General features: G+C 37.1%; 2 protein-coding genes across 2 annotated transcripts in view; one reads left to right on the top strand and one right to left on the bottom strand.

The window, feature by feature from the left end:
* Positions 1-3,516: 3,516 nt before the first annotated feature.
* On the bottom strand, positions 3,517-37,951 carry LOC133649566 (V-type proton ATPase subunit C 1-A). The gene is made up of 13 exons (XM_062046165.1): positions 37,771-37,951; positions 29,712-29,882; positions 26,983-27,050; positions 20,989-21,074; positions 20,826-20,920; positions 20,679-20,770; positions 20,442-20,540; positions 12,731-12,799; positions 10,948-11,040; positions 9,876-9,969; positions 9,705-9,802; positions 7,313-7,436; positions 3,517-3,931 (listed from the first exon to the last, which is right to left on the bottom strand). The coding sequence occupies exons 2-13, from the start codon at positions 29,841-29,843 to the stop codon at positions 3,833-3,835; spliced, it is 1,149 nt and encodes a 382-aa protein (XP_061902149.1). The 5' UTR covers positions 29,844-29,882; positions 37,771-37,951; the 3' UTR covers positions 3,517-3,832.
* A 9,544-nt stretch (positions 37,952-47,495) lies between these two features.
* LOC133650043 (antizyme inhibitor 1-like) overlaps positions 47,496-63,583 on the top strand; it is a 20,415-nt gene continuing 4,327 nt past the window's right edge. The window contains exons 1-9 of the mRNA XM_062046816.1: positions 47,496-47,683; positions 53,899-54,043; positions 54,103-54,265; positions 54,322-54,495; positions 54,554-54,726; positions 56,361-56,574; positions 56,633-56,695; positions 56,762-56,903; positions 56,966-57,066. Coding sequence (XP_061902800.1) covers positions 54,185-54,265; positions 54,322-54,495; positions 54,554-54,726; positions 56,361-56,574; positions 56,633-56,695; positions 56,762-56,903; positions 56,966-57,066 — 948 coding nt within the window. The 5' untranslated portion in view covers positions 47,496-47,683; positions 53,899-54,043; positions 54,103-54,184. The remainder of the gene's footprint in view (positions 47,684-53,898; positions 54,044-54,102; positions 54,266-54,321; positions 54,496-54,553; positions 54,727-56,360; positions 56,575-56,632; positions 56,696-56,761; positions 56,904-56,965; positions 57,067-63,583) is intronic.

The raw sequence follows: 63,583 nt of genomic DNA, 5'->3' as shown, positions 1-63,583 counted from the left end.
TGTACATATATTATACGTATATTTATATTGTATGTGTACATATATTATACTGTATGTGTACATATGTTATATTTATACTGTATGTGTAAATATAATATATGTATATTTATACTGTATGTGTTAATATATTATACTGTATGTGTACATATGTTATATTTATACTGTATGCATAAATATATGTATATTTATACTGTATGTGTAAATATAATATATGTATATTTATACTGTATGTGTTAATATATTATACTGTATGTGTACATATATTATATGTATTTTTATACTGTATTTGTAAATATATGTATATTTATACTCTGTGTAAATATAATATATGTATATTTATACTGTATGTGTTAATATATTATACTGTATGTGTACATATATTATATGTATGTTTATACTGTATGTGTAAATATAATATATGTATATTTATACTGTATGTGTCAATATATTATACTGTATGTGTACATATATAATACGTATATTTATACTGTATGTGTAAATATAATATATGTATATTTATACTGTATGTGTCAATATATTATACTGTATGTGTACATATATTATACGTATATTTATACTGTATGTGTAAATATAATATGTATATTTATACTGCATGTGTAAAAATAATATACTGTATGTGTACATATATTATATGTATATTTATACTGTATGTGTTAATATATGTTTATTTATACTGTATGTGTAAATATATGTTTATTTATACTGTATGTGTAAATATATGTATATTCATACTGTGTGTTGTTATAATATACTGTATGTATACATATATTATATTTATACCGTATGTGTACATATAATATATGTATATTTATACTGTATGTGTTAATATAATATATGTATATTTATACTGTATGTGTAAATATATTATACTGTATGTGTACATATATGTATATTTATACTGTATGTGTAAAAGTACAACTATGAAGTATTTAGGTCACTATTGATTACCTCCACCACGAAATAAGGATCAATGATTACATTTTGGGGCTGATGCGGATCCTCTCTACTACGTTACCTTACCAGCTGTGTGTGTACTTGCGACCACGCCTCCGCTCACAGGGACAAAGATAGTGGATCAGTGACAAGAGGGTTCGCTCCACTTAGTGAAGTGAAGTGAATTATATTTATATAGCGCTTTTTTCTAGTGACTCAAAGCGCTTTACATTGTGAAACCCAATATCTAAGTTACATTTAAACCAGTGTGGGTGGCACTGGGAGCAGGTGGGTAAAGTGTCTTGCCCAAGGACACAACGGCAGTGACTAGAATGGCGGAAGCGGGGATCGAACCTGCAACCCTCAAGTTGCTGGCACGGCCGCTCTACCAACCGAGCTATACCGCCACTTAGTTATGGGCACATTTTGATGCAACTTGCATGAAACAAGGAGCAACTGATGACATTGATGCTGCGTTACCTTACCCGCTTAAACGTCCATGTGGGACAAAGATAGTGGATGACTGACAAGAGGGTTCGCGCCACTATAGTTAGCTCACAAAGTTATAGGCACATTTTGACCAAACTTGCACAAATTAAGGAACAAGTAAATATTACATTTATACTATGTTACCTCACTAGCTTCACCTTCCGTCTGGGACAACGATGGTGGATGACTGACAAGAGGGTTCGCTCCACTATAGATAACTCTCAAAGCTATGGGCACACTTTGATGTAACTTGCATGAAACAAGGAACAAGTAATTACGTTTATTTACACTGCGATACTTTAGTGGATACTGGATGAATGACAAGAGAGTTCGCTCCACTATAGATAACTCTCAAAGCTATGGGCACACTTTGATGTAACTTGCATGAAACAAGGAAGAAGTAATTACGTTTATTTACACTGCGATACTTTAGTGGATACTGGATGAATGACAAGAGAGTTCGCTCCACTATAGATAACTCACAACGTTATGGGTACATCTTGATGCAACTTGCATGAAGTGAAGTGATTGCATTTCTACTAAATTACCTTAGCAGCTTCACCTTCCGTGTGGGACAAAGATAGTGGATGACTGACAAGAGGGTTCGCTCCACTATAAATAACTCACAAAGTTATGGGCACATTTTGATGCAACTTGCATGAAATAAGGAACAAGTGATTACATTTATACTACGTTACCTTACCAGCTTCACATTCCGTGTGAGACAAAGATAGTGGATGACTGACAAGAGGGTTCGCTCCACTATGGATAATCTTACAAAGTTATGGGTACATTTTCACCACACTTGCATGAAATAATGTACAAGTGATTACAATTATGCTACGTTACCTGACCAGCTTCACCTTCTGAGTGGGACAAAGATAGTGGATGACTGACAAGAGGGTTCGCGCCACTATAGTTAGCTCACAAAGTTATAGGCACATTTTGACCAAACTTGCACAAATTAAGGAACAAGTAAATATTACATTTATACTATGTTACCTCACCAGCTTCACCTTCCGTCTGGGACAACGATGGTGGATGACTGACAAGAGGGTTCGCTCCACTATAGATAACTCTCAAAGCTATGGGCACACTTTGATGTAACTTGCATGAAACAAGGAACACGTAATTACGTTTATTTACACTGCGATACTTTAGTGGATACTGGATGAATGACAAGAGAGTTCGCTCCACTATAGATAACTCACAACGTTATGGGTACATCTTGATGCAACTTGCATGAAGTGAAGTGATTACATTTCTACTAAATTACCTTAGCAGCTTCACCTTCCGTGTGGGACAAAGATAGTGGATGACTGACAAGAGGGTTCGCGCCACTATAGTTAGCTCACAAAGTTATAGGCACATTTTGACCAAACTTTCATAAATTAAGGAACAAGTAAATATTACATTTATACTATGTTACCTCACCAGCTTCACCTTCCGTCTGGGACAACGATGGTGGATGACTGACAAGAGGGTTCGCTCCACTATAGATAACTCTCAAAGCTATGGGCACACTTTGATGTAACTTGCATGAAACAAGGAACACGTGATTACGTTTATTTACACTGCGATACTTTAGTGGATACTGGATGAATGACAAGAGAGTTCGCTCCACTATAGATAACTCACAACGTTATGGGTACATCTTGATGCAACTTGCATGAAGTGATTACATTTCTACTAAATTACCTTAGCAGCTTCACCTTCCGTGTGGGACAACGATGGTGGATGACTGACAAGAGGGTTCGCTCCACTATAGATAACTCACAAAGTTATGGGCACATTTTCACCACACTTGCATGAAATAATGTACAAGTGATTACAATTATGCTACGTTACCTGACCAGCTTCACCTTCCGTGTGGGACAAAGATAGTGGATGACTGACAAGAGGGTTCGCTCCACTATAGATAACTCACAAAGTTATGGGCACATTTTGACCACACTTGCAGGAAATAAGGAACAAGTGATGCCATTTGGGGGCTTTACTACTGGGAGGTAGGACCTGGTGGAGGTCCTGTCTGAGTTGCCTGCTCAAAAGACAGAAAAAGACAAATGATTTAATGACATGAACATTTATTATCATTTTGAAATACTTTACAGTATGCACACAAATAACAATACGACGACAAGGAAGCACACAGTTATTTGACTGTAAAACCAGGCGACACATTGATGTACTACTTGCTAAAAAGACGTCACGCTCCCAAACACAAACATTGAGGTACTCCTGCAATAAGTGAACACTCTGGATTTGTCCCGCAAGGAGAGGGGAGGTCAGAGTTCAAGTTGACATGTTCTTGTTTCGGAGGACAAGAAGAAGAAGAAGAAGAAGAAGGGAATGACAAGAAGTTGGGGACAGAGTGAGACCTCCTGTCTTCTTAGACTTTGAAGTCCAGCAGGTTGCAGTCCACCTTGTAGTACACGTAGGGGTAGTACTCCTGCTGGCTCAGGTTCAGACCTGGAATGTCCATGGACGCCTGCGGGGGGGGGGAACTCTCCTTAGCTTCACACCACAAAACTACCTCTAGCCGTTGCCATGGAGACGCTGATGTGTTAGCTTCAAACCACATAAGTATGTTATGTTGTGATGCTCGCCGTCGCCATGGAGACGGTGATGCGTTAGCTTCAAACCACATAAGTATGTTATGTTGTGATGCTAGCCGTTGCCATGGAGACGCTGATGCGTTAGCTTCAAACCACATAAGTATGTTATGTTGTGATGCTAGCCGTTGCCATGGAGACGCTGATGCGTTAGCTTCAAACCACATAAGTATGTTATGTTGTGATGCTAGCCGTTGCCATGGAGACGCTGATGTGTTAGCTTCAAACCACATAAGTATGTTATGTTGTGATGCTAGCCGTTGCCATGGAGACGCTGATGTGTTAGCTTAACACCAGAAAAGTATGTTACGTTGTGATGCTCGCTGTCGCCATGGAGACGCTGTGTTAGCTTCACACCAGAAAAGTACCTCTAGCTGTCGCCATGGAGACGCTGATGCGTTAGCTTCAAACCAGAAAAGTATGTTATGTTGTGATGCTCGCCGTCGCCATGGAGACGCTGATGCGTTAGCTTCAGACCAGAAAAGTATGTTACGTTGTGATCCTAGCCGTTGCCATGGAGACGCTGATGTGCTAGCTTCACACCAGAAAAGTATGTTACGTTGTGATGCTCGCTGTCGCCATGGAGACGCTGATGTGTTAGCTTCAAACCAGAAAAGTATGTTATGTTGTGATGCTCGCCGTCGCCATGGAGACGCTGATGTGTTAGCTTCAAACCAGAAAAGTATGTTATGTTGTGATGCTCGCCGTCGCCATGGAGACGCTGATGCGTTAGCTTCAGACCAGAAAAGTATGTTACGTTGTGATCCTAGCCGTTGCCATGGAGACGCTGATGTGTTAGCTTCACACCAGAAAAGTATGTTACGTTGTGATGCTCGCTGTCGCCATGGAGACGCTGATGTGTTAGCTTCACACCAGAAAAGTACCTCTGGCTGTCACCATGGAGACGCTGATGTGTTAGCTTCACACCAGAAAAGTACCTCTGGCTGTCACCATGGAGACGCTGATGTGTTAGCTTCAAACCAGAAAAGTATGTTATGTTGTGATGCTAGCCGTTGCCATGGAGACGCTGATGTGTTAGCTTCACACCAGAAAAGTATGTTACGTTGTGATGCTCGCTGTCGCCATGGAGACGCTGATGTGTTAGCTTCACACCAGAAAAGTACCTCTGGCTGTCACCATGGAGACGCTGATGTGTTAGCTTCAAACCAGAAAAGTATGTTATGTTGTGATGCTAGCCGTTGCCATGGAGACGCTGATGTGTTAGCTTCACACCAGAAAAGTATGTTACGTTGTGATGCTCGCTGTCGCCATGGAGACGCTGATGTGTTCGCTTCACACCAGAAAAGTACCTCTAGCTGTCACCATGGAGACGCTGATGTGTTAGCTTCAAACCAGAAAAGTATGTTATGTTGTGATGCTAGCCGTTGCCATGGAGACGCTGATGTGTTAGCTTCACACCAGAAAAGTATGTTACGTTGTGATGCTCGCTGTCGCCATGGAGACGCTGATATGTAAGCTTCACAACAGAAAAGTACCTCTAGCTGTCGCCATGGAGACGCTGATGCGTTAGCATCACACCAGAAAAGTATGTTACGTTGTGATGCTCGCTGTCGCCATGGAGACGCTGATATGTAAGCTTCACACCAGAAAAGTACCTCTAGCTGTCACCATGGAGACGCTGATGCGTTAGCATCACACCAGAAAAGTATGTTACGTTGTGATGCTCGCTGTCGCCATGGAGACGCTGATATGTAAGCTTCACACCAGAAAAGTACCTCTAGCTGTCGCCATGGAGACGCTGATGCGTTAGCTTCAAACCAGAAAAGTATGTTATGTTGTGATGCTCGCCGTCGCCATGGAGACGCTGATGCGTTAGCTTTAAACCAGAAAAGTATGTTACGTTGTGATGCTAGCCGTTGCCATGGAGACGCTGATGAGTTAGCTTCAAACCAGAAAAGTATGTTACGTTGTGATGCTAGCCGTTGCCATGGAGACGCTGATGCGTTAGCTTCAGACCAGAAAAGTATGTTACGTTGTGATGCTAGCCGTTGCCATGGAGACGCTGATGTGTTAGCTTGAAACCACGTAAGTATGTTATGTTGTGATGCTCGCCGTTGCCATGGAGACGCTGATGTGTTAGCTTGAAATCACGTAAGTATATTACGTTAAACAGTCTCAGGTGACCTCTTCTTTGTGATTGGCCAACATGGCTGTCACTCAACTAAACACATCCTGTTATTTATACTAATACTACATTATATTGTATGTATGTGTACTTAGTGTGTACTCAATTATACTACATTATATTGTATGTATGTGTACTTAGTGTGTACTCAAGTATACTACATCATATTGTATGTATGTGTACTTAGTGTGTACTCAAGTATACTACATTATATTGTATGTATGTGTACTTAGTGTGTACTCAATTACACTACATTATATTGTATGTATGTGTACTTAGTGTGTACTCAATTATACTACATCATATTGTATGTATGTGTACTTAGTGTGTACTCAATTATACTACATTATATTGTATGTATGTGTACTTAGTGTGTACTCAATTATACTACATTATATTGTATGTATGTGTACTTAGTGTGTACTCAATTATACTACATTATATTGTATGTATGTGTACTTAGTGTGTACTCAATTATACTACATTATATTGTATGTATGTGTACTTAGTGTGTACTCAATTATACTACATTATATTGTATGTATGTGTACTTAGTGTGTACTCAATTATACTACATTATATTGTATGTATGTACATAGATGTATGTATAGATGTAGCAGATGTAGATGTAGCAGATATAGATGTAGCAGATATAGATGTAGCAGATGTAGATGTAGCAGATGTAGATGTAGCAGATATAGATGTAGCAGAGATAGATGTAGCAGATATAGATGTAGCAGATATAGATGTAGCAGAGCTAGATGTAGCAGATATAGATGTAGCAGATATAGATGTAGCAGATGTAGATGTAGCAGATGTAGATGTAGCAGATATAGATGTAGCAGAGATAGATGTAGCAGATATAGATGTAGCAGATATAGATGTAGCAGAGCTAGATGTAGCAGATATAGATGTAGCAGATAATGATGTAGCAGAGCTAGATGTAGCAGATATAGATGTAGCAGATATAGATGTAGCAGATATAGATGTAGCAGATAATGATGTAGCAGAGCTAGATGTAGCAGATATAGATGTAGCAGATAATGATGTAGCAGATATAGATGTAGCAGATATAGATGTAGCAGAGCTAGATGTAGTAGATGTAACTCACATCAATGATGGCGGCGCTGCTGTCCAGGTGTTTGTAGAGTTCATAGAGAACTTCCCTCAGCTTCTTCATGTTCTTCTTGTTGGGTTGCAGCAACATGGCCTGGAAGTTGACCGGCAGACCATACCTGAAGGTGCAAAGGTGCACAGGTGTCAGTGCTGCACAAGCTGTGACAGCTGGGAAAGGTGTAAAAGATGGAAAGGTGCAAAAGATGGAAAGATGCAAAAGGTGTAAAGGTGCAAAAGATGGAAAGATGCAAAAGGTGTAAAGGTGCAAAAGGGGGAACAGGTGTAAAAGGTGAAAAGGTGCAAAAGGTGGAAAGGTGCAAAAGGGTGAACAGGTGTAATAGGTGAAAAGGTGCAAAAGGTAGAAAGGTGCAAAAGGGGGAACAGGTGTAAAAGGTGGAAATGTGCAAAAGGGGGAAGGTGCAAAAGGTGGAAATGGCCAAAAGGGGGAATAGGTATAAACGGTGTAAAGGTGCAAAATATGTAACAGGTGTAAACGGTGCCAAAGTTACAAAGGATGTAACAGGTGAAAAATGTGTAAAGGTACAAAAGTTGTAACAGGTGCAAAAGTACAGGTGTAAAAGGTGCAAAAGTTACAAAAGGTGTACAGGTTGTAATAGGTGCAAAAGTTACAAAGGGTGTCAGAGGTGTAATATGTGTAAAGGGTGTCACAGGTGTAAATGAGAGCAGGCAGAAGGTGTAACAGGTGTAAAAGGTGCAAAAGTTACAAACGGTGTAAAGGGTGTAATAGGTGTAAAAGATGTAAGGGGTGTAACAGGTGTAAAATGTATAAAGGGTGTAACAGGTGTAAAAGGTGCAAAAGTTACAAACGGTGTAAAGGGTGTAATAGGTGTAAAAGATGTAAGGGGTGTAACAGGTGTAAAATGTATAAAGGGTGTAACAGGTGTAAAAGGTGCAAAAGTTACAATAGGTGTAAAGGGTGTATCAGGTGTAAAATGTGTACAGGGTGTAACAGGTGTAAAAGGTGCAAAAGTTACAAAAGATGTAAAGGGTGTAATAGGTGTAAAAGATGTAAGGGGTGTAACAGGTGTAAAATGTATAAAGGGTGTAACAGGTGCAAAAGGTGCAAAAGTTACAATAGGTGTAAAGGGTGTATCAGGTGTAAAATGTGTACAGGGTGTAACAGGTGTAAAAGGTGCAAAAGTTACAAAAGATGTAAAGGGTGTAACAGGTGTAAAATGTGCAAAGGGTGTCACAGGTGTAAATGAGAGCAGACAGAAAGTGTAACAGGTGTAAAGGGTGTCAGAGGTGTAACAGTTGTAAAATGTGTTAAGGGTGTAACAGGTGTAATATGTGTAAAGGGTGTAACAGGTGTAAATGAGAGCAGGCAGAAAGTGTAACAGGTGTAAAGAGTGTCAGAGGTGTAACAGGTGTAAAATGTGTAACGGGTGTAACAGGTGTAATATGTGTAAAGGGTGTAACAGGTGTAAATGAGAGCAGGCAGAAAGTGTAACAGGGGTAAAGGGTGTCAGAGGTGTAACAGGTGTAAAATGTGTAAAGGGTGTAACAGGTGTAAAATGTGTTAAGGGTGTCACAGGTGTAAAATGTGTAAAGGGTGTCACAGGTGTAAAATGTGTAACGGGTGTAACAGGTGTAATATGTGTAAAGGGTGTAACAGGTGTAAATGAGAGCAGGCAGAAAGTGTAACAGGTGTAACAGGGGTAAAGGGTGTCAGAGGTGTAACAGGTGTAAAATGTGTAAAGGGTGTAACAGGTGTAAAATGTGTTAAGGGTGTCACAGGTGTAAAATGTGTAAAGGGTGTCACAGGTGTAAAATGTGTAACGGGTGTAACAGGTGTAATATGTGTAAAGGGTGTAACAGGTGTAAATGAGAGCAGGCAGAAAGTGTAACAGGTGTAACAGGGGCAAAGGGTGTCAGAGGTGTAACAGGTGTAAAATGTGTAAAGGGTGTAACAGGTGTAAAATGTGTTAAGGGTGTCACAGGTGTAAAATGTGTAAAGGGTGTCACAGGTGTAAAATGTGTAAAGGGTGTCACAGGTGTAAAATGTGTAAAGGGTGTAAAATGTGTAAAGGGTGTCACAGGTGTAAATGAGAGAAGGCAGAAGGTGTAACAGGTGTAAAGGGTGTAACAGGTGTAACAGTACAGACCTGAGGACAGACTCCACAAAGACCCTGAGAGCTTTGATGTGTATCCAGTGTAACAGGTGTAACAGGTGTAAAGGGTGTAACAGGTGTAACGGGTGTAAAGGGTGTAACAGGTGTAACGGGTGTAACAGTACAGACCTGAGGACAGACTCCACAAAGACCCTGAGAGCTTTGATGTGTATCCAGTGTAACAGGTGTAACAGGTGTAACAGGTGTAACGGGTGTAAAGGGTGTAACAGGTGTAACGGGTGTAACAGTACAGACCTGAGGACAGACTCCACAAAGACCCTGAGAGCTTTGATGTGTATCCAGGCGATGAAGGCCTCACTGAAGTTGACTTTCAGCCATCGCACCAGAGGACCCTGCAGGAGGCAGCAGAAGGTGAAGGTGAGCAGCACACCTGCACAGGTGAGACAAGACAAGGTGCTGCCATACAAACTGCTTCTTCTTGTCGGTGGACAAGCGAGTCATCTCCTCTTTGTCTGCCTTCATCTCCTCCTCGTTGTACTGGAAGTCACGCACCGTGAACCTGAGGCAGCACAACCACCCTCATATTATGGGATGTACAACCACCCTCATATTATGGCATGTACAACCACCCTCATATTATGGGATGTACAACCACCCTCATATTATGGGATGTACAACCACCCTCATATTATGGGATGTACAATCACCCTCATATTATGGGATGTACAACCACCCTCATATTATGGCATGTACAACCACCCTCATATTATGGGATGTACAACCACCCTCATATTATGGCATGTACAACCACCTTCATATTATGGGATGTACAACCACCCTCATATTATGGGATGTACAATCACCCTCATATTATGGGATGTACAACCACCCTCATATTATGGGATGTACAACCACCCTCATATTATGGCATGTACAACCACCCTCATATTATGGGATGTACAACCACCCTCATATTATGGCATGTACAACCACCCTCATATTATGGGATGTACAACCACCCTCATATTATGGCATGTACAACCACCTTCATATTATGGGATGTACAACCACCCTCATATTATGGGATGTACAACCACCCTCATATTATGGCATGTACAACCACCCTCATATTATGGCATGTACAACCACCCTCATATTATGGGATGTACAACCACCCTCATATTATGGGATGTACAACCACCCTCATATTATGGGATGTACAACCACCCTCATATTATGGCATGTACAACCACCCTCATATTATGGGATGTACAACCACCCTCATATTATGGGATGTACAACCACCCTCATATTATGGCATGTACAACCACCCTCATATTATGGGATGTACAACCACCCTCATATTATGGGATGTACAACCACCCTCATATTATGGGATGTACAACCACCCTCATATTATGGCATGTACAACCACCCTCATATTATGGCATGTACAACCACCCTCATATTATGGGATGTACAACCACCCTGATATTATGGGATGTACAAGCACCCTGCTATTATGGGATGTACTTACTTGTTTTCTCTGGCCTTGTGCTTGAAGTCATCCAGCGCCTTACGGAACAATGTCACACTGAACAGGCCGCTGTCGTTGTCTTCAAACAACATCCTGAAACACACACACACATATACTGTATATACACACACACATCTATATACTGTATATACACGCACACACATCTATATACTGTATATACACACACACACATATACTGTATATACACACACACACACACACATATACTGTATATACACACACACACATCTATATACTGTATATACACACACACATATACTGTATATACACACACACATATACTGTATGTACACACACACACACGCATCTGTACTGTATACACACACACATCTATACTGTACACACACACACACACACATCTATACTGTATACACACACACATCTATACTGTATATACACGTATATATACTGAATACACACACACATCTATACTGTATACACACACACATCTATACTGTATATACACGTATATATACTGTATACACACACACATCTATACTGTATATACACGTTTATATACTGTATACACACACATCTATACTGTATATACACGTATATATACTGTATACACACACACACATTTATACTGTATACACACACACACATCTATACTGTATATACAAAACACACACACACATCTATACTGTATACACACACACACATCTATACTGTATATACACACATATATATACTGTATGTACACACACACACATCTATACTGTATATACACACACACATCTATACTGTATATACACACACGCACACACATCTATACTGTATATATATACACACTCACACACACACACACATCTATACACACGAATACATATAAATATATACACCTATACATACATACACACCCACACACATACAGACATGTATACACGTGTGTGTATATATATATGAATATAACGCAATTATATTGTTTACAATAAACATTTTCCATTTTCCAAACATATATCACTATTGAATCATTATTTACAATAAATATATATACATCACTATTATATCATTTACAATAAATATACATATCACTATTATATTATATATATATATATATATATATTTATTGTAAACAATAATATAATAGTGATATGTATATTTATTGTAAATAATAACTATTACAAACCCCGTTTCCATATGAGTTGGGAAATTGTGTTAGATGTAAATATAAACGGAATACAATGATCAATGATGAAATCATTGTATTCCGTTTATATTTACATCTAACACCATTTCCCAACTCATATGGAAACGGGGTTTGTATATCATTATTTAGAACAAATACAGTAAATATCACAATTATATTGCTATTTACAATAAATTATACTGGTATTAAAAAAAAACATATATACCAATTATACTCTTATTTACAATAATCATATATCACAATAATATACATTAAGATGATTATGTATCACAATTACACGTTTGAAGTGATTCATCATTTGGAGTGCATGAAAAAGTGTAAAGAAAACAGCTCTCTGACCCCTCTTGTAACAAGTATAAAGTAGTAGTAGTGCATAGTAGTACTTTCATGCATGCACGCATTAAACCCCAAAAATCGTTCATCTTCGTCCCACTTCTACAAATTGGTTTTCAAAACTTTCCCACACAACACGTTCACGTTGCAGACGAGAAGGCAAGTCTTCTGTGGACGTTCTACCAACAAGGGTTGCTAGGCAACGGCCCCACACGTGTCAGCCGAAAGGTGAGCGTTGGTAGATTGTGACATGTCTGTGAGAAGGTCAAGTGGACTTACTTGGTGGAGCGAGGAACTACCATCTCTGCCAGAGTTTCGTACGTCTTCTGCCAGTCGGCAAAGCTGGTCCTGAAGATAATAATCTCACATTACATTTCCATCACACTCCTCCTTCTGGGACCTTACAAACATTACCAACAAACTCTAATCCCCTCATAGGATTGATCCTTAAAAGTCGTAGCCGTCACAGGGTGAAAATGAGCTTTTCTTTGTTGAAACAAATTGGATTAATATAATGTATCGTAGCCTATTTTTAACTTTTATTGCCAATCTCATGCTCACAACCAGCACAATTTCAAACAGCTTTTATCTCCCGTGCACACGCAAAACAGGCTAGGTTTGTTGTTACTGCTTTTTAATAAAGAAAAAGTCACTTCTCAACAAAATATATTGTACAATATGTAGCAACAATTGAACATTTTGCAAAACCCTATATAATCAAAAATATGTTCATACTATTTGTTAATAGCAAATATATTTTTTAAATATATGTATACATTTTTGGGGGGTTTTTGAAGAAAATAAATCATATCATAGCAAATGATACAATGACCTCATGGTGAGGATGGCCCCGCCTCCACAGGTATTTTGACAATGTAGTGAAAATTGTTGCGTCAGACCAGCTCTTCCTCCCAGGGAATCTAAGTTACTGGTCAATCCCAAGTTCTTTCCATGACATATATGCTGAGTAAGAAGGACCACCAAGACAGAATTGGAATATTTTCAAGTTTATAAATTCATTTTTAGACAATATGATTTGCCTGAGCGACTAGGAGACACCAAGAGTAACAAGCGGTAGAAAATGGATTATAAAGGAAAGATTTATTTTTAAAAAATTAAAAAATTCCTTTAAAAAAAAAAAAATCTTTCCTTTATAGAAGAGTAACAAGCGGTAGAAAATGGATTATAAAGGAAAGTTTTTTTTTTTTAAAAAAAGAAAAAAAAGAAAATTCCTTTTATTTTTAATTTTTAAATCTTTCCTTTATAGAAGAGTAACAAGTGTTAGAAAATGGATTATAAAGGAAAGATTAAAAAAATATATGTATATATTTTGACAATGTAGTGAAAATTGTTGCGTCAGACCAGCTCTTCCTCCCAGGGAATCTAAGTTACTGGTCAATCCCAAGTTCTTTCCATGACATATATGCTGAGTAAGAAGGACCACCAAGACAGAATAGGAATATTTTCAAGTTTATAAATTCATTTTTAGACAAGATGATTTGCCTGAGCAACTAGGAGACACCAAGAGTAACAAGCGGTAGAAAATGGATTATAAAGGAAAGATTTAAAAAAAAAAAAAAAAAAAAAAATTCATTTTTTTTTTTTTAAAATCTTTCCTTTATAGAAGAGTAACAAGCCGTAGAAAATGGATTATAAAGGAAAGATTTTTTTAAAAAAAGAAAAAAATTCCTTTTTTTTTTTTTTTTTAAATCTTTCCTTTATAGAAGAGTAACAAGCGTTAGAAAATGGATTATAAAGGGAAGATTTAAAAATATATATATATATATATTTTGACAATGTAGTGAAAATTGTTGCGTCAGACCAGCTCTTCCTCCCAGGGAATCTAAGTTACTGGTCAATCCCAAATTCTTTCCATGACATATATGCTGAGTAAGAAGGACCACCAAGACAGAATTGGAATATTTTCAAGTTTATACCAAAGCTTTAGGAGATCAGCTTAACCAATACATTCATATCGGAAAACCCCCATCTCCCCCTCGCACCACTGATAAGAAACCAGGGAGTGTTGTATTTAACATTCCTGATGGTTTAAGACACTAAACAGACAATCTGACGACAAAGAGAGACTGGTAGAATACACAAAGGAAAAGTACTAGCTGCTCAAACATGGCTATGTAAAAAGAAAGAACTCTTAAACATATATGCATCCTTCCACAAAACCTACATAACTAATGAGGGTTTCCATGATTTCATAAACATTGTTAGTAATTCAGGTTAAAGGCCTTGAAGTGCGGCACAGCATTTGTATATATGGCCCAATCCAAACAACCTTCCACACTCATGGTGCAAATAAACAAACACAAAAAGTCAACACACACATTACCCAACCTGCTCACGTATTGTGCGTACTGAGCATGATGTGTGACCCCTCCCTTTAGAAGCAGCCTCAGCATGTAACTAGGGAACTCCTAAACTGAATAAATAGGGGAGCGCCTGGGCTGTGCCTCAGAGTGTAGGGTGAGACTGTAACTGAGCGTGCAGCTCCATGCGTTCTCCCCATGAGCAAAATTGAACTCTGTCTCCTTGCTTCTTGCTTCTTGTTCTGTTTAAAAGATAGTTTGGTGCTTAAACCTGACAGTCACGAACATAAACGACAGTTGGGAGTGATAGCTCTCACATCTAATACAGCAGCTTTGTGACGACTCAGCATGCGTTCACGGACTACGTTCAACACAGATGTTGTGGAAGGATGCATATTTAAGATTAAGATTAAAGTACCAATGATTGTCACACACACACTAGATGTGGTGAAATTTGTCCTCTGCATTTGTCCCATCCCCTTGGGGAGCAGTGGGCAGCAGCGGCGCCGCGCCCGGGAATCATTTTGGTGATTTAACCCCCAACTCCAACCCTTTGTTGCTGAGTGCCAAGCAGGGAGGTTATGGGTCCCATTTTTATAGTCTTTGGTATGACTCGGCTGGGATTTGAACTCCAACCTACCGATATATGTCTAAGTGTTCTTACTTTTTACATAGCCATGTTTGAGCAGCTAGTACTTTTTCTTTCTGTATTCTACCAGTCTCTCTTTGTCTTCAGATTGTCTGTTTAGTGCAGGGGTCCCCAAACTTTTTGACTCGGGGGCCGCATTGGGTTAAAAAAAATTTGGCCGGGGGCCAGGCTGTGTATATATATATATATATATATATATATATATATATATATATATATATATATATATATATATATATATATATATATATATATATATATATATATATATATATAAATATATATATATATAAATATATATATATATATATATATTTATATATATTTATATATATATATATATTTATATATATATATATATTTATATATATATATATATATATATATATATATATTTATATATATTTATATATATATATATATATATATATATATATATATATATATATATATATATATATATATATATATATATATATATATATATATATATATATATATATATATATATATATATATATATATATATATATATATATATATACACATTGTCTTTATAATCCGTTTTGTCATTTAACATCAATTAACATTGATGTTCATCAACATTTAACATTGTCACATTATCGATGGGAAAATTCATTTTTAGACAATATGATTTTCCTGAGCGACTAGGAGACACCAAGAGTAACAAGCGGTAGAAAATGGATTATAAAGGAAAGATTTATAAAAAAAATAAAATAAATAAAAAAAATTCCTTTTTTTTCCTTAAAAAAATCTTTCCTTTATAGAAGAGTAACAAGCGGTAGAAAATGGATTATAAAGGAAAGATTTAAAAAATTTAAAAAAAATTAAAAAATTAAAATTCCTTTTTTTTTTTTTTTAATCTTTCCTTTATAGAAGAGTAACAAGCGTTAGAAAATGGATTATAAAGGAAAGATTTTTAAAAAAGAAGAAAAGAAAAAAGAAAAAAAAAAAATCTTTTTTTTTTTTTTTTTAAATCTTTCCTTTATAGAAGAGTAACAAGCGTTAGAAAATGGATTATAAAGGAAAGATTAAAAAAATATATATATATATTTTGAGAATGTAGTGAAAATTGTTGCGTCAGACCAGCTCTTCCTCCCAGGGAATCTAAGTTACTGGTCAATCCCAAGTTCTTTCCATGACATATATGCTGAGTAAGAAGGACCACCAAGACAGAATTGGAATATTTTCAAGTTTATAAATTCATTTTTAGACAATATGATTTGCCTGAGCGACTAGGAGACACCAAGAGTAACAAGCGGTAGAAAATGGATTATAAAGGAAAGATTTATTAAAAAAAATAAATAAATAAAAATTCCTTTTATTTATTTATTTTTTTTAAAATATTTCCTTTATAGAAGAGTAACAAGCGTTAGAAAATGGATTATAAAGGAAAGATTTTTTTTTTAAAAAGAAAAAAAAAAAATTCCTTTTTTTTAATTTTTTAAATCTTTCCTTTATAGAAGAGTAACAAGCGTTAGAAAATGGATTATAAAGGAAAGATTTTAAAAAAAAGAATAAATAAAATTAAAAAAAACACAATTTTACTTGGGACTTCCGGTGGGCCGGATTTTGGATGCTGGGGGGCCAGATCCGGCCCGCGGGCCGTAGTTTGGGGACCCCTGGTTTAGTGTCTTAAACCATCCTGGTTTAGTGTCTTAAACCATCCTGGTTTAGTGTCTTAAACCATGGATTATAAAGGAAAGATTTATAAAAAAATAAATAATTAAAATTAAAAAAAATAATTCTTTTTTTTTTTTTAATCTTTCCTTTATAGAAGAGTAACAAGCCGTAGAAAATGGATTATAAAGGAAAGATTTTAAAAAATATATATATATATTTTGAAAATGTAGTGAAAATTGTTGCGTCAGACCAGCTCTTCCTCCCAGGGAATCTAAGTTACTGGTCAATCCCAAGTTCTTTCCATGACATATATGCTGAGTAAGAAGGACCACCAAGACAGAATTGGAATATTTTCAAGTTTATAAATTCATTTTTAGACAATATGATTTGCCTGAGCGACTAGGAGACACCAAGAGTAACAAGCGGTAGAAAATGGATTATAAAGGAAAGATTTTTTTTTTTAAATAAAAAATAAAATAAAAAATCTTTTTTTTTTTTTTTTAAATCTTTCCTTTATAGAAGAGTAACAAGCGTTAGAAAATGGATTATAAAGGAAAGATAAAAAAAATAAAAAAAAATAAATAAAAATAAAAAAAAATATTTTGACAATGTAGTGAAAATTGTTGCGTCAGACCAGCTCTTCCTCCCAGGGAATCTAAGTTACTGGTCAATCCCAAATTCTTTCCATGACATATATGCTGAGTAAGAAGGACCACCAAGACAGAATTGGAATATTTTCAAGTTTATAAATTCATTTTTAGACAATATGATTTGCCTGAGCGACTAGGAGACACCAAGAGTAACAAGCGGTAGAAAATGGATTATAAAGGAAAGATTTATTAAAAAAAAAAAAAAAAAAAAAATTCCTTTTATTTATTTATTTTTTTTAAAATATTTCCTTTATAGAAGAGTAACAAGCGGTAGAAAATGGATTATAAAGGAAAGATAAAAAAAATAAAAAATTCCTTTTTTTAAATTTTTTAAATCTTTCCTTTATAGAAGAGTAACAAGCGTTAGAAAATGGATTATAAAGGAAAGATTTAAAAAAAATGAATAAATAAAATAAAAAAAAACACAATTTTACTTGGGACTTCCTGTGGGCCGGATTTTGGATGCTGGGGGGCCAGATCCGGCCCGCGGGCCGTAGTTTGGGGACCCCTGGTTTAGTGTCTTAAACCATCCTGGTTTAGTGTCTTAAACCATGGATTATAAAGGAAAGATTTATAAAAAAATTAAAAATAAAAATTAAAAAAAATAATTCTTTTTTTTTTTTTTATCTTTCCTTTATAGAAGAGTAACAAGCGGTAGAAAATGGATTATAAAGGAAAGATTTTAAAAAAAATAAAAATAAAAAAATAAAACTTTTTTTTTTTTTTTTTTTACTTGGGACTTCCTGTGGGCCGGATGTTGGATGCTGGGGGGCCAGATCCGGCCCGCGGGCCGTAGTTTGGGGACCCCTGGTTTAGTGTCTTAAACCATCCTGGTTTAGTGTCTTAAACCATGGATTATAAAGGAATGATTTATTTAAAAAAAAAAAAAAAAAAAAAAATTTCCTTTTTTTTTTTTTTTTTAAAATCTTTCCTTTATAGAAGAGTAACAAGCGGTAGAAAATGGATTATAAAGGAAAGATTTTTTTAAAAAAATAAATGAAAAAAAAATAAATTCCTTTTTTAAATTTTTTTAAATCTTTCCTTAATAGAAGAGTAACAAGCGTTAGAAAATGGATTATAAAGGAAAGATTTTTTTTTTTTAAATAAATTTAAAAAAAATAAAATATTTTTTACTTGGGACTTCCTGTGGGCCGGATTTTGGATGCTAGGGGGCCAGATCCGGCCCGCGGGCCGTAGTTTGGGGACCCCTGGTTTAGTGTCTTAAACCATCCTGGTTTAGTGTCTTAAACCATGGATTATAAAGGAAAGATTTATAAAAAAATAAAAAATTAAAATTAAAAAAAATAATTCTTTTTTTTTTTTTTTAAATCTTTCCTTTATAGAAGAGTAACAAGCCGTACAAAATGGATTATAAAGGAAAGATTAAAAAAAAAAAAAAAAAAAAAAAAAAAAAAAAAATTTTTAAAAATCTTTCCTTTATAGAAGAGTAACAAGCGGTAGAAAATGGATTATAAAGGAAAGATTTTAAAAAAAAAAAAAATTTAAAAAAAAAAATTTTTTTTTTTTTTTTTTACTTGGGACTTCCTGTGGGCCGGATGTTGGATGCTGGGGGGCCAGATCCGGCCCGCGGGCCGTAGTTTGGGGACCCCTGGTTAAGTGTCTTAAACCATGGATTATAAAGGAAAGATTTATTTAAAAAAATTAAAAAAAATAAAAATTCCTTTAAAAAAGAAAAAAAAAAAAAATTCCTTTATAGAAGAGTAACAAGCGGTAGAAAATGGATTATAAAGGAAAGATTTAAAAAAAAAAAAAAAGAAAAGGAAAAAAAAAAATCTTTTTTTTTTTTTTTTAATCTTTCCTTTATAGAAGAGTAACAAGCGTTAGAAAATGGATTATAAAGGAAAGATTTAAAAAAAATAAAAAAATAAAATAAAACATTTTACTTGGGACTTCCTGTGGGCCGGATTTTGGATGCTGGGGGGCCAGATCCGGCCCGCGGGCCGTAGTTTGGGGACCCCTGGTTTAGTGTCTTAAACCATCCTGGTTTAGTGTCTTAAACCATGGATTATAAAGGAAAGATTTATAAAAAAATAAAAAATTAAAATTAAAAAAAATAATTCTTTTTTTTTTTTTTTTAAATCTTTCCTTTATAGAAGAGTAACAAGCCGTAGAAAATGGATTATAAAGGAAAGATTTTAAAAAAAAAAAAAAAGGAAAAAAAAAAAATTTCTTTTTTTTTTTCTTTTTAATCTTTCCTTTATAGAAGAGTAACAAGCGGTAGAAAATGGATTATAAAGGAAAGATTTTTAAAAAAATAAAAATTAAAAAAATATATATATATATATTTTTTTTACTTGGGACTTCCTGTGGGCCGGATGTTTGGATGCTGGGGGGCCAGATCCGGCCCGCGGGCCGTAGTTTGGGGACCCCTGGTTTAGTGTCTTAAACCATCCGGAATGTGAAATACAACACAGCCCCTGGTTTCTTATCAGTGGTGCGAGGGGGAGATGGGGGTTTTATTTGTGTGAAAAGAAGTTGTTTTTTTCCCTCGGAATGCCAGATCAACTAGAGTAGCCGATATGAATGTATTGATTAAGCTTCAGTAAAACTTGAAAATATTCCAATTCTGTCTTGATGGTCCTTCTTACTCAGCATATTGACCAGTAACTTAGACTCCCTGGGAGGAAGAGCTGGTCCGACGCCACAATGTTCTTTGACACGGTCACAGCAGGTGAAAGGTGGTGTAAATAATGTAGTCTACCTACTTGGGGACAACCACCAGCATGGTCACCAAGTACTCCGAGTCCAAAACGAAGTCGTCTTTCTTTACAATGTCAGCGAGACTCCTGGTCAACAAGCTGCCCCTGCAGGAACACACAAGTACTGCATGTTGTCTACTCAACTGATGCTCCCCAGTCACCAATAACACCTTCACAAACAACACTTTCATGAATAACTCTTTCACAAACGAGCCTTTCGTGAATGAAATGAGCGAGACGTACGCGTTCTTGCGTTCCAGGTTCTGCAGGTTTCCCTTCAGGTTGTTGTAGGCTGAAGCTCTGGCTTTCAGGTCGTTGTCTATCTGGGTGGCTTGCTGCAAAGCGTGGTCGTTACAAGTCAGCTCAACACGCCTTTGTGTAGCTACCAACCTTGGAGATGATCTCCGAGATGTTCTTCAGAGATTGCTTGATGGGATACTTGGCCATGTCCCACTGGAACCTGGAGATGTAAGTGACCAGGTCCACTGCAGACACAACCAGGGGTGAGTGCAAGCAGCGTGACACTCAGGAACATGTCACCGCCACTTCTTACGTCCATTAGCCAGCAGGTTCTCCTGGACTTTGTCTCGGCTGTCCTCCAGAACGTCAGCCATGTACTGAGCCACCTTCTTCACCACGCTAAAACACACAAACTACATTTAAACATCATTGTAAAACACACAAACTACATTTAAACATTGTAAAACACACAAAGTACATTTAAACATCATTGTAAAACACACAAACTACATTTAAACATCATTGTAAAACACACAAACTACATTTAAATATTGTAAAACACACAAACTACATTTAAACATCATTGTAAAACACACAAACTACATTTAAATATTGTAAAACACACAAAGTACATTTAAACATCATTGTAAAACACACAAACTACATTTAACCATCATTGTACAACACACAAACTACATTTAAATATTGTAAAACACACAAAATACATTTAAACATCATTGTAAAACACACAAAATACATTTAAACATCATTGTAAAACACACAAACTACATTTAAACATCATTGTAAAACACACAAACTACATTTAAACATTGTAAAACACACAAACTACATTTAAACATCATTGTAAAACACACAAACTACATTTAAACATCATTGTAAAACACACAAACTACATTTAAACATTGTAAAACACACAAACTACATTTAAACATTGTAAAACACACAAACTACATTTAAACATCATTGTAAAACACACAAACTACATTTAAACATCATTGTAAAACACACAAACTACATTTAAACATCTTTGTAAAACACACAAACTAAACAATGTTTTTCTTCTAGAATGTAGTGGGTGTGGCTTATATACCACATTTGAACATCATTCTAGAACACAAATATTGGCGGTGATATTTGGCATATTGACGTACAGTATATCAGTATTGATCTCCATACAATATTTACACATGTGTCAAAGGGCCACGCCCCCTTTCTCTCCTTGCAGCGCTGGGGTGTCCTGTGCTCAGGATGTTGTCCATGATTGGACACACACCTGCAAGTCCTGCCCTCACCTCAACCTGCTCTCTCTCTCTCTCTGTTCCTGCTCTCTATCGCCCTCTCCTCCTGCCAAGTGTATTACAACAATGAAACAACTCCTACTCAGCAACACACACCCCCATCCCAATATGTAGTGTACTGTGCAATCTACTAATAAATATGTAGTGTACTGTGCAATCTACTAATAAATATGTAGTGTACTGTGCAATCTACTAATAAATATATAGTGTACTGTGCAACCAACTAATAAAAGTCTCAATCAATCAATCTCTAATTTCAACATCATTCTAAAGCACTCAGACTAAACTACAAACATCTTTAAACTACATTCAAACATTTTTAAACTACATTTGAACATCTTTAAACTACATTCTAACATCTTTAAACTACATTCTAACATCTTTAAACTACATTCTAACATCTTTAAACTACATTTGAACATTTTTAAACTACATTCTAACATCTTTAAACTACATTCTAACATCTTTAAACTACATTCTAACATCTTTAAACTACATTCTAACATCTTTAAACTACATTTGAACATCTTTAAACTACATTTGAACATTTTTAACTACAATTGAACATTTTAAAAAACATTTGAATATCTTTAAACTACATTCGAACATATTTAAGATTAAAGATTAAAGTACCCATGATTGTCACACACACACTAGATGTGGTGAAATGTGTCCTCTGCATTTGTCCCATCCCCTTGGGGAGCAGTGGGCAGCAGCGGTGGCCGCGCCCGGGAATCATTTTGGTGATTTAACCCCCAACTCCAACCCTTTGTTGCTGAGTGCCAAGCAGGGAGGTTATGGGTCCCATTTTTATAGTCTTTGGTATGACTCGGCTGGGATTTGAACTCCAACCTACCGATCTCAGGGCGGACACTCTAAAGTACATTTGAACATTTTAAACTACATTCAAACATATTTAAAGTACATTTGAACATTTTAAACTACATTTGAACATTTAAAACTACATTTGAACATCTTTAAACTACATTCTAACATCTTTAAACTACATTTGAACATCTTCAAACTACATTTGAACATTTTAAACTACATTTCAACATTTTTAAACTACATTTGAACATCTTTAAACTACATTTGAACATTTTAAACTACATTACAATATCTTTAAACTACATTTGAACATCTTTAAACTACATTTGAACATTTTAAACTACATTACAATATCTTTAAACTACATTTGAACATCTTTAAACTACATTTGAACATTTTAATCTACATTACAATATCTTTAAACTACTTTTGAACATTTTGAACTACATTTGAACATTTTAAAAAACATTTGAATATCTTTAAACTACATTTGAACATTTTAAACTACATTCAAACATCTTAAAGGCCTACTGAAATGAATTTTTTTTATTTAAACGGGGATAGCAGATCTATTCTATGTGTCATACTTGATCATTTCGCGATATTGCCATATTTTTGCTGAAAGGATTTAGTATAGAACAACGACGATAAAGATTGCAACTTTTGGTATCTGATAAAAAAAAGGCTTGCACCTACCGGAAGTAGCGTGACGTAGTCAGTTGAACATATACGCAAAGTTCCCTATTGTTTACAATGATGGCCGCATGAAGTGAGAGAGATTCGGACCGAGAAAGCGACAATTTCCCCATTAATTTGAGCGAGGATGAAAGATTTGTGGATGAGTAAAGTGCAAGTGAAGGACTAGTGGGGAGTTGAAGCTATTCAGATAGGGAAGATGCTGTGAGAGCCGGGGGTGACCTGATATTCAGCTGGGAATGACTACAACAGTAAATAAACACAAGACATATATATACTCTATTAGCCACAACACAACCAGGCTTATATTTAATATGCCACAAATTAATCCTGCATAAAAACACCTGCGTGTTTGTTATGCTAGCTCCTAGCTCCTCTGCTAGCTCCTAGCTCCATAGAACACGCCAATACAATTCAAACACCTGATCAACACACACAATCACTCAGCCCAAAAGACCGTTTACCTAACCCAAGGTTCATAAAGCTTATATATTTTTAAAAAGTTACGTACGTGACGCGCACATACGGTCAAGTTATCGAATGTTTAGCAGCCAAGGCTGCATACTCACGGTACCTGATATTCAGCTGGGAATGACTACAACAGTAAATAAACACAAGACATATATATACTCTATTAGCCACAACACAACCAGGCTTATATTTAATATGCCACAAATTAATCCTGCATAATAACACCTGCGTGTTTGTTATGCTAGCTCCTAGCTCCTCTGCTAGCTCCTAGCTCCATAGAACACGCCAATACAATTCAAACACCCGATCAACACACACAATCACTCAGCCCAAAAGACCGTTCACCTAACCCAAGGTTCATAAAGCTTATATATTTTTAAAAAGTTACGTACGTGACGCGCACTTACGGTACGGTACGTGTTATGCTAGCTCCTAGCTCCTCTGCTAGCTCCTAGCTCCATAGAACACGCCAATACAATTCAAACACATGATCAACACACACAATCACTCAGCCCAAAAGACCGTTCACCTAACCCAAGGTTCATAAAGCTTATATATTTTAAAAAAGTTACGTACATACGCAAAAAAAAGCCAAAGCTGCATACTCACAGTAGCACGTCTGCGTCTTTGTCATCCAAATCAAAGTAATCCTGGTAAGAGTCTGTGTTGTCCCAGTTCTCTACAGGCGTCTGTGTATCCAAATCAAAAGTCCTCCTGGTTAGAGTCTCTGTTATCCGAGTTCTTCCATCTTGACTGCATCTTTCGGGAATGTAAACAAAGAAGCGCCGGCTGTGTACTGTTGTGGCTGACTACGTTCGAAAAATACGTCCATTTCGCACCGACAACTTTCTTCTTTGCTTGCTTGGCTTCCTTCTCCATAATGCAATGAACATGATTGAAACAGATTCACGAACACAGATGTCCAGAATACTGTGGAATTATGAAATGAAAACAGAGCTTTTTCGTACCGGCTTCAATGTGGAAGGCATACCCGTGTTCGTCGGGCTACGTCACGCGCATACGTCATCCTCAGAGGCGTTTCGAACCGGAAGTTTAGCGGCAAATTTAAAATGTCACTTTATAAGTTAACCCGGCCGTATTGGCATGTGTTATAATGTTAAGATTTCATCATTGATATATAAACTATCAGACTGCGTGGTCGGTAGTAGTGGGTTTCAGTAGGCCTTTAAACTATATTCAAACATCTTTAAACTACATTCAAACATCTTAAACTATATTCAAACATCTTTAAACTACATTCAAACATCTTTAAAGTACATTTGAACATTTTAAACTACATTACAATATCTTTAAACTACATTCGATCATTTTAAACTACATTACAATATATTTAAACTACAATTGAACATTTTAAACTACATTACAATATCTTTAAACTACATTTGAACATCTTTAAACTACATTTGAACATTTAAAACTACATTTGAATATCTTTAAACTACATTTGAACATTTAAAACTACATTTGAACATCTTTAAACTACATTTGAACATTTAAAACTACATTTGAATATCTTTAAACTACATTTCAACATTTTAAAGTACATGTGAACATTTTAAAGTACATTTGAACATCTTTAAACTACATTTCAACATTTTAAACTACATTACAATATCTTTAAACTACATTTGAACATCTTTAAACTACATTTGAACATTTTAAACTACATTACAATATCTTTAAACTACATTTGAACATCTTTAAACTACATTTGAACATTTTAAACTACATTACAATATCTTTAAACTACAATTGAACATTTTAAACTACATTACAACATCTTTAAACTACATTTGAACATTTAAAACTACATTTGAATATCTTTAAACTACATTTGAACATCTTTAAACTACATTTGAACATTTTAAACTACATTACAATATCTTTAAACTACAATTGAACATTTTAAACTACATTACAACATATTTAAACTACATTTGAACATTTAAAACTACATTTGAACATCTTTGAACTACATTTGAACATTTTTAAACTACATTTGAATATTTTAAACTACATTACAATATCTTTAAACTACTTTTGAACATCTTTAAACCACATTTGAACATTTAAAACTACATTTGAACATCTTTAAAGTACATGTGAACATTTGAAAGTACATGTGAACATTTTAAACTACATTACAATATCTTTAAACTACGTGTGAACATTTTAAAGTACATGTGAACATTTAAAACTACATTTGAACGTCTTTAAAGTACATGTGAACATTTTAAAGCAGTGGTCCCCAACCACCGGGCCGCGGACCGATTGGTACCATGTACTTTAACATTTTCACATGTACTTTAAAACAGTGGTCCCCAACCTTTTTGTAGCTGCGGACCAGTCAACGCTTGAAAATTTGCCCCACGGACCGGTGGGGGGGTGTATTTAAAAAAAATTAAAAAAAATTTATTTTTTTAAAAATTGTTTTAACATAAATAAATACAATCATGTGTGCTTACGGACTGTATCCCTGCAGGCTGTATTGATCTATATTGATATAGAATGTATATATTGTGTTTTTTATGTTGATTTCATTTTAAAAAAAAATTAAAAAAAAAAAAAAAAATTTAATTCTTGTGCGGCCCGGTACCGGTCCGCGGACCGATTGGTACCGGGCCGCACAATCAACATAAAAAACACAATATATACATTCTATATCAATATAGATCAATACAGCCTGCAGGGATACAGTCCGTAAGCACACATGATTGTATTTATTTATGTTAAAAAAAATAAAATAAAATAAAATTAAAAAAAAAATTTTTTTTTAAATACACCCCCCCACCGGTCCGTGGGGCAAATTTTCAAGCGTTGACTGGTCCGCAGCTACAAAAAGGTTGGGGACCACTGTTTTAAAGTACATGTGAAAATGTTAAAGTACATGTGAACATATGAACGTACATGTGAACATTTGAAAGTACATGTGAAAATGTTCAAGTACATGTGATGTATGGAATAAAGCAGACCTCTCCACAAAGGTGTCCAACTTGGCCAGCTCATCAGACAAGCCCACCAAGACGTCCAGCGTGCCCACCTGGAAGAGACAGCAGCAGATAATAAACATTACCACCATGCTGTGAGCTAGGGATGTCACGCTATAATGATAAACCACAGTACAATTCCCCACGGTTAGTAATACCGTTTAAATTTTGAACTCCCGAAAAAAACGTCATTTATTAATGCACTTTAAGCAAGACTGCTTACTTCCTGGAAACCAAGTCTCAGCAGCACTGGCGCATGCACACCAGCGCCATCTGGCTTGAAAATCATGGCGGACTAACTACACAGACTTTGCTACGGAGATTTCCCCTCGGAGTAAACAGAGCCGAGCACTTGATTTAACTTCAAGTCTCGCCGTGCGTTTAAGAGACACTGCTATGTTTAGATGGAGACAGGTGTTGACAATATTGTCCCCACACTACAAGTATACAGCCGAGGAGAAAACTATTTGATGTTGCTTTTATTTTCTCAATACAGCGTCCATCAGCTGCTGTGACTGAGAGTTAACGATGTGAGGAAACATGCAGCAGGTGAACGTGGTCAAGTGAAATAACAGACAGACAGGGGCTTTGCTGTCCGTAACACACACACACCGCAAAATGAGCTGACGTTACGCTAAAAGCGAATTAGCCTTCACCTCAAGCCAGGACTGCGAGCGAGCTGAGCTGCCTTTTATATTTCTAGAAGGTCAACGGGCTCATAGTGATGTTTAGGGATGATGTTCGAAACCGGTTCTCCCGGTTGTTCGATAAGGAAAGAACCGTTTGATAAGAAAAGAACCGATTCCATGGACTCGAATCCCTTTTTGAGGACCGGTTCCCGTTATCGAGACCACTATAGTAAAGAAAAAGAATTGGTTCTTTATTCGAATCCCTGGGAACGAATCCCGTCCCATAAGAAATGCCCTGTGGGACATCACAGGAAATGACGTAGCTCAGTCATTAGACTGAGCTACGTCATTTCCTGTGATGTCACACAAGCAGCAAAAAATAATGGACCGGAAAAAACGCCTCAAGGCATGGCTATTCACCTATAGTGATCACAGAGACAGGTTGTTTTTGTGTTACTGTATATATTTGTTTTTCTGAAAAATCTCACTTAATATACTTTGGGTAACAACAGTCAATATTTTTTTTTTTTTAGGGGGATGACAGTCAATATTTTTTTATTTATTTTACTTTATTTTTTTTCTTATAAAATAAAAGTGAGCTTTTGTTAAAATAAATATTGTGTAAAAAAAAAAAATAAAAAAAAAAAAAAAATAAAAAATAAATAAAAATAAAAATAAAAATAAATAAAAATATTGTGTTTTTTTCCATATACAACAACCTATCTGGATTCGATAAGAGAATCGATAAGGAATCGGTTCGATAAGAGGATTCGATAATGGGCTCGAACTCGATCATTTCTTATCAAACATCATCCCTAGTGATGGTACTAGTAGTTGACCGGGAGGTGTTTATTATCATTTGGGGAGAGTCCGCTGCCTGATGCTTACCTGCTAAACGCTAAGCACTGACTACATGCGCTCTGAATACGCACTGCTGATTGGCTGTTACCGCAGCTGATTGGTTACAAACAGAGCAGTAACAGCCAATCAGATGGTTGTGTGGGTGTGACTATGCTGGGTGTTGTGTAGAGGACTGACAGAGACAGAGGCAGAAGGAAGCGGAGGCGGCTACTTAATATGTCCGTGTGCAAACTCGTTCGGTACACCTCTGAACTGAACCGAAACCCCCGTACCGAAACGGTTCAATACAAATACACGTACCGTTACACCCCTGGTAATCATGATTTCAATATTGATAACAATAATCTTAATTATTACTTTGGCCATGATTGGCAGCCCTAGATTTCATACATGAACACTATTTGTATCTATATGGAGAAAAAGTGCAGTTATGTCTTATGGCCATCAGGTGCCACCTTGCAAAATTCTTACATTGTTTTTTTATTTGTTTACCTCTCATGTCCATAAAGTGCTATCTTGCACAATGTTCACATTTACGTGTACTGTTGCGTTTGACCAGCATCTCGGACGACGCCCCCAAATTGTTGCGTTTGACCAGATGTTCCTCCAGGGAATTTAAGTTTCTGGTCATTCCAAAGTTCTTTTTATGGCACATAAGCTGAAGTTTAAATTGATCACCAGGCAGTAGTTGGTATTTTGTGGTTTATTTTCAAAGCTTTGACAATAAACGTGAGACCAATCCAGTACAGAAGCGTTCACTCGCGCAGCTAAGATCCATCTCCCCCCCCAAACCCACGGAAGTGCTGTGTTCTTCCATCTGTCCCTCGCTCCCACCCTCGTTGTTATGGCTACTCCCTGAGTTATCTCTACTCCCTGCATTCCAGAGCTATCAAGGCCAGACCATACCGTACACTTTGAAGACTCAAAAGAGAACAAAATGGCGCTGTTTTGCAATACGACCACGAAACTAAAGAAGTAACACTTAAATATGGATATATGTAATTATCCACTTCCGTCAGTACTTATTGATGTTATTATTTACTTTGTTTATAATGCTTGTGTTGCTGTTCGAGTCCCACAAGTCCCGCAGCCGCCCACCCTAGGAAATCATTTTGAATGTGTTTGTTAAATAAAACTTGTATAAAATATTTCAGCATTAATACTTTTTGAACATTTCAAAATGGCGCCGTGACAACCGTGATCATTATGGGATGCTGCTGTCACCTTCAGGTCAGGGATGTTAAACTTGTTGTTGGAGGAAAGGTTGTTGGTGCGCGTGGTGGCCACCATCAGCTTGTCCCACGTCTGCTGACACGTCTTCTCGCCCGGGGCGGAGATCAACCAGAATTCCGTCATGGCTGCTGGCAGGAGGCTTGGTAAAGCAGGACGAGCACTCTGCGGGTCAGACGGAACATGGTTGACCATTTCCCTGGACTCTAAGGATACACCAGCTAACAGTCGGTGGGCTCTTTGCATGGAGTGAGAAGGGAAAGTCCAAATGAAGAAATTGTGGATCAACGAGGAAAGGTCACCTGGACAGGTTGTTTGATTTTTTTTGTAAAGGGACCAATGTGGTCTGTAAATGATGCAAGGCGCTCGTCCACACCAAAACAGCAAAGACCACACCACTCACCCTTTAGAGCACAGCTCTAACTTCCTGGCACGAAACCTGCAGAAAATAGTTCTCAGGTGTTTCTATGTTTACATGTTCACACTTTGCACTATTGTCTTACACTTTATGAAGCATTGTTTTACATATTCATGATTTGTACATCTTATGGTTAATTGTTCAATGGGATTTTACTATTTTGTTGACATTATTTGGGTGTTTTCCATGCTCGTGTTGCCATTTCCGTTCTGCCTTGATAGCTGAGGGACTAGAATCAGAGGAAATTTCAAATAAAATATATTTTTCTCATGCTCCGTATTTTCCATGGGTCATTAAAATATCAATAACTAGAAGAGGCAATTCGTGAAGGAACCGCGTGTGAAGTTGAAGTGAAATGCTGACAGAATGTAATGGTTTGAATGTTGAAGAGTTTGAATTTCCAGGAAAAACGGAATTTGGTCTGGAACTTGTGAAAGTGTTAGTTTGATGAGTGGAATGTGTTGAAGGTGGAATGGTTGGAATATGTTGAAAAATGTGCAAATTGTGGAAGTTTCTAAAATGGACAATTCATTTTGAAAGGGGAAAATGGCCCTGAAACCTGGGAATTCTTGGAAATCCGGGAATTTTTTTAAATGGTTGAAGGAGAGCACACAATTTTGAACAGGCTGAATATTTTGGAGTTGGATCGGTTTGAATCGGATGAAAAATGTGGGAATTGTTGAACTTTAAAAAAATATGTCCCATTCTTTTCAATTAGAATTTCATGGAAATTTGGGGATTTCAAAAAAAGCGGGAATTTTTTGGAAAATGTTAAAAGACTTGAATGCTCTGAATGAGTTGAAATGGTTGGTGTTGGAATTTTTCAAATCAGTCGTAAAATGTTGAAGTAGTAACAATTTTAATTAACAAATGGCATTAAGGATTTCCAGGAATTTCGGGAAAACCGGGAATTTTTCCAGTTCAAAAAACAACTTTGTTTTTGTCCTGATTAAGAGGAATGTTTGGACGTTGGAACGGTTGAAAATGTGGAAGGTGTAGTCACCCAAAAAAAAGTGTCAAAAAAGGGTTTGAAAAAAGGGTAATTATGGGAATTCCTGGAAAAAATTTTGAACTTGTAAAAATGATAGTTTGAATTTCCAGGATGAGTGGAATGTGTTGAAGGTGGAATGGTTGGAATAGGTTGAAAAATGTGCAAATTGTGGAAGTTTCAAAAATGGACAATTCATTTTGAAAGGGGAAAATGTCCCTGAAACCTGGGAATTCTTGGAAATCCGGGAATTTTTTTAAATGGTTGAAGGAGAGCACACAATTTTGAACAGGCTGAATATTTTGGAGTTGGAACGGTTTGAATCGGATGAAAAATGTGGGAGTTGTGGAACTTTAAAAAAATATGTCCCATTCTTTTCCATTAGAATTTCATGGAAATTTGGGAATTTCGGGAAAAGTGGGAATTTTTGGGGAAATGTTAAGAGACTTGAGTGCTCCGAATGAGTTGAAATGGTTGGTGTTGGAATTTTTCAAATCGGTCGTGAAATGTTGAAGTAGTAACAATTTTAATTAACAAATGGCGTTAAGGATTTCCAGGAATTTCGGGAAAACCGGGAATTTTTCCAGTTCAAAAAACAACTTTGTTTTTGTTCTGATTAAGAGGAATGTTTGGATGTTGGAACGGTTGAAAATGTGGAAGGAGTGGTCACCTAAAAAAAAGGGTCAAAAAAGGGTTTGAAAAAAGGGGAATTATGGGAATTCCTGGAAAAAAATTTGAACTTGTAAAAATGATAGTTTGAATTTCCAGGATGAGTGGAATGTGTTGAAGGTGGAATGGTTGGAATAGGTTGAAAAATGTGCAAATTGTGGAAGTTTCAAAAATGGACAATTAATTTTGAATGGGGAAAATGTCCCTGAAACCTGGGAATTCTTGGAAATCCGGGAAAAAAAATTATATTGTTGAAGGAGAGCACACAATTTTGAACAGGCTGAATATTTTGGAGTTAGAACGGTTTGAATCGGATGAAAAATGTGGGAATTGTTGAACTTTAAAAAATATGTCCCATTCTTTTCTATTAGAATTTCATGGAAATTTGGGGATTTCAAAAAAAGCGGGAATTTTTTGGAAAACGTTAAAAGACTTGAGTTCTCTGAATGAGTTGAAATGGTTGGTGTTGGAATTTTTCAAATCGGTCGTGAAATGTTGAAGTAGTAACAATTTTAATTGACAAATGGCATTAAGGATTTCCAGGAATTTCGGGAAAACCGGGAATTTTTCCAGTTCAAAAAACAACTTTGTTTTTGTCCTGATTAAGAGGAATGTTTGAACGGTGGAACGCTTGAAAATGTGGAAGGAGTAGTCACCCAAAAAAAAGGGTCAAAAAAGGGTTTGAAAAAAGGGGAAATATGGGAATTCCTGGAATTGTTTTGAACTTTTAAAAATGATAGTTTGAATGTCCAGGATGAGTGGAATGTGTAGAAGGTGGAATGGTTGGAATAGGTTGAAAAATGTGCAAATTGTGGAAGTTTCAAAAATGGACAATTAATTTTGAATGGGGAAAATGTCCCTGAAACCTGGGAATTCTTGGAAATCCGGGAATTTTTTTTAATTGTTGAAGGAGAGCACACAATTTTGAACAGGCTGAATATTTTGGAGTTAGAACGGTTTGAATCGGATGAAAAATGTGGGAATTGTGGAACTTTAAAAAAATATGTCACATTCTTTTCCATTAGAATTTCATGGAAATTTGGGGATTTCGGGAAAAGCGGGAATTTTTGGGGGAATGTTAAAAGACTTGAATGCTCCGAATGAGTTGAAATGGTTGGTGTTGGAATTTTTCCAAATCGGTCGTGAAATGTTGAAGTAGTAACAATTTTAATTGACAAATAGCATTAAGGATTTCCAGGAATTTCGGGAAAACCGGGAATTTTTCCAGTTAAAAAAACAGCTTTGTTTTTTTCCTGATTAAGAGGAATGTTTGGACGGTGGAACGGTTGAAAATGTGGAAGGAGTAGTCACCCAAAAGGGTCAAAAAAGGGTTTGAAAAAAGGGGAATTATGGGAATTCCTGGAATATTTTTTGAACTTGTAAAAATGATAGTTTGAATTTCCAGGATGAGTGGAATGTGTTGAAGGTGGAATGGTTGGAATAGGTTGAAAAATTTGCAAATTGTGGAAGTTTCAAAAATGGACAATTCATTTTGAATGGGGAAAATGTCCCTGAAACCTGGGAATTCTTGGAAATCCAGGAATTTTTTTTAATTGTTGAAGGAGAGCACACAATTTTGAACAGGCTGAATATTTTGGAGTTGGATCGGTTTGAATCGGATGAAAAATGTGGGAATTGTGGAACTTTAAAAAAATATGTCCCATTCTTTTCCATTAGAATTTCATGGAAATTTGGGAATTTCGGGAAAAGCTGGAATTTTGGGGGAAATGTTAAAAGACTTGAATGCTCCGAATGAGTTGAAATGGTTGGCGTCGGAATTTTTCAAATCGGTCGTGAAATGTTGAAGTAGTAACAATTTTAATTGACAAATGGCATTAAGGATTTCCAGGAATTTCGGGAAAACCGGGAATTTTTCCAGTTCAAAAAACAACTTTGTTTTTGTCCTGATTAAGAGGAATGTTTGGACGGTGGAACGCTTGAAAATGTGGAAGGAGTAGTCACCCAAAAGGGTCAAAAAAGGGTTTGAAAAAAGGGGAATTATGGGAATTCCTGGAATATTTTTTGAACTTGTAAAAATGATAGTTTGAATTTCCAGGATGAGTGGAATGTGTTGAAGGTGGAATGGTTGGAATAGTTTGAAAAATGTGCAAATTGTGGAAGTTTGAAAAACGGCCAATTCCTTTTGAATGGGAAAAATGTCCGGGAAAACCTGGAATTCTGGGAAATGCGGGAATTTTTGGAATGTGCCAAGGGAAAGCCCGCAATTCCAGAATAGGCTGAGCAGTTTAAAGTTGCAACGATTTGAATCGGGTGCCAAAATCTGGAGGAGAAGAAGAAGAATAAATAGATGAATGTTGGTGTAGAAAACATATGTGTGGATGTTTGGAGCATTCACACAATAATTGATATCAACCGATATCAAACACTTATATCCTGATACAGTTTCCAGCCCTGTGTACGTTTCCATTGCTGCTTGAAGGAAGCCGTCCATGCATGAGCTTGTTCCTCTTTGCAGTTCTATTTTTTCCTGCAAGCTTCCTCAGATTCTGTCTGCTGCATAGAACCATAGACATGTTATAAGTAAACGCAGCCTTGGCTGCTGTGACGCAAGAAATTGGGCCGCCATCTTGAAGTGGTGATGAGCAGCCTAAACAGACAGTCGACAGGTAGAAAACAAAGATGCTAAACTGACAGTTGACAGGTAGAAAACAAAGATGCTAAACTGACAGTCGACAGGTAGAAAACAAAGATGCTAAACTGACAGTCGACAGGTAGAAAACAAAGATGCTAAACTGACAGTCGACAGGTAGAAAACAAAGATGCTAAACTGACAGTCGACAGGTAGAAAACAAAGATGCTAAACTGACAGTCGACAGGTAGAAAACAAAGATGCTAAACTGACAGTCGACAGGTAGAAAACAAAGATTCTAAACTGACAGTCGACAGGTAGAAAACAAAGATGCTAAACTGACAGTCGACAGGTAGAAAACAAAGATGCTAAACTGACAGTCGACAGGTAGAAAACAAAGATGCTTAACTGACAGTTGACCGGTAGAAAACAAAGATGCTAAACTGACAGTTGACAGGAAGAAAACAAAGATGCTAAACTGACAGTCGACAGGTAGAAAACAAAGATGCTAAACTGACAGTCGACAGGTAGAAAACAAAGATGCTAAACTGACAGTCGACAGGTAGAAAACAAAGATGCTAAACTGACAGTTGACAGGTAGAAAACAAAGATGCTAAACTGACAGTTGACAGGTAGAAAACAAAGATGCTAAACTGACAGTTGACAGGTAGAAAACAAAGATGCTAAACTGACAGTTGACAGGAAGAAAACAAAGATGCTAAACTGACAGTCGACAGGTAGAAAACAAAGATGCTAAACTGACAGTCGACAGGTAGAAAACAAAGATGCTAAACTGACAGTCGACGGGTAGAAAACAAAGATGCTAAACTGACAGTCGACAGGTAGAAAACAAAGATGCTAAACTGACAGTCGACAGGTAGAAAACAAAGATGCTAAACTGACAGTTGACAGGTAGAAAACAAAGATGCTAAACTGACAGTTGACAGGTAGAAAACAAAGATGCTAAACTGACAGTTGACAGGTAGAAAACAAAGATGCTAAACTGACAGTTGATAGGTAGAAAACAAAGATGCTAAACTGACAGTTGACAGGTAGAAAACAAAGATGCTAAACTGACAGTTGACAGGTAGAAAACAAAGATGCTAAACTGACAGTTGACAGGAAGAAAACAAAGATGCTAAACTGACAGTCGACAGGTAGAAAACAAAGATGCTAAACTGACAGTCGACAGGTAGAAAACAAAGATGCTAAACTGACAGTCGACGGGTAGAAAACAAAGATGCTAAACTGACAGTCGACAGGTAGAAAACAAAGATGCTAAACTGACAGTCGACAGGTAGAAAACAAAGATGCTAAACTGACAGTTGACAGGTAGAAAACAAAGATGCTAAACTGACAGTTGACAGGTAGAAAACAAAGATGCTAAACTGACAGTTGACAGGTAGAAAACAAAGATGCTAAACTGACAGTTGACAGGTAGAAAACAAAGATGCTAAACTGACAGTTGATAGGTAGAAAACAAAGATGCTAAACTGACAGTCGACAGGTAGAAAACAAAGATGCTAAACTGACAGTCGACAGGTAGAAAACAAAGATGCTAAACTGACAGTGGACCGGTAGAAAACAAAGATGCTAAACTGACAGTCGACAGGTAGAAAACAAAGATGCTAAACTGACAGTTGACAGGTAGAAAACAAAGATGCTAAACTGACAGTTGACAGGTAGAACTACTACGCCATGCCGTCCCAATATATACAAGGTTGATAATGTACTTAGCATTTGCTATATTTTCAATTGAAATGTATAACTATGATTTTGCTCAGATTCTTGTTCTATTTTTGGGGTGATGTGTTTAACTTGTTGACGTGTCTAGTTTTACTTAAAAATTAAAACTTAAACTTAAAAATAGCTGACCATGGAGGATTACATATCTAAAATAAAACAGTTTTCTGAACTGGACTTTCAATCGAAGCAGGAGGTAATACTTAAAGGAAGATCTCCATTGAAACAGAGAGACTTTTAAAACTGAAGAAAGATAAGGAATACTTCTATAGAAGCTGCGCATGGACTCATTTATACCTAAAGGTAAGACCATAATAACCTTTTTTTTATTAAATGTGCTTTTCATGATAAGGTAAGCGCCGGAGTGAGAAGAGGTTTTAAAATAATTAGCGCATGCTTGCCAATCCCGCATGCTTTTGGTAAACGCAGGAGTGAGAAGAGGTTTAAAATTAATTAGCGCCCCGGCGGATATTCAAGGAAATACGGTATATTAACATGTATTCCCAAAATATTTTTTGTTAAAATAAAGATAACTATAAATACCATACTCATACATCCGCTTGACTTATGATTTCAAAACAAATGATCAATCAAATTGTAGACTGTAAAATTCACAATAGATTTTACGGTTAAATTCCGCCGACTGAGGTTTTTACCGTAAAATCAACTTTGGTACTGTTTTTTTCTATAAACAGTAAGACACTAAAACATTAAAAAACAAACAAAAAAACATTAAAACAACAAGATTTCACGGTAAAAAAAACAACAAATTGGCAGCTGTGCTGCTTGAATTTTACAGCTAAAAACAGTGATATTGTTTCTTCATTCCATTGCATTTTTTTTACAATCTGTAAAAAAAAACACTGCTTTTACCTATAAAATTCTGGTGACTAAGCTGCCAGTTTTTAAAGTAAAATTTAAATACTTTTTTTGCAGCTTATGTAAAAAGATATATTGTAAATGTATTATATATATACAAGTATATCCATACGTGTGTGTGTTTTGTCTCGTCTTGTCTTATACTAACAGTGGTACTATTATATTGTTAGTGTACATGAGTTTGTCTTGTTTTTGTTTGTATGGTATTGTTATGGTATTCTATGGTTTATGTTAAATGTGGAGTGAGTGAGAGGGGTTGGGATATTATAATCATATAAGAAGCATATAAGAATATTCTATTACTGTTAAGCAAACTATGAGTAATAAAACATGTGTCCTTTATCATAGCTACACGTATGACCAAAAAATCGGGTGAAAATCAGTGGTATTCGGCGAGGTAAAATGAATTAAATGCGCTGACAGTTCATTGCTCCTGACAAATGAATTGCACTGAGTGGAGCGGATCACCACTCCAAGATGGCGGCGCCAGTAGCGCTCCATGCTGCGTACCCTTAGAACATGTCTTATGCATGATGACGTCACACACTGTCACGTGATCATCACACGCCGCCACTACAGAACGCCTTCCTCTGAATTGTACGCCGAACACAAAAAAAAAACACAAATGAATCAGACTCGACGTGCAAATGCCCCAAAAAGGTGGTGGACACGCACTTAAATGTGATTTATAAAGACAAGTTAGTTAGCATAGCGCTAGCATGTAGCGGTGTCACGACAGGCGTATTCGCGGTGTCACCGTCCTTACCGTAATGTTGACGCGGGCTTCGACGTTTGCGTCTGTGGGCGTGAGTCAGTGGGATGGTCGCAGTTGTCCAGGCATGTTGTGTATAGACGGCAAGCAGCAAGCAGCGTGTTTGGCTCCAGAGGTCCTTCGACTCAACCTAGCATCCCGCTCAAGTCAGCTGATTTAGTCCAGCAGCACTGCGCATGCGCTCAAGGATGCCGCGCTCCGTGCTGCCTTCAGGGACCGACGGACTTGCTGGAAAGCGTTGTAAAATAAAAAAAACAAATTGGCAAGATAAAGACTTTAAATAGGATTCGCTTGAAAAACAATAATTTTAGCACAACATATAATATCACACTGGAAGGAAATTAGGAAGTGTTTTCGATCGATCAGAATATAAGTATTTTCTTCGACGGTCACTGAAGGCGGCAAGGGAATTTGTTTTGACAGCAAAGCGAGCAGCCCTCAATGCTGCCGCCTGTGGTGGAAATAAAGTACTTCACTACAACGACACTTGCAGGACTTATTCGTTGCATCACGGAGGGCCAGTCCCTTCCTTATCTCCTTTCTTTAATAACTAAATAAAACCATTTTAAAATGGAAAAAGTTTGGACACCCCTGAGTCATAAGTAATAGTAGTAAAAAAAAATTCTTTTTTTTTTTTTTTTGTCATAAAGAAATACAATCATGTGTGCTTACGGACCGTATCCCTGCAGACTGTATTGATCTATATTGATATATAATGTATATATTGTGTTTTTTATGTTGATTTAATAATATTTTTTTATTTTTTATTTTTTATTTTTTTGTTATAAACAAATACAATCATGTGTGCTTACGGACCGTATCCCTGCAGACTGTATTGCTCTATATTGATATAGAATGTATATATTGTGTTTTTTATGTTGATTTAATAATTTTTTTAATTTTTTTATTTATTTTTTTTATTTATTTTTTTGTCATAAAGAAATACAATCATGTGTGCTTACGGACCGTATCCCTGCAGACTGTATTGATCTATATTGATATATAATGTATATATTGTGTTTTTTATGTTGATTTAATATATATATATATATATTTTTTTTTTTTTTGTCATAAAGAAATACAATCATGTGTGCTTACGGACCGTATCCCTGCAGACTGTATTGATCTATATTGATATATAATGTATATATTGTGTTTTTTATGTTGATTTAATATATATATATATATATTTTTTTTTTTTTTTTTGTCATAAAGAAATACAATCATGTGTGCTTACGGACCGTATCCCTGCAGACTGTATTGATCTATATTGATATATAATGTATATATTGTGTTTTTTATGTTGATTTAATTTTTTTTTTTTTTTTTTGTCATAAAGAAATACAATCATGTTTGCTTACGGACCGTATCCCTGCAGACTGTATTGATCTATATTGATATATAATGTATATATTGTGTTTTTTATGTTGATTTAATACTTTTTTTTTTTTTTTTAATTTATTTTATTTATTTATTTTTTTGTCATAAAGAAATACAATCATGTGTGCTTACGGACCGTATCCCTGCAGACTGTATTGATCTATATTGATATATAATGTATATATTGTGTTTTTTATGTTAATTTAATAATTTTTTTTTATTTTTTTATTTTTTTTATTTTTTTTATTTTTGTCATAAAGAAATACAATCATGTGTGCTTACGGACCATATCCCTGCAGACTGTATTGATCTATATTGATATATAATGTATATATTGTGTTTTTTATGTTGATTTAATATATATATATATATATATATTTTATTTTTTTTTGTCATAAAGAAATACAATCATGTGTGCTTACGGACCGTATCCCTGCGGACTGTATTGATCTATATTGATATATAATGTATATAGTGTGTTTTTTATGTTGATTTAATAATTTAAAAAAAAAAAATTTAAATTTTTTTTTATTATTTTTTTTGTCATAAAGAAATACAATCATGTGTGCTTACGGACCGTATCCCTGCAGACTGTATTGATCTATATTGATATATAATATATATATTGTGTTTTTTATGTTGATTTAATATTTTTATTTTTATTTATTTTTTTTGTCATAAAGAAATACAATCATGTGTGCTTACGGACCGTATCCCTGCAGACTGTATTGATCTATATTGATATATAATGTATATATTGTGTTTTTTATGTTGATTTAATTTAAAAAAAAATATTTTTTTTTTTTTTTTTTTTAAACTTCTTGTGCGGCCGCGGCCCGGTACCAATCGGTCCACGGACCGGTACCGGGCCGCGGCCCGGTGGTTGGGGACCACTGTATTATAATATAATAATATTTCTAACATTTTAAATATATATTTTTTGCAATGTATCATCTCCCATCCGTTTGGTATTTGTTTCCGATAAGCTGAAGTGCTGAAATAACAGTTAGATTGGTGACGGCGTCGGGCAGTTTTCACCGCTAGGCTCCGCCCACTACGAGTAGATAGGAACAGGTACTGATCCGTCTCGCACTCCAGGGTGTCATCATCATCATTTCTACCGATTATGATCAAGATCTGAATTTGTGGAGACAAGTTTATAACGTTTCGTGTTTTGTGGCGAATGATTGTAGTAATGTTTGGCGCCACGCCACGCCCACTTCTTATGGCGTCGGAAAAATGTGTTCGCAATTTATCATCACCTCTATGTGTCGAGTCTATAATTTTAACCACAATTCATTTGGGCAAAGTCCCTAGGAGGAGTTTGGTAAAGTACAAGCCCTTTTTTCGCCGAAAAATGGACGACGAAAACCAAGATGGCCGACTTCCTGTTCGTTTTCAGGTATGGCTTCCTGAGGCTTTTATGTGCGTCCCGTCGTGATAGACGTCTCCTGCAATTTTCGAGTCCATACGTGAAGCTGGTTGGAGGGGCTCATTTTTTTCTACATTTAAAGGTGGCCCTAGAGAGCCAATTTTGAAATTTCATTTTCGAGACCCCAAAAATATAAAAAATGTTGCCATACCTGACGCCACTGCAAAATATGAGGACTTTTCACGCATGTTAAGGGCCTCAAAAAGACGTCCAAATGTAAAAATAAAAAAAATCACAGCTATTTCAATAGGGCCCTTGCTTGCTCCGCTGCTCGGGTCAAAATAAAAAATAAAAAAATTAAATTAAATTAAATTAAATTGTACGGAGCCCCTAAAGGGACATGGGGGGGAAGAGGGGGGGGGATTTATAATTTTTTGTTTGTTTGTTTGCGCACGAGAAACTTTTTATAAAGTTGTAAAAAAATATATAAAAAATGTATAATATTTTTTTTATTTTTTTTATAACATTATAAAAAGTTTCTTCTGCGCACGAGATAGTTTCTCGTGCACAACGGATACATGTCTAAAACAAAACAACAACAACAAAAAATTATAACATTTTTTTTTTCCCCATGTCCCTTTAGAGGCTCTGTAAAATTGAAATTCATTTAATGGAAAAAAAAAAAAGATTTTTTTTTTTTTAAAGAAAAAAAAATTTAAAAAAAAAAAGAAAAAAAAAAGAAAAAAATTAAATAATAAAAATAAAATATACAATGTATTCTACGAATTAAATTAAATTAAATTAAATTAAATTGTACGGAGCCCCTAAAGGGACATGGGGGGAAAAAAAATTATACTTTTTTTTTGTTTGTTTGTTTTAGACATGTATCACGTGCGCACGAGAAACTTTTTATAAAGTTGTAAAAAAATATATATATATTTTTTTCTTTTTTTTTTCTTTTATAACTTCATAAAAAGTTTCTTGTGCGCAAGAGATACATGTCTAAAACAAAACAAAACAAATAAAAATTATTTTTAATAAAATGTCCCCATGTCCCTTTAGGGACTCCGTAAAATTGAAAAAGAATTTAATGAAAAAAAATAAAAATAAAATTAAATTAAAAAATAAAAATAATAAAAAATGAAAAAAATTAAATAATAAATATAGAATATAAAATGTATTCTACGGAGCCCCTAAAGGGACAAGGAGGGGAAACATTTTTTTATAACTTTTTTTTTTTTTTTTTTTAGACATGTATCTCTGCGCACGAGATGCGCAAGGGATACATGTCTAAAAAAAAATAATAATAAAAATAATTATACATTTTTAAATTTTTTTTATAACTTTATAAAAAGTTTCTTGTGCGCAAGAGATACATGTCTAAAACAAAACAAAACAAAACAAATAAAAAATATTTTTAATAAAATGTCCCCATGTCCCTTTAGGGACTCCGTAAAATTGAAAAAGAATTTAATGAAAATAAAATAAAATAAAATAAAATAAAATGAAAAAATAAAAATAAAAAAAATGAAAAAAATTAAATAATAAATATAGAATATAAAATGTATTCTACAGAGCCCCTAAAGGGACATGGAGGGGAAACATTTTTTTATAACTTTTTTTTATTTTTTTTTTAGACATGTATCTCTGCGCACGAGAAACTATCTCATGCACACGAGAAAGTTTCTCGTGTGCATGAGATAGTTTTTCTTGCGCAAGAGATACATGTCTAAAAAAAATAATAATAAAAATAATTATACATTTTTTTAAATTTTTTATAACTTTATAAAAAGTTTCTCGTGCGCACGAGATACATGTCTAAATAAAAATTAAAAAATTATATTAAAAAAAAATTCCCCCATGTCCCTTTAGGGGCTCCGTAGTATTCAATTAAAATCAATTAAATAAACATGAAATAAAGCCACTTCAGACTGTAATTGTCATTTGTAGCAATTAGGATGAAGATCTGAACTTGTGAAACCAAGTTATTAAGCATTTCGTGTTTTGTGGCGAGCCATTGAAGAAGAAAAAACGGAGCAACTTCAGCAGGGCCCCTGTGGGGCTTGCTGCGTGACTCGGGCCATAAATACTAAACAAATACACTGATTAAAAAACAACAACATTTTTATACATTTACGCAGCGCTACAATAAATTAATAATTTATATTAATAATATATATTTTCAAATAAACAGTCAATAAAATTCAAGTGTAAATGAAAATACAACTTCATCACTTTAGTCATCATTTTTGCACTCTCTATGACTTTAGCTCCAGGACTTCTTCTGTTTGTTTGAGATTGCCATTACTGCCACAAGTGGTGGAAAAGTGTATTACAACGGAGTACAGCTGAAAAGACCTACTTTTGGGCCTTTGGTTTAAGAAACACTGCTTTGTTCAAAACAGTGTCCAATTGGTAACAATCAATTCAAATATGGCCTGTTTGAGTTGTGAAATAACCAATATGATAAATGGTCGGGGACTAGGGATGATGTTTGATAAGAAATGATCGAGTTCGAGCCCATTATCGAATCCTCTTATCGAACCGATTCCTTATCGATTCTCTTATCGAATCCAGGTAGGTTGTTGTATATGGAAAAAAACACAATATTTTTATTATTTTTTTTATATTTTTTTTTTATTTTTTTTATTTTTATTTTTTATTTTTTTTACACAATATTTATTTTAACAAAAGCTCACTTTTATTTTATAACAAAAAAATAAAATAAAATAAATAAATAAATATTGACTGTCACCCCCCTAAAAAAAAAAAAAAAAAAAAAAAATATTGACTGTTGTTACCCAAAGTATATTAAGTGAGATTTTTCAGAAAAACAAATATATACAGTAACACAAAAACAACCTGTCTCTGTGATCACTATAGGTGAATAGTCATGCCTTGAGGCGTTTTTTCCGGTCCATTATTTTTGCTGCTTGTGTGACATCACAGGAAATGACGTAGCTCAGTCTAATGACTGAGCTACGTCATTTCCTGTGGTTGGGGACCACTGCTTTAAAATGTTCACATGTACTTTAAAGATGTTCAAATGTAGTTTTAAATGTTCACATGTACTTTAAAATGTTCACATGTAGTTTAAAGATATTGTAATGTAGTTTAAAATGTTCACATGTACTTTCAAATGTTCACATGTACTTTAAAGATGTTCAAATGTAGTTTTAAATGTTCAAATGTGGTTTAAAGATGTTCAAAAGTAGTTTAAAGATATTGTAATGTAGTTTAAATGACGTAGCTCAGTCTAACGACTGAGCTACGTCATTTCCTGTGATGTCCCACAGGGCATTTCTTGTGGGATTTCATGTGATGTCCCACAGGGCATTTCTTGTGGGACGGGATTCGTTCCCAGGGATTCGAATAAAGAACCAATTATTTTTCTTTACTATAGTGGTCTCGATAACGGGAACCGGTCCTCAAAAAGGGATTCGAGTCCATGGAATCGGTAATAAACACCTCCCAGTCAACTACTAGTAACATCACTAGGGATGATGTTTGATAAGAAATGATCGAGTTCGAGCCCATTATCGAATCCTCTTATCGAACCGATTCCTTATCGATTCTCTTATCGATTCTCTTATCGAATCCAGCTAGGTTGTTGTATATGGGAAAAAAACAAAATATTTATTTGAACAAAAGCTCACTTTTATTTTATAAGGAAAAAAAATAATAAAATAAATAAATAAATATTGACTGTCACCCCCCTAAAAAAAAATATTGACTGTTGTTACCCAAAGTATATTAAGTGAGATTTTTCAGAAAAACAAATATATACAGTAACACAAAAACAACCTGTCTCTGTGATCACTATAGGTGAATAGCCATGCCTTGAGGCGTTTTTTTCCGGTCCATTATTTTTGCTGCTTTTTGACATCACAGGAAATGACGTAGCTCAGTCTAATGACTGAGCTACGTCATTTCCTGTGATGTCCCACAGGGCATTTCTTGTGGGATTTCCTGTGATGTCCCACAGGGCATTTCTTGTGGGACGGGATTCGTTCCCAGGGATTCGAATAAAGAACCATTTTTTTTTCTTTACTATAGTGGTCTCGATAACGGGATAACTCAAAAAGGGATTCGAGTCCATGGAATCGGTTCTTTTCTTATCGAACGGTTCTTTCCTTATCGAACAACCGGGAGAACCGGTTTCGAACATCATCCCTATCGGGGACAAATCGATACGACATACTGCAGAATAGATGATATCAGAAGGAAACATTTCTGGAATAAAGCAGTACTGAACCGCCTTATGTTTCTCATTTCAAGCAAATAATGAGACATGATAATCCAATCAGACAATTATAGATGTGATCCAGAGGCACTGGTCTAAGAATAATGTGCAAAACAGAAGATATTTATACTGCACTTCCTGTGATTCCACGCCAAACTGGGGCCACAATAAAGTAAGAAGCAGTTGTCAAAGTCAACTCTCTAATGGGATTCATTATTCATGCCGTTTATTTCCCTCCCCTGAGGATGTTGGCAGAGGGGAGGACTTCACCCAGCACAAAAACAAACCCTTGTGGGAAAACTTTGGCCACTCTGAGCTCCGTACGCACCTTTTTTCCCCCTCACATCCACCACAGGTGTTTGGTCTCTGGGGGCTAAAACTGTTTGGGCCTCCTCACTCCTGACTGAGGCAAATCTACCAAACTAATCTTTTCCTTGCCAAGCAAATGAAGTGGTGACCAGTGGTACGTTTCCACTGCCCAGCAGGCACCAGACATTGAAACAACCTTGAGAACTTGTTGAATTAGGTCCTGGTGTTGGGCAACTTAAGTACTACGTTGAAACAACATGCTTTCTGATGACATTTAATCAATGTTGGTTTGTGATATTGATTTGACATTGAAATTTGGTCATTTCCCAACCAATATTCTACAACACAGACGACATCAGTTTGTGTGAGGACTCCATCATCCCTACAAAAACTGTCCATTGTTACCCAAATAACAAGCCCTGGATCTGCCTTCTAGTACAGTTCCAGGTCCTGTCAGATACTGTGGTCAGTGGTGTAGGTGCTCCACAGTCCTGTTTCCTTTCCTGTTCACCCTGTACACCTCAGACTTCCGGTACAGTTCCAGGTCCTGCCACCTGCAGAAATACTCTGACGACTCTGCTGTGGTCGGGTGTATCAGAGAGGGACAGGAATTGGAGTACAGGACAACTGATCGCTGACTTTGTGGAGTGGTCTCAGGGCAACCATCTGCTCCTTAATGTGGACAAGACCATGGCCAGGCACGGCTTTTTAAATGTGGTCCCCCACGTTATTTACGTGGCCAGCCACTTATTTTTGAATAAAATAAAAAATTCAAAAAAATTCAAAAGAAATGAAGAATAATTTACAACCCCCTGTCGCTGTTTTGTATTGTTTTTGTACTTATTTTGATTATTATTATTTCTCAATTGATTGTAAATGTTGCAATTTATAAATAAACGTTTATAAAATTTAAAAAAAAATTAAAATAAAGAAAGAAAGAAAAAAGAAAAAAAGAAATGAAGAATAATTTACAACCCCTGTCGCTGTTTTGTACTGTTTTTTTACTTATTTTGATTATTATTTCTCAATTGTTTGTAAATGTTGCAATTTATAAATAAAGGTTTATAAAATTCAACAAAAAAAAAGAAAAAAAAAAGATACAATTTAAAAAAATAAAAAATAAATGAAGAATAATTTACAACCCCTGTTGCTGTTTTGTACTGTTTTTGTACTTATTTTGATTATTATTATTTCTAATTTGTTTGTAAATGTTGCAATTTATAAATAAAGGTTTATAAAATTCAAAAAAATAAATAAAAAAATAAATAAAAAAATAAAAATAAATGAAGAATAATTTACAACCCCTGTCGCTGTTTTGTACTGTTTTTGTACTGTTTTTGTACTTATTTTGATTATTATTATTTCTCAATTGTTTTTAAATGTTGCAATTAATAAATAAAGGTTTATAAAATTCAAAAAAATAAAAAATAAATAAATAAAATAAAAAATTCAAAAAAATTCAAAAGAAATGAAGAATAATTTACAACCCCCTGTCGCTGTTTTGTACTGTTTTTGTACTTATTTTGATTATTATTATTTCTCAATTGATTGTAAATGTTGCAATTATAAATAAAGGTTTATAAAAATACAAATAAAAATAAAAATATTTTTTTAAAAGAAACAATTTTAAAAAATAAAAAATAAATGAAGAATAATTTAAAAACCCCTGGTGCTGTTTTGTACTGTTTCTGTACTTATTTTGATTATTATTATTTCTCAATTGTTTGTAAATGTTGCAATTTATAAATAAAGGTTTATAAAATTAAAAAAAAAAAAAATTATAATAAAAAATAAAAATTAAAAACAATTAAAAAGAAATGAAGAATAATTTACAACACCCTGTTGCTGTTTTGTACTATTTTTGTACTTATTTTGATTATTATTATTTCTCAATAGTTTGTAAATGTTGCAATTTATAAATAAAGGTTTATAAAATTCAAAAAACAAAAAAAATAATTAAAAAAAATAAAAATTAAAAACAATTAAAAAGAAATGAAGAATAATTTACAACACCCTGTCGCTGTTTTGTTCTATTTTTGTACTTATTTTGATTATTATTATTTCTCAATTGTTTGTAAATGTTGCAATTTATAAATAAAGGTTTATAAAATTCAAAAAACAAAACAAAATAAAGAAAAAAAAAGAAAAGAAAAAGAAATGAAGAATAAGGTGACGTCAGGCTACGTCCCAGTGTAGTTTACTCATGTGCGGAAGTACGTAGCTGCTAATGCAGACAGCCGATTGGCTGACTGACCTCTTCTACTTCCGGCCTGGAGAGTTTTAGATCTCCTCATTGGCTGACAAGTCAAGGCAGACCACGCCTACGAGCCGGGTGCTGACATTTTCTACTTCCGGCTTCGGAGCGTGATAGATCTCCTCATTGGCTGACGAGTCAGGGCAGACCACGCCCACGAGCAGTTGCTGACCTTTTTTTCTACTTCCGGCCTGGAGGCCTCAGCGTTTAGAATCTTGTCGACCGCCACCGAGCATATAATGGCCACAGCAGCCCTGGCTCTTTCTTTCCGCCTTGTGACCACTACTCTTTAAAAATTCCGCCGAAAAAGAGAAGACGATTTTCCAAAACATTCTGGCCGTTATCTCACGTAAGTGGAGCGAAGTGTGTTGTGTGTGTGGGGGGGTTAACATGGCGGGCTGTTCTTTCTGCCTCCATTACTCCATGACAGCTCATTCCACGTCTGTATATTCGCACGTCTTCATCAAGTGGGAATATTATTCATCCCATGAGAGGAGCGCTTGTTTTTTTATTGGCTATTTTTATTCCAGCGTCGCCGAGGTTATTTATAACGTGTGCGGGTCTATGACGTCAGTCAGCTGGACGATATATTGACCTACAAATGATTGACAATAAATAACTCTGTTGTGATGGTAATACATAACAATGCTATAAAACTTGTATATTTTCAATCGAGTTATCCAAGTTAAATAAAACATCCATCCATCCGTCTTATTCCGCTTATCCGAGGTGGGGTCGCGGGGGCAGCAGCCTAAGCAGAGAAGCCCAGACTTCCCTCTCCCCGGCCACTTCGTCCCGAAGCGTTCCCAAGGCCAGCCGGGAGACATAGTCTTCCCAACGTCCCCCAAACCTCCCTTGGGAGGCATTTGGGTGGCATCCTGAGCAGATGCCCGAACCACCTCATCTGGCTTAAATAAAACAATTAAAATAAAATATACTTCACTTGAATAAGAATCACAAACCAAAACAATAAAATAGTTATCGTAACACTGAAAGTAAAACGGCTGATCCAACACAACAGAAGTCATGGTAATATTTACGTGCCTTAATTAATTGTTTCCAAATGAAGCAATGTAGTATCTGTTAGTCTATGAAATAACATGTGCCCAAATAACAATCACAACTAAAACAATAAGATAGTTATCGTGACATGCCTTTTATTGTTGTCTGTAAAACGGCTGATCAAACAAAACAGAAGTCATGGTCATATTTACATACCTTAATTAATTGTTTCCAAATGAAGCAATGTAGTGTCTGTTAGTCTATGAAATAACATGTGCCCAAATAAGAATCACAACTAAAACAATAAGATAGTTATCGTGACATGCCTTTTATTGTTGTCTGTAAAACGGCTGATCAAACAAAACAGAAGTCATGGTCATATTTACATACCTTAATTAATTGTTTCCAAATGAAGCAATGTAGTATCTGTTAGTCTATGAAATAACATGTGCCCAAATAAGAATCACAACTAAAACAATAAGATAGTTATCGTGACATGCCTTTTGTTGTCTGTAAAACGGCTGATCAAACAAAACAGAAGTCATGGTCATATTTACGTACCTTAATTAATTGTTTCCAAATGAAGCAATGTAGTATCTGTTAGTCTATGAAATAACATGTGCCCAAATAAGAATCACAACTAAAACAGTAAGATAGTTATCGTGACATGCCTTTTATTGTTGTCTGTAAAACGGCTGATCAAACAAAACAGAAGTCATGGTCATATTTACATACCTTAATTAATTGTTTCCAAATGAAGCAATGTAGTATCTGTTAGTCTATGAAATAACATGTGCCCAAATAAGAATCACAACTAAAACAATAAGATAGTTATCGTGACATGCCTTTTATTGTTGTCTGTAAAACGGCTGATCAAACAAAACAGAAGTCATGGTCATATTTACATACCTTAATTAATTGTTTCCAAATGAAGCAATGTAGTATCTGTTAGTCTATAAAATAACATGTGTCCACCCCCATTTGGTGGAAGTTAAAGTACCAATGATTGTCTCACACCCACTAGGTGTGTTGAAATTTGTCCTCTGCATTTGACCCATCCCCTTGTTCGCCCCCTGGGAGTTGAGGGGAGTAGTGAGCAGCTGTGCCGCGCCCGGGAATCATTTTTTGGTGATTTAACCCCCAAATCCAACCCTTGATGCTGAGTGCCAAGCAGGGAGGTAACGGCTCCCATTTTTATAGTCTTTGGTACGACTCGGCCGGGGGTTTGAACTCACAACCTACCCATCTCAGGGCGGACACTCTAACCACTAGGCCACCGAGTAGGAAGATCACCATATTTTCCAGACAAAAAAACGCACCACCCACAACATTTTAGAAGCCCATCCATCCATCCATTTTCTACCGCTTATTCCCTTCGGGGTCGCGGGGGGGGGCGCAATAAATATATTTCCATATATTAGCCACACTCGGCTATACGTCACCGATATATACGTTGTGAAATGAGTTATTTATACAAATGTTTGTTTACATACCTTAATTGTTTCCAAACTGTGCCTGTAACACGGCAGTAAAACGGCTGATCAAACAAAACACAAGTCATGGTCATATTTACATACCTTAATTAATTGTTTCCAAATGAAGCAATGTAGTATCTGTTAGTCTACAAAATAACATGTCCCCTCCCCATTTGGTGGAAGATCACCATATTTTCCAGACAAAAAAAACCCCACCGGTATATAAGCCGCACCCACAACATTTTTAGAAGGAATAAATATATTTCCATATATTAGCGACAGCACGTAGAAATATGCATGAAAACACTCCTACAGACATCACACGTGGGACGCTTGATTTTTTTAAATGATCAGTTATTATTATTATTATTATTATTATTGCGGTATGTTCTCAAAAAGTACTTATACATGCACTTAAAGCTAGTAACCGTTTTAAAACAACTCAAATAAATAGACACACTGTTACAAAAGCTACTATTTTGTATGTTGTTGTTTTTTTGGTCTTAGTATTTCATGTTTTAATGGTTCTAAATATTGCTGTGTACTGACGCACAAAGATTGTCAACGTTATTGCTAGAGATGTCCGATAATATCGGTCTGCCGATAAATGCGTTAAAATGTAATATCGTAAATTATCGGTATCGGTTTTTTTATTATCAGTATCGTTTTGTTTTTTTTTTTTAAATTAATTTAACATAAAAAACACAAGATACACTTACAATTAGTGCACCAACCGTTTCTTTCTGTTATTAATATTCTGCTTCCTACATTATATATCAATATATATCAATACAGTCTGCAAGGGATACAGTCCGTAAGCACACATGATTGTGCGTGCTGCTGCTCCACTAATAGTACTAACCTTTAACACTTAATTTTACAAATTTTAATTAATTACTAGTTTCTATTAGGGATGTCCGATAATGGCTTTTTGCCGATATCCGATATGCCGATATTGTCCAACTCTTTAATTACCGATACCGATATCAACCGATGTGTACAGTCGTGGAATTAACACATTATTATGCCTAATTTGGACAACCAGGTATGGTGAAGATAAGGTCCTTTTAAAAAAAAATTAATAAAATGAAATATTATAAATAAATAAAAAACATTTTCTTGAATAAAAAAGAAAGTAAAACAATATAAAAACAGTTACATAGAAACTAGTAATGAATGAAAATTTGTCAAATGAAGTGTTAAAGGTTAGTACTATTAGTGGAGCAGCAGCACGCACAATCATGTGTGCTTACGGACTGTATCCCTTGCAGACTGTATTGATATATATTGATATATAATGTAGGAAGCAGAATATTGATAACAGAAAGAAACAACCCTTTTGTGTGAATGAGTGTAAATGGGGGAGGGAGGTTTTTTGGGTTGGTGCACTAATTGTAAGTGTATCTTGTGTTTTTTATTAGAATTAAAAATGTCGGGCAAAGCGAGACCAGCTTGCTAGTAAATAAATACAATTTAAAAAATAGAGGCAGCTCACTGGTAAGTGCTGCTACTTGAGCTATTTTTAGAACAGGCCAGCGGGCTACTCATCTGGTCCTTACGGGCTACCTGGTGCCCGCGGGCACCGCGTTGGTGACCCCTGGAATAGACGCTACAGCAGTGGTCCCCAACCTTTTTGTAGCTGCGGACCGGTCAACGCTTGAAAATTTGTCCCGCGGACCGATTGGTACCGGGCCGCACAAGAAATTAAAAAAAAGAAAAAGAAAAATATATATTTTTTTAATTTTTTTTTTTAATGAAATCAACATAAAAATCACAATATATACATTATATATCAATATAGATCAATACAGTCTGCAGGGATACAGTCCGTAAGCACACATGATTGTATTTATGTAAAAAAAAAAAAATTTTTTTTTTTTTACATAAAAAAAAATTTTTTTTTTTTTTACATAAAAAAAAATTTTTTTTTTTTTTTTTTTTTTTTTACATAAATAAATACAATCATGTGTGCTTACGGACTGTATCCCTGCAGACTGTATTGATCTATATTGATATATAATGTATATATTGTGATTTTTATGTTGATTTCATTAAAAAAAAATATATATATTTTTTATTTTTTTTACATAAAATTTTTTTTTTTTTTTTTTTTACATAAATAAATACAATCATGTGTGCTTACGGACTGTATCCCTGCAGACTGTATTGATCTATATTGATATATAATGTATATATTGTGATTTTTATGTTGATTTCATAAAAAAAATATATATATATATATTTTTTTAATTTCTTGTGCGGCACGGTACCAATCGGTCCCCAACCACCGGGCCGCGGCCCGGTGGTTGGGGACCACTGCGCTACAGTAGAGGCTGGGGTTACGTTATGCATCCATTAGATGGAGCTGCGCTAAAGGGAATGTCAACAAAACAGTCAGATAGGTCAGTCAAACTCTATTAATAGATTACAAAGCAGCGTTCTGACAACTCTGTTCATTCCCAAAATGAACAAACAGCTGTTTTATTATTTTCCCCGAGGTAAAGTCAGTGTTTTGTTTATCTTTTAACAACAGCGAGGTATAACATGTAGTGCAACATTTATATCAAAAAGTGAAATCTAAGTAAGATGAAATATGTCAAATAAGGGTGATATTTGCTTATTTTCTGTCTGATAAGATCATTCTTCTCACTAAGCAGATTTGATGTTAGAGTGTTTTACTTGTTTTAAGTGTTTTGGTCCTAAATGATCTCAGTAAGATATTACAGCTTGTTGCTGAGATTTGATGAGCTATATTGAGTAAAACATGCTTGAAACTAGAATATCAACTGTTGCAAAGCTGTGTCATCAACACTCACAAGTAGAAAACTACTTTTTTAAAGTCATCATTTCTTATTTCAAGCATGAAAAAAAAATCATGATGCCGAGCGCATATCATGATGTCAAGATAATGGCACTAGCATTTACTTCATTTGACAATATTTTTCAACATATTGAGCAAAAAGGTCTTTTTTTTTCCTACTACCAAGAAAAGTGCACTTTATTTGAAGCTATTTTTGGGTTCATTGAGGTTAGCTAATTTGACTTGTTTTGGAAATTCTTGACAAGCCAAATTTTCTTGTTCTATTGGCAGATAATTTTGCTTAGTTCAAATAAAATACCACTAATTTTTGTATTTTTTTTCCCCTTGTTTTTGAACACCGACTTTTTGCAGTGTATAAGGCGCACCGGATTATAAGGCGCACCGGATTATAAGGCGCACTGTCAGCTTTTGAGAAAATTGTAGGTTTGTAGGTGCGCCTTATAGTGCGGAAAATATGGTATATACCGTATTTCCTTGAATAGCCGCAGGGGCGCTAATTAATTTAAAACCTCTTCTCACTCCTGCGGTTACCAAAACCATGCGGGATGGGCAAGCATGCGCTAATTATTTTAAAACCTCTTCTCACTCCGGCGCTTACCTTATCATGAAAAGCACATTTAATAAAAAAAAACAAACGTTATTATGGTCTTACCTTTACTTGTAAATGAGTCCATTTGCAGCTGCTTCTGATCAAAGGCAGTCTTCCTTATCTTTCTTCAGTTTTAAAAGTCTCTGGAGATATTCCTTTAATTATTACCTCCTGCTTCGATTGAAAGTCCAGTTTAGAAAACCGTTTTATTCTAGATATGTCATCCTCCATGGTAAAAGTGCAAGCAAACGATCGCTATTTGACCCGGCGGAAGTGCCAAGCATGCGCTAATTATTTTGCGAAACGAGTTTGACCCGGCTGTAACTCTAGGCAGGCAAATACTATGTTCCCGGCGGCAATTCAAGGAAATACGGTATATAAGGTTCACTCCACCGAGAGAGCACGATGTACACAATTATACATCAGACCGTTTATAAGTTTACATATGTCCTTTCTTAGTGGGGAAAGACGTTAATGTCTCTTGTTTTCATGCTAGTGAGCTGTATTGAGTTGATCAAAGTGCAGTTATGCATCGTTTTCATTTAAAGCGCTAATGCTAACCTATATTGATACATATTATTGACATATATTTAAAGGGCCAGCTCTGATAAAATGGGAATTGTTGACATTGCCGTGAGGAATGAGGTGTTAAATACTCTGTGTGTGTGCGCGCGCAGGGCTCCCCCGTCTCTGCACAGGTGTATGAGCGCTACCCAGAGGGCCTAGGGGCGGCTCTTTACCGGGAGCACTTCGACTTCAACGCTGAGCCGCCGTGGGATCCTAGCTGATAGCGGGACCGGTCCCTCCCCCCGACTTGTCCATGTGAGTCCCGCACGGCAGGAGGCCACGCCCCTCGTTTAACCAGCGCTCTTCTCTCCCAGTTTGTTGCATAACCCCAGGACCCCCATCGGCTCGCTCGTCACCCGTTCTTTATGATTTTTGGCTCTCTGGAATACGGTTAGGATGAAAGGACTCGCCGGCTACAGCGTGGAAGTCTTGGAGGGCGGCGTCACCCTGCGAGATGTCCTGGAGGAGCGGGCACTGGTGGGCACACGTTCACGGGGCACGCTGGTCCAGATAAGAACATGAGCATGTTGCAGGTGGAGAAGAGCGCCTTCATGGTGGCCGACCTGGGCGCTCTGATGCGCCAACACGCCCGCTGGCAGAGCGCCGTGCCGCGGCTGCAGCCCTACTTCCCGCTCAAGTGCAACCGCAGCCCGGCGGTCCTGGAGGTGCTGGCCTCCCTGGGCCTGGGCTTCGTCTGCGCCAGCAAGGTGAGCCGCCACAGCCCCGCCTCCCGACAGGTCACTGATGGGTTTCTGTGGGGACTAGGCGGAGGTCAACCTGGCGCTGGAGCACGGCGTGTCGCCCGACCACATCATGCTGTCGGGTGTCTGCAAGCAGCTGGCGCTCATCAAGAGCGCCGCCAGGAACCACGTCCAGCTCCTGGTGTGCGAGAACCAGGCCGAGCTGTCCAAGATTTCCCGTGTCCACCCGCACGCCAAGTAAGTCACCTGCGTCAAGTTGGCCCCGCCCCCCGCCCTGTCCGAACCTCATCAAAATGGCCCCAATCGGTGCTGTTAGGTTTTTTTTGTTGACGTTTTATGGTTTATTTGTATGAGATACACCCTCTCAATTGCAGAAAACAAATATAAGGACTATAAGTTGCGGGTATATATGTTGTGGAATGACTTATTTACACAGAAATTAATTAATTGTTTCCAAATGAAGCATCTGTTAGTCTACAAAATAACATGTTTTTTCCCCCCGTTTGGTAGAAGATTACCATATTTTCCAGACTAAAAAGTGCACCAGTAAGTAAGCCGCGCCCACTAAATTTTAGAATAAGTAAATATATGTCCATATATAAGCTGCACCAGATATATACATTGTGAAATTAGTTATTTACATAAATATTGTGTAAATGTTTATTTACATACCTTAACTGTTTCCAAAACAGTGTCTGTAACAGGGCGGTAAAACGGCGGATCAAACAAAACGTCAGTCATGGTCATGGGCCCACTAGCTGCGCAACCTAGCTCTCCAATCAGCTAAACGGACTCAATAACTCCACGCTGGCGTTTTGCTGAATTTACTGAGAAATGTGTGAAAGGGAAACAATTCAAAAAGAATGTAAGTTAATAATACTAACACAGACACTTGTAAGCATGCTAGCATATTAGCTCATGCTAACAACGCTAGCATGTGCAAATATGCATGAAAACACTCCTACAGACATCACACATGGGACACTTTAGTAAGTGAGAATAGTTTTAGTTATATTGTAAAACGTACAAACGTTGCTTGGAGTGATGAATGAAGAATCCGTACGAGTAGAAACGCTATGGACGGTCATATTTTTCAGTCCAAGGCATTAAAGCAGGAAGTACATGGGATGCTTTGGTAAGTAAGAATAGTTTTAGTTCTATTGTAAAACTTACAAACGTTGCTTGGAGTGACGAATGAAGAATCCGTACGGGTAGAAACGCTATGGACGGTTCTATTTTTCAGTTCAAGGCATTAAAGCAGGAAGTACATGGGATGCTTTGGTAAGTAAGAATAGTTTTAGTTATATTGTAAAACGTACAAACGTTGCTTGGAGTGACGAATGAAGAATCCGTACGAGTAGAAACGCTATGGACGGTTATATTTTTCAGTTCAAGGCATTCAAGCAGGAAGTACATGGGATGCTTTGGTAAGTAAGAATAGTTTTAGTGATATTGTAAAACTTACAAACGTTGCTTGGAGTGACGAATGAAGAATCCGTACGAGTAGAAACGCTATGGATGGCTAGAAAACGAAACAGCACTTGTACTTCTGGTTCAAAGCTTTAAACGGCCGGTCAGTGAGCAAACTAGTCCAATAGATGGCGCCATAGCTTGACCAATAGCACACCTTTTCAGTGTCTTTGCATGTGTTCAATGAAAACTATTAGATTTGCTTTATGGACGTCGGCGAAGCCGCACTGTTTTATAAGCCGCCGGGTTCAAAGCGTAGGGACAAAATAGTGGCTTTTTTTTTTTTTACGGCATTAAATATTTTTCATGTACATATTTAAGGTCTTTGAGAAGAACATTGTGCAGCACAAAGGGGCGGGGCCACTTGACACAGGTGACATCCAGGTGATGTTGTCGCCCAGGTTGCTGCTGCAGTTGACCACGGACGCCCACGCGGCCGAGACCAGCGTGGCGTTCGGCGCGTCCCTGAAGAGCTGCCGCCACCTGCTGGAGGCCGCCAAGGGTCTGGGCGTCCAGGTGGCGGGCGTGGCCTTCCACGTGCCCACCTCCTGCCAGGACCCGGAGGAAGCCTACCGCCACGCGCTGTTGGACGCCCGCTGCGTGTTCGACATGGGGGTGAGCGGCCGCCATCTTGCCTCAGGCTCCTCCCCCTCTGACCGGCGTTGTCTTGCAGGAGGAGCTGGGCTTCCGCATGGACATCCTGGACATTGGCGGCGCAGACTTCCAGCTCCAACAGGTCTCAGCTCGGCGGGACTTTGCTCCAGAGATAAGGCGTGTTGACGTGTGGTTGTCGTGACAACAGGTGGAGTCCGCCGTCAGCCCGCTGCTGGACGCCTACTTCCCGGCGCAGTCCGGCGTGCGCGTGCTGGCCCAGCCCGCCAGCTTCTACGTGGCGTCCGCCTTCAGCCTGGCGGTCAACGTGATCGCCAAGGAGGCGGCTCCAGGTGGGTGGCGTGTTGCGTCGTCACGGCCTGGTCCTGACCTCTGACCTCCCGTGCACCAACAGGCGAGCACAAGGAGTTCCTGTACCACATGAGCGAGGGCGTCTACGGTCCCTTCGCCATCAAGCTCCTGGGGAACGCCATCGCCGCCCCGTCGGTGCACAAAGTACGTGTCAATGTTTCACCACCTTTATGGACCTGGTTATCTTTTATTGACCCCGTGATGTCACCGCCATCACAATTGTTTTGAACGCAGTGAGCCCTCTTTTCACTCATTCACAATATGTCGCCATTTCTAACAAAACGGGTTGAGTTTTAAGTGGCTCTTAGTTCTGAAAAGTACTCTTAAAAAATGATGGATTATAGTTACTCATTGAATTACTCGTCATTCATGACTAGGGAAGTATGTCATGAAAAGCCTTCAAATATTTGTCACGTGCCGTTGAGAGACGTTCATGAGAGCAGGCGGCGTCTGTTGCCAAGCGACACGTTAGCCGTTAGCAGCAGAGGCTAACTGTTGAATCTTTTCTTCTTGGTTCAGCTTCCTGTTCACAAATGAAAGCTTTTCATTCCAATCATTGTTTTGATGTTCATTATCCCCACGTGGTAGCAGAGTGGGTGTGATGTTCATTATCCCCACGTGGTAGCAGAGTGTGTGTGATGTTCATTATCCCCACGTGGTAGCAGAGTGGGTGTGATGTTCATTATCCCCACGTGGTAGCAGAGTGGGTGTGATGTTCATTATCCCCACGTGGTAGCAGAGTGTGTGTGATGTTCATTATCCCCACGTGGTAGCAGAGTGGGTGTGATGTTCATTATCCCCACGTGGTAGCAGAGTGGGTGTGATGTTCACTATCCCCACGTGGTAGCAGAGTGTGTGTGATGTTCATTATCCCCACGTGGTAGCAGAGTGTGTGTGATGTTCATTATCCCCACGTGGTAGCAGAGTGTGTGTGATGTTCATTATCCCCACGTGGTAGCAGAGTGTGTGTGATGTTCATTATCCCCACGTGGTAGCAGAGTGTGTGTGATGTTCATTATCCCCACGTGGTAGCAGAGTGTGTGTGATGTTCATTATCCCCACGTGGTAGCAGAGTGTGTGTGATGTTCATTAACCCCCACGTGGTAGCAGAGTGGGTGTGATGTTTATTAACCCCACGTGGTAGCAGAGTGGGTGTGATGTTCACTATCCCCACGTGGTAGCAGAGTGTGTGTGATGTTCATTATCCCCACGTGGTAGCAGAGTGTGTGTGATGTTCATTATCCCCACGTGGTAGCAGAGTGTGTGTGATGTTCATTATCCCCACGTGGTAGCAGAGTGTGTGTGATGTTCATTAACCCCCACGTGGTAGCAGAGTGGGTGTGATGTTTATTAACCCCACGTGGTAGCAGAGTGGGTGTGATGTTCATTATCCCCACGTGGTAGCAGAGTGGGTGTGATGTTCATTATCCCCACGTGGTAGCAGAGTGGGTGTGATGTTGATTATCCCCACGTGGTAGCAGAGTGGGTGTGATGTTGATTATCCCCACGTGGTAGCAGAGTGGGTGTGATGTTGATTATCCCCACGTGGTAGCAGAGTGGGTGTGATGTTGATTATCCCCACGTGGTAGCAGAGTGTGTGTGATTGTTCATTATCCCCACGTGGTAGCAGAGTGGGTGTGATGTTCATTATCCCCACGCGGTAGCAGAGTGTGTGTGGTGTTGCCTCCTACTATTTCACTGTAGTCTGGTCATTAGTAGAAAGTTCTTTCCTGTGCTTCTTGTTGACAAACCACCTCAAAAGCAGCGTGCCACGTTACACGAAGGTTTGATCTGCCGCCGACCTGAGCAGTTCGACTGCATATATAATATAAAGATCAATCAATCAATCAATCAATGTTTATTTATATAGCCCTAAATCACTAGTGTCTCAAAGGGCTGTACAAGCCACAACGACATCCTCGGTGTCGAGTGGGTCTGACATAATATTGTGAAAGTCCAACACATCAGCGAAAGTCCAGTCCATAGTGGAGACGGGTCAGCAGCGTAGAGATGTCCCCATCTGATGGACAGGCTAGCGGTCCACCCCGGAGCAGAGTAGAAAAGAAAAGAAAAGAAACGGCAGATCAACTGGTCTAAAAAGGGAGTCTATTTAAAGGCTAGAGTATACAAATGAGTTTTAAGATGAGACTTAAATGCTTCTACTGAGGTAGCATCTCTAACTTTTACCGGGAGGGCATTCCATAGTATTGGAGCCCGAATAGAAAACGCTCTATAGCCCGCAGACTTTTTTTGGGCTCTGGGAATCACTAATAAGCCGGAGTTCTTTGAACGCAGATTTCTTGTCGGGACATATGGTACAATACAATCGTCAAGATAGGCAGGAGCTTGACCGTGTAGTATTTTATACGTAAGTAGTAAAACCTTAAAGTCGCATCTTAGGTGCACAGGAAGCCAGTGCAGGTGAGCCAGTATAGGCGTAATATGATCAAACTTTCTTGTTTTTGTCAAAAGTCTAGCAGCCGCATTTTGTACCAACTGTAATCTTTTAATGCTAGACATAGGGAGGCCCGAAAATAATACGTTACAGTAATCGAGACGAGATGTAACGAACGCATGAATAATGATCTCAGCATCGCTTGTGGACAAAATGGAACGAATTTTAGCGATATTACGGAGATGAAAGAAGGCCGTTTTAGTAACACTCTTAATGTGTGACTCAAACGAGAGAGTTGGGTCGAAGATAATACCCAGATTCTTTACCGAGTCGCCTTGTTTAATTGTTTGGTTGTCAAATGTTAAGGTGGTATTATTAAATAGATGTTGGTGTCTAGCAGGACCGATAATCAGCATTTCCGTTTTCTTAGCGTTGAGTTGCAAAAAGTTAGCGGACATCCATTGTTTAATTTCATTAAGACACGCCTCCATCTGACTACAATCCGGCGTGTTGGTCAGCTTTAGGGGCATGTAGAGTTGGGTGTCATCAGCATAACAGTGAAAGCTAACACCGTATTTGCGTATAATGTCACCTAGCGGCAGCATGTAAATACTAAAGAGTGCAGGGCCAAGAACCGAACCCTGGGGAACTCCGCACGTTACCTTAACATAGTCCGAGGTCACATTGTTATGGGAGACACACTGCATCCTGTCAGTAAGATAAGAGTTAAACCAAGACAAGGCTAAGTCTGACATACCAATACGTGTTTTGATACGCTCTAATAAAATATTATGATCAACAGTATCGAAAGCGGCGCTAAGATCAAGAAGCAGCAACATAGATGACGCATCAGAATCCATGGTTAGCAATAGATCATTAGTCATTTTTGCGAGGGCTGTCTCCGTAGAGTGATTTGCCCTGAAACCGGATTGAAAAGGTTCACAGAGATTGTTAGTCACTAAGTGTTCATTTAGCTGCTGTGCGACAATTTTTTCGAGAATTTTCGAGATAAACGGTAGGTGGGACACCGGCCGGTAGTTTACCATGAGGTCAGGATCGAGGTTAGGTCTTTTGAGCAGAGGATGAATAACCGCTTTTTTGAATGCTAGTGGAACAGTACCAGAGGAAAGTGATAGGTTTATAATATTTAACACTGATGGACCTAATAAAACAAAAAGCTCCTTGATAAGTTTCCCAGGAATTGGGTCAAGTAAACATGTTGTTTGTTTTGTCCCATTTACACATTTTAACAATTCCTCCAATGTTATTTCATCAAAGAGAGAGAAACTATTTTGGAGGGCAATGTCCGTCGTATATACAGTCATATTTGTGTTAATAGAACCCAGTTGTAGCTGAGATGCATTGTCTTTAATCTCTTTTCTGATGAGTTCAATTTTCTTATTAAAGAAATTCATAAAGTCATCTGCTGAGTGGGTGGAGCTACTGGGAGGAGTCCCTTGTTGGGTTAGCGATGCTACTGTACTAAACAAAAATTTAGGATCATTTTTGTTGAGGTGGATGAGATTTGAGTAATATTTAGCTTTAGCTGAGGTAAGCATGCGTTTATAAGTTATTAAACTATCACTCCATGCTTGATGGAAAACCTCAAGTTTAGTCGCACGCCATTTGCGTTCCAGCTTTCTACATGATAATTTCTGGGCTTTAGTTTCTTCTGTAAACCATGGGGTACGCCTTTTAGGGGCCCTTTTTAGCTTTAGCGGTGCTACAATATCAATGGTGTCGCGCAGGGCGTCGTTAAAGTTGTTAGTGAGGTTATCAATAGAGCCCACATAATTTGGGAATGATGCCATTACTGAAGGCAGTAGGTCAGTAAGAGTCGTCGTTGTGGCAGTATTAATGTTGCGGCTGCTATAGTAGTTATTATTATTATTATTAGTTTGTTGACAATGAGTCAGAACTTCGAATTTTATAAGGTAATGATCGGACATTACTTTAGTGTACGGGAGTATCGTAACTTTAGAGGTGGTGACACCCCTGACAAGCACTAGATCTATCGTATTACCGTTGCGATGCGTGGGTTCATTTATTATTTGTGTAAGACCACAGCTATCAATTATAGTCTGGAGCGCCACGCATGGAGGGTCCGATGGGGTATTCATATGGATGTTAAAGTCTCCCATTATGATTATATTGTCGGCGTGCGTCACTAGATCAGCAACGAACTCTGAAAATTCATTGATAAAGTCCGAATAGGGCCCAGGGGGGCGGTAGATGACAGCCAGGTGGAGAGGCAGCGGTGTGACAAACCTCATAGTGAGCACCTCAAACGAGTTATATTTATTATTTAGGTCCGAGGTAAGGCTAAAGTTTTTGTTGTATATTAGTGCAACACCCCCACCCCTTTTAATGGGGCGGGCAATATGCGTTCCCGCATAGCCAGGAGGAGACGCCTCACCCAGCGCAAAAAATTCGTCTGGTTTGAGCCAGGTCTCGGCTAAACCAACGACATCAAGATTGTTGTCTCTGATGACTTCATTAACTAATAACGTTTTGGAAGACAATGACCTTATGTTTAAAAAGCCCATATTATAGGTAGTGGGCTGTTTTGAGGAGTTTTTGTTGAAAGTATCCGTAGTAGCAATATTAATAATGTTACGTTTATTATGCATAGTGCACTTTAAATAATTTCGACCATATCTAGGAATTGATATGACAGGAATTTTTAGATTGTTTGCCACCTCAGTAAAATGCATGTCCACCTCTGACGCAGAAAAAACATTATGTGAGTTGTATATTATTCTAGAAGAATTGCTATGTGTGCAGGGATTATCCAGCCTGGCGCTGGCTAGTTCTAGTTTAACAGACTCCTTATTAGCGCTTCTTTGTGGATTAGCATTTAGCTTTTTCGTTAGCCCCGCTAACAACAAAGCATTTAGCTTTGTTGTTAGCCCCGCCCGACACCCCCGCTTCTGCTTCCGAGCGCACCGCTTACGTCTCTTTCGCTGACGGTCTCCGCTGGTAGTAGACGCCGCTGCTTCAAAGGCCACTGCTGGATGTAGCTCGCGAAGAATTCCCAAGCTAGCGAGTAGGTCCATCGTACACGCATCTATCAGCCCAAAATGGCCCGATCTCTCCACATCCAGAATCGTAAGTCGGTCGTAAGTGATCACGGAGTGAACACGCTGTGAGCCAGCCATGAAATTGACTGAATTGAGGGGTATTTTTGCCCTCACTTCCAAGAGCGCTCGCACGAAGCCGCTGCTCTGAAGCGCAGCCATCTTGGAACTTCAAGATGTGCATAATAACAACATATATACTGCACTTATAACTATGCATGAACTTCAACAAGTTTCTAAGCTTCAGAGCCATAAATGGCGATTATGTCGCCACCTGTAGGCCAAACTACGCCGTGGCGTCACATAAGCTACGCCGAATACTCCCACACGACGACTACACCTCTTTTGGGAAGTGTCCGGCCCTGGTCTCAGCCTCCCTCCCAACTTGTGAGGAGTTCTTGCCAAGTGACACAAATTAGGAGGACGAAAACACGAGTGGGAATATTTCCGCTTCAAATCAGATGTGCAATACGAGCCCATCAACAAGCGAGAGTGCCGTGCGATGGCAACAAAAAGACAACGTCCGACATCATTCTTCCAACTGGGGGGAAAATAAGTCGCTTCATGTACTTTCATGTTTAGTGACATGCTAATTCTTATTTTTACACTTTTTTCCCCCAAAATTCCATTGTATGTTATACTCTTCTGACACCACCAGATGGCAGTATAAGTGTCCACATAAGCGGCCATAAGACCCCAATTCAGTAGTGTACACAATTTTGGAAATAAGAGCTAAAAGGTGCTGTCCACATATGTGGCCACTAAGCCTTTATACCAGGGGTCACCAACCTTTTTGAAAGCAAGAGCTACTTCTTGGGTAGTGATTAATGCGAAGGGCTACCAGTTTGATACACACTTCAATAAATTGCCAGAAATAGCCAATTTGCTCAATTTACCTTTAACTCTATGTTGTTATTAATAATTAATGATATTTACACTTAATTGAACGGTTTAAAAGAGGAGAAAACACGAAAAAAAATGACAATTAAATTTTGAAACATAGTTTATCTTCAATTTCGACTCTTTAAAATTCAAAATTCAACCGAAAAAAAGAAGAGAAAAACTTAAAAAAAAGAATTTATGGAACATCATTAGTCATTTTTCCTGACTAAGATTAATTTTAGAATTTTGATGACATGTTTTAAATAGGTTAAAATCCAATCTGCACTTTGTTAGAATATATAACAAA

Source organism: Entelurus aequoreus, linkage group LG05 (genome assembly GCF_033978785.1).
Source record: "Entelurus aequoreus isolate RoL-2023_Sb linkage group LG05, RoL_Eaeq_v1.1, whole genome shotgun sequence".
Lineage (NCBI taxonomy): Eukaryota > Metazoa > Chordata > Actinopteri > Syngnathiformes > Syngnathidae > Entelurus > Entelurus aequoreus.
Note: the sequence above shows the minus strand (reverse complement) of the source record. Positions and strands in the feature narration are given on the sequence as shown.

Coding starts and splice junctions, on each gene's coding strand:
- LOC133649566 (XM_062046165.1), bottom strand. CDS start 29,843: ATGACGGAATTCTGGTTGATCTCCGCCCCGGGCGAGAAGACGTGTCAG. Junction 27,051..29,711: donor TTAACATCCCTGACCTGAAG/GTGACAGCAGCA, acceptor TGTCTCTTCCAG/GTGGGCACGCTGGACGTCTT. Junction 7,437..9,704: donor TTTGTGGAGTCTGTCCTCAG/GTCTGTACTGTT, acceptor TTGCACCTTCAG/GTATGGTCTGCCGGTCAACT.